Source organism: Akebia trifoliata, chromosome 11 (assembly GCF_017979445.1).
Source record: "Akebia trifoliata isolate Shusen 1 chromosome 11, ASM1797944v1, whole genome shotgun sequence".
Classification (NCBI taxonomy): domain Eukaryota; kingdom Viridiplantae; phylum Streptophyta; class Magnoliopsida; order Ranunculales; family Lardizabalaceae; genus Akebia; species Akebia trifoliata.
In genome coordinates, this window is record NC_141385.1 from 8,600,665 (window position 1) to 8,658,507 (window position 57,843).

The 57,843-nt window shown below is 32.9% G+C and overlaps 3 protein-coding genes and 1 pseudogene across 3 annotated transcripts; 1 reads left to right on the forward strand and 3 right to left on the reverse strand.

Moving 5' to 3' along the window:
* Positions 1–3,280: 3,280 nt before the first annotated feature.
* Positions 3,281–8,228, reverse strand: LOC147390746 (large ribosomal subunit protein uL6z/uL6y-like). The gene is made up of 3 exons (XM_086459543.1): positions 7,758–8,228; positions 3,660–3,782; positions 3,281–3,571 (listed from the first exon to the last, which is right to left on the reverse strand). Exons 1-3 carry the CDS (start codon positions 8,130–8,132, stop codon positions 3,485–3,487), a joined length of 585 nt encoding a protein of 194 aa, XP_086315669.1. The 5' UTR covers positions 8,133–8,228; the 3' UTR covers positions 3,281–3,484.
* A 4,339-nt stretch (positions 8,229–12,567) lies between these two features.
* Positions 12,568–14,406, reverse strand: LOC147390747 (berberine bridge enzyme-like D-2 pseudogene; annotated as a pseudogene).
* A 3,503-nt stretch (positions 14,407–17,909) lies between these two features.
* On the reverse strand, positions 17,910–19,683 carry LOC147390748 (berberine bridge enzyme-like D-2). Its single transcript, XM_086459490.1, has one exon. It carries the CDS (start codon positions 19,625–19,627, stop codon positions 18,002–18,004), a length of 1,626 nt encoding a protein of 541 aa, XP_086315616.1. The 5' UTR covers positions 19,628–19,683; the 3' UTR covers positions 17,910–18,001.
* A 30,027-nt stretch (positions 19,684–49,710) lies between these two features.
* Positions 49,711–53,564, forward strand: LOC147390749 (Calcium-binding endonuclease/exonuclease/phosphatase family). Its single transcript, XM_086459764.1, has 11 exons — positions 49,711–49,891; positions 50,115–50,279; positions 50,358–50,462; positions 50,560–50,665; positions 51,745–51,965; positions 52,054–52,130; positions 52,227–52,341; positions 52,437–52,562; positions 52,666–52,776; positions 52,861–52,968; positions 53,052–53,564. The coding sequence occupies exons 1-11, from the start codon at positions 49,775–49,777 to the stop codon at positions 53,277–53,279; spliced, it is 1,479 nt and encodes a 492-aa protein (XP_086315890.1). The 5' UTR covers positions 49,711–49,774; the 3' UTR covers positions 53,280–53,564.
* Positions 53,565–57,843: the final 4,279 nt, after the last annotated feature.

Genomic DNA, 57,843 nt, shown 5'->3' on the forward strand with positions numbered 1-57,843 from the left:
GAAATCTTTTTTGAGATTTTCCCACTTGTAATCAAATATTTGCATACTCTCTCTCAAGAAATCAATTTAAAAAAATAAAAATCTCAACAATCATAAGCATCACGATTCTTGTGAAAAGTTAACTACAAGGCCACCCATATCTATGGGATCCAATTGTAGATGATTCTATGACATTATTGATATTGCATATCACACATGTTAGAGTTTTCCCACGCAAGTAGGCATGGGCATCCTTTACGGGTAAGGGGGCAAAAGAGGATCGACAATAAAGTTGAAGGGTATTTTTTAAAAGGGGGAAAAAAATAAAAACTCGGATCATACGTTACGACTAAATCTTCAAAAATATGAGTATGTAGTTCTCCCATTGTTATTCATTCTAAAAAATTGATAAAATTGACCAAAATTTACATGTAAATCTTTGAAATTATGGCCCTGCTTGTTTGCAACGTAAATTGTCACAAATACAAAATTTTGTATTTGCAGAATTTTGTGTTTACTGAAATTTACATAGTTTTGTGATTAGAGTGTTTGGTTGTGTCCAATAGAAAATTTTATGTTTGCTTGATTATCACGTAAAAAAAATAATTGAAAAAAATTATTATTTTTCTTTTTAAAACTTTGTTTAAATTTAAATAAAAAATGATAAATAGTTACATATTACTTTAAAATAAATCAAAAAATTTTAGACAAAGCATTTTCATATAAGTCATATAATGTTATTCTCTTTAAACTAAGATTATAATAAAAATCCAAAATTTCTTTAATCACCTACAATTTACTTTAAATATCTACTACATTATACCAATTTCCACTTGCTAATTTTTCATTTTGGAAAGAAACCCCATTGTCCCAAACATGTTAATATTAGCACTGATAGTGCCTAATGTAACTCGCCCCAAACTCATTTTAATACCTTACATCTAATGAAAAATATTTTTTTTTAATTTATAAAAAATAAATATAAATTAACGAGCTAAGGATTATATTCCTTGTTTTTCTTATATTTAAAAAAACATCAATATTTAAAAAATCATTTTTTTATTTTGTTTTGTTTTGCAATTTTAAAATATAAATAGAAACTAGTTCCAAGTAAGATTCTATCTCACGATTTTTTGTTTAAATAATAATTATATCAACGTTGGGTAATTTCTAAGAAGTTGGGAAAAGCTAAAGAGAGCGGAGAGAGAGAGGTTTAAGAAATTAGAGAGAGAGAGAAAACTTAACATAACGTAAATTTTTGTGGAGGTATTTTCTCTGCAACATTTTACGGAGGTTTCGTTATAATTTTAATTAAGTTTTATGTTGCTTAATGATGGGGCCCTCTAGAAGTTTAGCATCCAAGCACCCACATCCCGCAAATAAACATAAACTTTTCTATTTGCGTTTGTCTACGGTACAAACAAGCAGGGCCTATGAGTAAAATATTCTTTACTTTTCATTCACTATAAAAAATTATTAAAATGGATCAAACAGTTGAAAAAACTCAGGTATGTTAAAAGCTGTGAGAAAAGGATAAAGAAGGATATAGAAAAAAGCCCTTCCCATACGGTGCATTATGTAATTTTTCCTATAAAAAAAAAAATTTATTAATATGGAGTCTTTCTATTTTAAAAGGGTAGTATATGATATTTTTGTGAGACTAGTAGGCGGCATATGCAAATGCCCATATATAACAAAAATTGGGATATCTACATAATTAATTTAAAAAATTATTTAATAAATTTTAAATAAATAACAGAAGTTATTATCATATTTTATTATTTAATAAATTAACAAAGTTAATTTTGTAGAACACGCAATAAAAATGTACTTATATAATTTTAGAAAATCATAAACTAACTAATGGGGTTCTAGGAAGCGTGGGATTATAATTTTGTTTATTTTAAAACAAAAATAATTACATCGATAAAAATAAAATAAATAAAAAGCAAATGTAGAGGCAGTTTTGGTCTTCCAAATTTTGTGACACTTTCTCAGCCTAGTAAAGATGTTTCTTAAGGTTCTTAAGGTGTTGTAGTGTTCTAAATTTTTTCTACTTCAAAATGTTTTGGCAGAGCATTCCAAATTTTGATCGAATTGAAACGAAAGTCTCCAAAACTTTGAACTTTGAAAGTTTCTGATTGGCCATCTCTAAATATTTTTATTTGAAAAAGAAAAAAATTACTATCGAAACATTGTCTCGAGATGAGATTTAAATTTTAAATTTTTAGTGGAACGTATCTGGGATTTGATAGGCATCCAAGCTATGCGAACTTATAAAATTAGAGTGTTGCTATTGCCACACAAATTTTTACTAATGACACACCAACCGTATAAAATTGTTTTGTATACAATAGTAGCTCTCTAAAATTAGCAGATTAAATCCATGCATTCTATTGACGTATAAAATATTATTTCTAACCCAACCCGGCTTTGTGAGGACAATCTCTGTGGTGAAGAGATCATCCTCATCAAAAAATCAGCTCATTCTAAAATTTCTAACCGTAGTATACACATTAAAGAATCATGGACCGTCCGATTTTATAAACCACTTTTGATGACGTTAGAAGTTTTGGAATGTGCTGATTTTTTATGAGGATGATCTCCTCATCATAAATATTCTCCTTACAAAAAATCAACTCATTCTAAAACCTCTAACTCATACATTGAAAATTGTTTGGCATAATGTTTGACTCTCTTTAGGGGCCTCTGAACGCCACCCATATATATATATATAAAATGTCATTAATTATTTCTATGGCTGTTATCACATGCAGATTGCAAACAAATTCATGCATCAGAATAAGTTCTTGCACCCATGACAAGATTATCCGAAAAATAATAACAAATATTCAACTCTTGTTCTCTACAGGAAAGTTCGAAGTCCTCAATGATGGTGTGATAACTGACTCCCCTACATGTCAAACTCAAAATACTCTCCTGACATGGCATGTGCTAGAATCATGGATTTTATGGCTAGGATACACTGCACATATTTATACATCCCCATAAATATGTGCAGCTGTGTATCCCCCACATGTCAAACTCAAAATACTCTCCTGCCATGGCATGTGCTAAAATCATGGATTTTATGGCTAGTATACATGGCTGCACATATTTACACATCCCCATAAATATGTGCAGCTGTGTATACCAATGAGTAAAGATCTTTATAGAACATGCCACGTTCAGGGTGTATTTTGAGTATGCCACGTAGGGGAGTCAGAAAATCATTACTCTTTTATATTAATAAAAATCGGTCTTTCCAATATTGAAAATACCAACATGTAGAGCCAATAAATTGAGCACAATAAACATTTAATTGCGGCAACAACTATAGCGTTAAATCATCTTTTGATACCAAAAGAATGGACATATTCAACTCGGATTCTAAACAAAATCTTAAAGGGTGTCCAAACAAGCAATCCAACAAAATGAACCACCATTCAAAAACGAAACTTTTGTTGAAAATCTAATATCACTATGCCAACTTCTCCTTACCTTTTCACTCTTCAGTAGTCACGGTCCCCTTCTCACTGACATAGATACCATCAAGGAACTTCCTTATATCCTTGTTTTTAACATGGCATTTCTGTCCAAACAAAACCAGTTAACGGTCAATATCAATTACTTCATGAATAAATGTAAGACAGAGCACAAGAGACTAGTACAAAAGGTACCTGGTTTATCAAGGCAGCAGACCGGGAAACAAGTTCAACATCATTTCCATCCAATACAAGTTCATCCTTGACCTTCTCAGACCGGACAATGGTAACGCCGTCAAGCATATCCACCTTTCGCACCTAACTCAACAAAAGCAAATGCATGGACTTGAGGATTTGAAACAATGGAAAAAACACATTTTCTGGGTGTTCATGCTTTTTAGTGGTTGGCAATTACAATATTGATCCTTGGACTGCTTGATAATTAAAGATTTCCTACTAGCCTAGGCAACTTCACAAACAAGGCTTGTTGCAAGAAATTGGTGCCATATGCCATATGCAGCAAGTGTTGTACATATAATGATGTACAACACGGCCTTGGGATCAGCTAAACGGAACTCGTTCGCCCATTCCAATTTGTCTAGAGCTATTGAAAGTGAGCTATATTTGCTTTCACTAGCTCCATCCACGTTCTTTTGGGTCTTTTCTCGTCTTTTAAGACATTTGACTTGAATATTTATTCTAACTAAGGCCATAATCGGCCTTCATTGAACATGCCCAAACCATCTCAATGGAGTACAACTACTGATAGTGATTTTTGGAGATGTATTCAACAATGGCAAAGAGATTCCACAGCAATAAATAAAGTGGCAAGCCCTAACAAAACTTTAAAAACCAATGAATGCCTAGAATCAACCCTATATATATTGGGAAACAACAAATTGCAAATTTGCAAAAGCTGTAAACACATCCAATTATTCAAGGAAAAAAAAAGCATGTCTAGAGCAGCTTACATAGCTTGAGTCCTGCATAAACCACTATTAACAAGCATAAAATTTCCAAGGTGCATGTTATGGTGTTGTTCGGTAAATTTTATAGCTAAACCTTTCCAACAGAGCAACACCAACTGCATGTGGATTTTCGATCATGGAACAAGGCAAATTCTTATCTACTGGAAAACAATTATGATATAACCCCAAAAAAACCCAATTAGAATTTGCTCAGATTGGGGTGGAAATTAAAGGAAAACAACACAAAGATGTAGGTATTTTTATTGATGCTAATGGTGGGGGTGAACAATGGTGCCACAGGACTTCTCAACCACAAAGGTCAAAGCATAGACTCCTCACGTGGCCCAACTTCTACTTAAGTGTCTTCTAACTGACAGAATCAAAGGATGGGGAAGAGGAACAAAGATGAACTCACCCACCCAACTCAAGTTCCTCAACGGAGGAACAAAAGCACAACTCTCAACTCAAAAGAGGGGTTCCCTTCAATGATCAAAAGCTACTCTTGTCTAATTACAAATGACTTGAATAGTAATCCCTTAACCTTGGTCAAACCAAGTCATTAGATTACAATTGCACAACAAGCAAATAAAAAATAATTGGACTGCACAGAGAGTATGTAATATTATATTCAATCATAGTTCTATTTAAACATTTTTTTAATACAAGTCTAATAGGAGACGTCAAGATGAGTGGAGGGCTAACTTTTGGTGAGGATAATCTACCCACCATGTCAATCATCCTCACAAAAAACAATCAATGATAAGATCACCTCACTAAAAATCACCACTCAAAACATCACCATGAAAACCCCACATCAACAAGTTAAGATATTAAGATAGTTAAAAATATCAACATTTGGCTCAAGTCTCAACACCATGAACATGAAAATTAAGCACTAGCACCAACGGTGATCAGACTATAAATAACATGTTTGACAGTTTTAAATTATCAAGATGGATGCGTAGAAACCAAATGTGGATTTTGAATTCCTATGATATAACAAACTTTCCAAATGCATCACATGTGCATTAATCGTGTCTAATACATATATCCTACGTTGTTTTTAAATGCTAAGGCGAGAGGAGAAGCATTTCACTAGCCAAAGCCTTGAGGTGTAACTCTCAAGGTGATGCAAGACATAAAGGGAAGAAGATGAAATAATGGGGAAAGAGAACCTGATTTCGGATTTGAGTCAAGGATTTGGGCTATGATAGGATTACCATAAAGGTATAGAGCTAAGGAAATGATTCACGTTGAGGACAAAGAATTTCAAAAAACGGTTTTAGACCCAGAAGGTTCTATTGGCTATTGTGAAAGGTTTCCACAATCCCAATGGCTATATGTTGAAACGAAAATGCAAATTTTTGCAATTACAATATTTTCAATAGGGTATTGTAATTATGTTTAGGGGTATGAAATTGGGTTAGGTAATAGAATATAGAGCAAATTTGGGGAAGAGGTTAATGATATAGGTATTCATGGTTTAGGAAAGATTTGATGGGTTTCTTGATCTCTCACAATAATAAGTAAATAAATGTAGAAAAGGTGAATTGAAGAAGAAGTTAGGTGACAAGGAGAAGATTAAAGAGAAAAAAAAATTGATAAATTTACCTCGGAATCACCCAAACGATTTACCAAGCTGGATGAATTAATACTTAAACGAGAAAACAAAATTTTCTGTAATTTTTTTTATTCCATAACATCCTTAAAACTCATCAGAATCGCAAAATCTTGGATAAGTTAGATAAGTAACTAAAAAGCCTTTAAACAACACAAAATTCTACTTTATTTGATAAGTTATGATCATTCAAAGTAAGCTCTAAATAAAAGTGACGTGAATAGTACATAGACTTAAATTAAATTCCTAAAATAACCTAATAATAAACTTATAAAACAAATAGGAGTCAATAAAACATAAAATAGGCCCATAGCCAAAGTTCAATAACTAAATAAAATAAAACCTAAAAACTACAATATAGCCCAAATTGGATAAACCCATGATCTCTGATGTCCCCATCACAAGGTGTACAACCTAAACCTTGCATTTCACAAGTAGATAAATAATTAAACATTCAAATAAATAAATAACAACAACTCCAATAAAGGAAATAATAGTAAAAAACCATTTAAAAAAGAAGAAAAATCATGAATTCGCAATTTCACATTCCAAAGTTTAACATATAAATCCAAATTCCAAACTCATAAAAACTAAATGAACTTTTACCGCACCATAATCCTTTTGTAGTTTAAATCTCTCAAACAAAAAACCATTGTGTAATATCCTAACTAAGAAAAGATATGATCACTCTAAAACTAGAACATCAAAGGTGTAGATTCAACATGAAGAAACACAAACTACCGAGAAAAGACCAGTCAGATATTGTATGTAAGTTGAATGTTATAACAAACATTTTTTAATTATAAAAACTATTATACAATGTTACTACAAAAAGAGAGGAAATACAACACATCCCCATAAGGCGCATACGTTGGTCAAAAGGAGAAAAATAAGCATCTTTTCAACACTTCTTTCATTGAAACATAAGCCTTTGTAACATCAAGGAATTTTAAGAGAGCCTCGTCCTGAGGCTAGTCTCAAGGCATAAGCCTCTAATGCTTTAAAACATTGGTTTCTACCAGGGGCAGATTTCTAAAAAAATTACATTCTTCCCTTGGGAATTTGATATATTTTGAGTTTGCCCCCACAAACATTTGGTAGTTACCCCCATCCCACTCAAGTTTTTGGATTTATTAGAACCCTTCTATTTGGTAAATATTTGACAGTTGTCCCACCCTCACTGATAACATTGCCCCTTGACTTAGCTCTTCTCTCATAGACTAATAAAAAATAACCTAAATGCCCTTTTCTACAACCTTAACAAAAAAAACCCATGAATTTTCACCTCAAAACCACTCATCTTCATGTTCTTCAACCTTATTGGGCAACCATAGTTCACCCCCCACTACAAGAAAAACCTGTCTCCGCCCCTGGTTTCTACTACAAATCATGGTTCTATAATCCAATGAAACGATATTATCCTCCTAATGTCCCAACCCACTACCTAGTTCAGAGATTAAAATTCAAATACAGCATACAACAAAGAAATTATCGTATTTTTTGGGTCCTCTAACAGATATAACATAATAGATCACAATATCATACTCAATTTAGATCAAACATTTAAAAAAAAAAAAGAAACACACACCCAAACACGCCACTGACCCAAAATTGCATTTCATTCAACAAAAAGAATCTCATTGTGAAACAGGAATTAGTATCATACGAAAACAAAACAAAACAAAAAAAATTACCGTCTGTTTATACCTTCTTCTCGCCCAGAAAATTACGGATCTCGATGCTCTTGTTAGAGTTGTTGATGCTGGCATTGATTGGGAAGTGAGCATAGACGAATCTCATCTTGTAACGGTAACCCTTAGTAACACCCGTGATGAGATTCTCAACATGGCTGAGGGCAGTACGGATGGCAGCCGATGTCTTCCTGGATCCGAACCAAGCATCAACCTTAAGCTGTTTCTTCCCAGTTTCAGGGTTCTTGATGAGTTGGAAATCCAAGTTGAGATGCTTGAAGTTCCTGATAAGCTTTCCTCTTGGTCCCTCCACTTCGATTATCTTCGCCTTCACCTTGATCTTCACCTCATCTGCTATGTCCATGGTCTCTGAAGAAAGAATAGTCTTCATTTTCACTCCTCTCCTCTGTGCTTCTCTACCTTAAACCCTAATTTCTTCAATATAGAAGGAAATGGTAGTCGGCTTGCAGAGACAGATGAGTAACGAAACACTAATCCATTATATATGGTAAAACCCTAATAGTGAGGGCTGTAATTGGGCCGGGCTCAACCTTATCAATCAGCCAGCCTAGCCCAATTTATTTAGGTTTAAAAAATGAATTGAGCTTGGGTTAGAATAATTTAACCCGACTTTACTTCAAGTTGAGGGTTTGGGCAACCTAGGGCTGTCCATGGATCGGTGTCCAGTGTAGATCAGATCGGATCCGTGATTGATCAGATAGATATTGGATCGGTTAAGATTTTTATCGGATCTCAATATTAAGATCTAGATCCGATTCATTAACAATCAATTTCTGGATAATATCGGGCCAGACTCGATTTTGTATACATTATCTAAATAAACTTCATATATTTCAATAAATATATAATATAATTTCTATTTTTTTAACATATTATTAGACGAAATCTGTATCATATCAAATCAAAATATGGTTAATCCGAATCTGATCCAATAAGATATCGGATCAAAACCTCAACAAATCAAATCCTTTTCTAAATCCAAAACATAGATCCAACCCCCAAAGTTATCAGATTTCGTTTCTAATCTGATCCGTTCATAGCTGTAGGGCAACCTAATTGAAACCAAACTTGAGGCTGGATAATAATATATAAATATTTTATATTAATTATATATTTTTAAATTAATTTTGATTTAAAATATAAAACTTTTATGAATAATGATTTTTTGACACCCCCTCTTGACACACACACACACCCATAGGCTCCCTGACATGGTATGTGCTAGAACCATAGATTCTTTTTCTCGAGGGTACACAACTGCACGTATTTATGGGGATATATGATTATGTATCCCGAGGAAAGTCTATGGTTCTAACCCATGCCACATCAAGGGGTGTGTGTGTCAGAAAATCTGGCTCATTATTGATAGTAGTTGTGTAGAGGTCTTTTCCTAAACTTAATATTTGTAAATTTAATATAATTTTATTTGCGTCCGCTCTCAAGTTTTCAATTGATAGACATCCAAATTGAGCTTAAAATTACATTGCAAATACTTCAATATCTTAGACCTTGCATTGGTCTACCTACATACCAAAAATCAGACTGATGATCATCATTTAATTTATAAGAGATGACCAAGGTCAAGGGGCATGCTGTCGATTTTAAAAAATTGGGGTATCTAACAAACTCATCAAAAGTTGAAAAGTACCTCTCAAAGAAGCAACGATTTATAAAAATAAAAAAATAATAATAAATAAATAAATAAAATAGTGCAAGGGTTGTTCCGGTAAAAATGCTTCAAAAAGTATTTCTCAAAAAATAATGCTAAGGTGAACGCAAGATTGTATCTCCACTTTCCTGACATGGGGGTGGAAGTGTAGGAATCATAGATGCATTTTATCAAGATACAATTAATAAAACATCTATGATTCATGCACACTTTCACATCAGGAAAGTGCAATATGAGATGCAATCTTGAGGTCACTTCAGCACAACTCTTTCTCAAATTAATATTTTATAAAGTGGGGTTTAAACGGTCCATATTATTTATGATAGGACTTTTCAATACCTATATTCAAATAATTAACATTTTTCATCATTGCCTCCCATCCCCTTTTTTCTCTTAGATTAAAGGTTTTGAAATGGATAGCCATTGAACTCCCAAATTTAAATGAATGACATTCAACCAACTAAAATCATTATAAGGAGTTATAGGAGAAAGGTGCTACAAATGGATCGGCTCACTTAAATTCAATAATTTCATACTTTGCCTATTTTTTTGAGTCCCTCTAGCCTTACCAAGTTAGTAAGGATTTCCCCCTTACTAATGGTCCTTGGGCTCACCTCTAGCATAGAACAAAACAAAACATAATCTAGTGCTTCAGGGTTGTAGAGGATGAAATTCTATGAATTTTGAAAAAAAAACAAAAAAGAAAAAAAGTTAATTTTTATCGTTGAATTTAATTTTAAGTTTGGGAGTTATGTGGAAGTTCGGTAGCTATCGATTTTCAAAACCTTGAATCCAATTCAAAAGAAATTGTTTTTGAATTTATTTATTTTTTCATCTAAGTCTTTCGATAAAACTTAGAAAACTGTGGTGTAAGTTTTCTGATGTGATAATCCATTTGAGCAAAATGACTCTTAGTTAGGCTCAAAATCTTACAATGTTGGTAAGGAAAGGGTTTCACTTTTCCTTTTCTTTTCATTTTTTTGGTGGGGGATGGGGGAATGTTACTTTAATCTAATATTTATGTAGACTTCCTTTTTTGTATAATAATTTTTTTTTCTTTAAGATTTAACATGTCGTTCGGCTATCATTATGATTGTCAAACTGCAACACACAAGGTCCTCTCGGTTTCCAAAAAATATTTCAATACTTGAAATCAATAAGATTTTATCCTAAATTGGATTTAATCTGGAATTGGATATGAAATTTTAATATTTTTAATAAAAAATCTATATATTCGTGCATGCATGATCTTCTTTTGTATCATATATTTTACGTGTTTTGAGCATACATTGTCAATCCCATTACAGCATTCGTTAATCTGACCTTAGGGAATCAGGAGCCAACTAATAATTGTGTTAAAAAACCCTTTAATTTTAAGTTTTGATTTGTTGTTAACAGTTAAGTGTGATAAATTAAATTAAGAGCAAATAATTATGTGCACCTTGAATCAATGAGTGTTGGTTGTAGTGGCCATGGCTTCCCTTCTAAAAGGGAGATGTCTTGAATTCAAGCCCCCTCATTCCCCACCCACTAAGAGTTATCACGACTTACTTAATATGTGTTGCTTGTGGGGCATTGCATGAACTCCGGGGAGGATTTGGGTGAAGATATGGTGCTCTAAGAGGCTAGTTGCATCACTCATGTTAGTTGAGCCTATAGGTGTGGATGCCCCGTCACAAGAGGAAGAAAGAAAAAAAAAACCTATGTGGATTTTGAAATATATTTTAGTTTAACCCACAAAATTTAATATTTTTAGTCCTAATCGAGGATATTTTCCTTTTCAAAATCGATTTCTTTCTCAATTTACCAAAATTTCTTCCCATTCTCAATTAAATTTCTCTCATTTTTTCAAAGTTTTGCTCTCATTCCATCTCTTCTCTTTCAAGTTAACCATCCTATTAATCCATTCGTAGAAATACTACCTTCAATCGGTCATTACTTATAATCTCTCCTAATGAAATGACAAGAACACCAACTTAATCAATGGTAATCCTCTCTCTCTCTCTCTCTCAATGTTGAAACCAAACCAATTAGATTTAATTTTAAATTGTATGAAGTCTCAATTTTACCATAAAATTTTAGTTTTTTTTTTTTAAAGAGTCGTGATGAATGCACGCGGTTGGATATGCGGTTGATGTGGCAAGGGCACAAAATCATAGATCGTTTTCATCGGGATATACAAGAAAATGATGTGTTGTTCTGTGCCCTTGCCACGTCAGTCGTGACTCAACCATGTGCATTCATCATTTCTTTTTTTAAATGAAAAAAATCAAAATACACTTTCATGCGCGATCTTCATATCTAAATATTTATTATTTTTCTACTCGTTTAGATGCATATTATCCTAAAATCATTGACCATCTCTTTCTTTATTCTTATTATTATTATTATTTTCCTTTTAATAGTAGAGAAGAAACTCTTTTCCCTAGTAATACTCTTCAAAGTCCAGAGTATTGTGCGTGAATTAAGGTTTATTAAAAGGCTAGCGTGCATCCATGAAGAAAACCCGCAAAAGTTGACATTTTTGGAGGGTAACTTCCTATGACTGATGACTATGAGATATTTTTGCTATGGGAGAAGCCAATCCTGGATTTCATAGGATGACCATCACACGAAACGGAATGAGGGTAACTTTGTAAATAAGGGATTCCCTCAATACACGTAAATTCATGTGATTGGTCGACCTGAGATTCAGTAAAATCCGAGATTGATTTTTTTGTGAGAAGAAAAGTCTTCATCTTCATCTATTTAGTGGATCTAAAACTGCACTATGCAGCCATCTAAGGGAGGGATCTCTTCGAATGGTGGAGAGGTCATGCTGAAAAGTAAAATCTAACACATCAGCTCATGTTTGGATCAGATTTGAATTTTTTTGGAAGTCTAATTAGATGGATTGAAAATGAATGGTCATTGAACTCCAATATTTCAACGAAAGGGATTTGGTTTTATATCACATGACACTTTTTCAATCGTCTAACTGAAATGTAGAAAACTGTAGGAAAAAAAGAAACATAGACGATCCACTCCCGCCATTTAAACAGATATGTATTTTTAAATATACCTGGACTATATATATAAAGTCTAAATCATAATAAATATTATATTTTAAATTAATTAATAATTAAGAAAATAAGAATCATATTCAATTTGTACCTTGATGCATTAGGAAACTAAATTGAAATAACAACTCTTGACTTTTATTTTTCATCTTTTTTGATCATTCAATTTATTGACATGGGTGGAATACCTTGTGGGTTGTTGAACACATTATTTGGATCTATAAGCGTCTTGGCTCGAACCAATCGATCGTAGTTCTTCAAGAAATACTTCTCACCCCAAACCCTTGCAATCGCAACAGCATCACCATGTGTGGTACCGCCATTCAACGAGTTCATTACTCCAAGATCAAGATCCAAGTAGTTAACGTATGCTGCCCTCGGATCTCTCGAAACGAAATCCGTCATAGAATTGTAAAACCTTCTTATCCAATCTATAAACTCAGTACTCATCTCATTAGATTCTTCATTCCATGCAACCATGTATTGGATCATAAACAGGTTTCCTTCTCTATGAGGAAAAGGAATAGAATCAGAACTTATCCTACCCATCATTCCACCATAAGGGTCTAAAATAACATACCCTCTTTGTTCTTCTTCAAGTATTTTCAAGGCAGATTTTATTCCTCTTACAGATATCGGTGTTTTTACGAAATCTGATTTTGCCTTGAAATACCCTTTATAGCTCAAGTATCGAGTTTGCAAATCTGATATCGAATTCAAACCAGAGAAGTATAAAATTGATTCGATCCAACTCATTTCCTTGTAGTCTTCTTCAACAATTCCCAACTCTGGGAAGACTATGTTTAATGTGGACATGGCTCCAGTTTTTGAACCAAGGTAAAATCCGTTAAACGAAGCTGAGATAACTATTGTTTCAGATTCGGATAAACTAGTACCAATGGATGCTGATAAGTAGAATTCGTCGTCCAATTTCGGTCCAACAACTTGCCATTTGTGAATCAATTCGGCGACATAATTTTCTGTTCCGGGTCTAGAAACTGTGAAACATGTGACAATTTGTGGCACTTGAAGCAATCGGATTTTCCAAGCGTAAACAATCCCCCAAACACCCCCACCGCCACCTCTAATAGCCCAAAACACGTCTTCCCCCATTGCTTTGCGGTCTAGTAACCGTCCGTCTGCATCAATGAGAAGCGCATCGACCACGTTATCAGCAGCGAGACCATACTTCCTTGACAAAAACCCAAACCCACCACCAGAAAAATGCCCACCACTACCGATAGTAGAGCATGACCCGGCCGAGAAGCCGAGTGATGCGCTTGACTCAGCAATTGCATAGTACGTCTCACCAAGCGTCGCACCACCTTCTACCCATGCCATTTCAGATTCCAAATCTATAGAAACTCTATTCAGATTCATCATGTCTATGATCACAAATTGAGTTCCATTGGTGCCAATAGTAGATGATAAGCCCTCATAACTATGTCCCCCAGACCTTATTCTAAGCACTAATGATGCTTGCCTAGAACACAAGACAGTACTTACTATCTGTTCTTTAGTCTCTGGTAGAACAATAGCCAATGGCTTCAAAAATGTCTGTTCGGTGAATCGGAGATTTTGTATCGAGAAATTAAGGAGCTTGTAATATGTCGACGAGTCGTCGTTCTTCAAGATTGGAAAAATTGTGAAGTTTGTTACATGATTAACAGTTAAACAGGACTTTATAAGGTCTGTGGGTTCACCAAGAAATGGAACAACTAAGGAGATGAAGATGAAGAAAGATAATGGGTTTTTCAGAGACTTCACCATGATTTTGTTTGAATTGGAGAAGAGAAGAAGAATAATATTTTATTGGAGAGGATTGAGAATAATTTGTTGGTGGTGAGGACAAAAGAATGGAGGGATCAATGTGGAGTTAAGGACCATGGAAAGCCTTGTTTTAATTATAACCAATCAGTAGTTATCATACGGTGAGTTCCAATTGAGATAAGGTGAAGCTTATATTAAGGGGCAAAACCAAAATTGGGGAGGTGTGGAAGCACTAACAGCCAACCTTCATTGACCCCAGAGCCACCTAACCACATATTTTGACTCTAAACCCCCAGCTATTTAGGTGTCTTAGACTACGCAACCATCATTGTCCTAGAAAATTCCAATGGCACGTCTCTAGATCACATTGATTAATTTTCGTAATTACAAAAATATCTATATAATATTGTGATCTTCAATATGAGAGTAGTTAAATTACAAATAAACTCTTTCGATAAATGTGCGTTTGCACATGCCACCTTCTAGTATTCATAAAAGGATAACACTTGCAAAAAATCAATGGTTCTTGTTATTTTTTAACCATCGTTGATGAGTTTAGTCGATGCACTTGAATTTATCTTATGCATGCCAAATTCATGGGATTTTTGTTTAAAGATTGAAGAAAAATGTATTTAAGTCATTTATCATTAGTCTATGAGAGAAGATTTAAGTCAAAGGGCAATGTCATCAGTGGAGTGAGGTGCCAAATATCAACCAAACGGAGGGGTTCTAATAACACAAAAGCTTGAGTGCGGTTCAACTATATTAAAGTATCAATGGAAAGTACAATTTTATTTTTTTTAAATTGTGGGGGCCAGAAACTCAAAATGAGTCGTTTTTTTTCTCACAGTGCTCACAGACTTAGTGCTTGCCACGTCAAGCATATAAGGGTAGTTTTGTAACTAACAAGGGTACTTTTGTAAATTAGGAATGCCATTCAATTCACATGGATATATGTGATCAATGGATCTCATATTTCTATGAGCAAAAGAAATTTCAACTCAAAATATATAAAATTATCAAGGGAAAATATATATTTATGGGGTGGTTCATGAGACATATGTAAAAACAATGGTTTTTCAAAATATGGGTTTGAGGTTTTGAATTGAGCTGATTTTTTACGAGGATGGTCACTATGATGAGAAGATCACCTCACAAAAAATCAACTCAATCTGAAACTTCTAAATCCATCAAAAGTGATTTACAAATTATTGGCAAAAAATCGACGGTCCACATTCTAAATCACTTTTAATGAGGTTAGAAGTTTTAGATTGGACTGATTTTTTTCCGAATGATCTTCCCATCATAGAGTTTATCCTCTCAAAAAATCAACTCAATCTGAAACTTCTAACCCATATTTTGAAAATTCATTAATGTTACATTGTTTTTACATATGTTTCTTCCCATCATAGAGATCATCCTCACCAAAAATCAGCCCATTCCAAAACTTCTAACCCCATCAAAAATGATTTACAAAAAATGAACGGTCCACGATTTTTCAACTTGTAAACATGGGGCTAGAAATTTCGGAATGGGCTGATTTTTGGTGAGGAGAATCTTCTAACCGTAGAGATCATCCTCACTAAAAATCAGCCCATTCCAAAACTTCTAATTCATGTAGGACAAAACACGTAGGGTAAAGTATAGGGTAAAGCGTAGGGTGCCGACATTTCCCATATATACATATATACATATAAATCCGCCCCTGGCTTGCTGTACTCTAGCCTCATCACCTAGTGAAGGTAAAGTAGGTTTCAATCCTTCATCTTCTACCACTTTGCTAAAACCCCTTGATTTTTCATCCCTAATTCCTATAATTTACAACTTACATCATCCCTATCTTATTCTTGAGGTTTGATGGTTGAAGGAGAAATAATCTTTTGGGCAAAGGCCAAGGTAAAAATATATACCTTAGAAGTCAAATACAACTGATTTTTTTGGGAAAAATATCAATAACTTTTAAGCAAAGGCAAGAGTTTTTTTTTTACTAAGCAAAAGTAGGTCAAGTGTTTGAAACCCGACGAAGCAATGAATTCCTTGGAACCACCCTTTAGGGTCCGATTGACTCTCGACTCAACCAATCGCACGTAAGACTTTCTGAGGGGGTGGTGCGTGTGACCATGGGATTAGTCTCACCTGAAGGGTGGGGATATATACCCACGATAAGCACACAAAAAAGGGCATCTCATCAATTTGAAAAACACAGGATATCTTTAATTTTCACCAAATCTGGAGGCAAAAGTACCGAACATTAAATAAATGGTGTGGTTACATAACCTTTGAAGGTTATGGAGATGCTTGGACTTTGGTATGAAGATGCTTGTTGTTTGGTTCTTCTTGTTGTTTAAAGAAATTTACAAGTTTTTCATGGATCAACGATAATTAATTGTAATTTGAACGTCTATTGCTTGTTTTTGTTAATGTTAAACGTAGCTCTCTCTTTTTGTTTGCTTTGATTTTTGTATGAAAGGCTATATTTGTGATATGTTAGCTGGTAGCTAGGATCATAGGGACTTTTCACTCTTTTTTAGTTGTCAATAAACAGTTTTGTTTTGTATTATTTTAGAATCTAATTGTAAAATAAGTTGTACTCAATTCATAGGAACCTAATTGTAAGGAACTATACACATTTTTCATCTACAAATCCTCTCCAAAGGGATGATGAGATCGCTTGGTTTTGGATCTTACATTGCTTGATCTCAAGAGATGTAAGATCCAAAGCCAGCAATTGTAGGTTTAATTTCGAAGACTCGAATCACAACAGACAGTTTTTCCAGTCATGGGGTATTGAAGTACCCTTCTTCCAAAAGAGTTCATTGATTCATATAGAGTTATATCGGACTCTAGGGCTTCAGATCAAAGATGATAATAAAGCTGTAGATTATATCTTCCTTCCCTCCTTATGGATATAGGCGAAGTACAAATGTTGTGTAATGTTGAGTTATGTCTTCTATTCCTGATTGGTGACTTAGGACTATGTTACGGATAGACACGGGTGGTCGAGCTCGCGGGGGTGCAGTGCCCTATGCTAGGGGTGTGAGGGCAACGCCCCCAGGCCAAAATATAATAGAAGGTTTTCTATTAGAGGTCTTTGTCAATTTTACGACTAGGAGTCATATGAAAAGAGAGAGTAGCCGCATAGTTGGAGAGATATAAGAGGCAAAATAAGATTGTAACTTTGTTCTTCGATTGGTTAATATAGTGAAATTATCGCTTTTGCCCGTGGACGAAGGTCAATTCTGACCGAACCACATATATCTTGTGTGATTGTTTTCTGTGATCTTATTTATTTTATACTTCAATCTGTGGTTTTGCTCTCTAACATTGTAAATTTCGTATGAACTGCTTTGTTTTGTAAGAGAGGATGCTGAGTGGTCACTCCTATGTAAGGCCATAAATGTTGTTCCTTGTTTTTGTGGTGGGGGTCTACCTCAACCCCTTATCACTCATACGATATAACCTTTTAAAGGAAGGAGGGTTCATTTCATTTTTCAATTGAGGGAGGGACTTTTGTTCTCCCTTTATTTGATTGCCTTTTTTTTTCACTTTAATGGCACAAACATTAAAGTTTCATGGTGCGTGGTACACGTTATGTTTGTTAATTTATATATATATATATATATATATATATATAGATTCGATAGCCGTATGACTACAAGATTCATTGTTTGGGTACAATTGTATATCTTCAATGCCCTTTCTATAATTACAAATGCATGTACCTCTCCTTCTCCCTCTCACTCAAATTTCTGATTTTAATGAATCTATTGACATGGGAGGAATACCTTGTTGGTTGTTGAACACATTCTTTGGATCAATAAGCGTCTTGGCTCGAACCAATCGATCATAGTTCTTCAAGAAATACTTTTCACCCCAAGCCCTCGCTATCTCAACAGCGTCAGTCGGCTTAGTACGACTATTCAACAAGCTCATTACTCCAAGATCAAGATCCAAATAGTTAACATAAGCTGCCCTCGGACTTCTTGAAACAAAATCTGTCATAGAATTATAAAACCTTCTTATCCAATCTATAAACTCACTACTCTTATTGTTAGATTCTTCCTTCCATTCAACCATGTACTGAATGGTAAACAGGTTTCCTTCTCTATGAGGAAAAGGAAGAGAATCAGAACTTATCCTACTCATCATCCCACCATATGGGTCTAAAATAACATACCCTTTGTTTTCCTCTTCAAGTATTTTCAAAGCAGACCTTATTCCCCTCATAGATAAGGGAACTTTTACGTAATCTGATTTTGCTTTGAAATACCCTTTGTTGTGCAAGTATCGATCTTTCAAATCTGATATCGTACTTTGTTTTTCCAAACCAGCAAAGTATAAAACCGACTCAATCCAACTCGATTCCTTGCAATCATCTTCAACAATTCCCAATTCAGGAAAGACTTGGTTTAATGTGGATATGACTCCGGTTTTTGGACCAAGGAAGAATCCTTTAAATGTAGCTGAGATACCTATTGTCTCAGCTTCGGGCAAACCAGCACCAACAAATGCTGCTAAGTAGAATTCATCGGCCAATTTCGGTCCAACAAGTTGCCATTTATGAACCAATTTGGCAACCAAATGTTCTGTTCCGGGTCTAGAGACTATGAAACTAGTAACTACTTGGGGCACATGCAACAATTTAATTTTCCAAGCATAAACAATCCCCCAAATGCCCCCACCACCACCTCGAATAGCCCAAAACACATCTTCCCCCATTGTTTCACGGTCTAGTAACCGTCCGTCCACATCAATGAGAAGTGCATCAACCACATTATCAGCGGCGAGACCATATTTCCTTGACAACAACCCAAACCCACCCCCAGCAATATGTCCACCACTACCGACCGTCGGACATGATCCAGCCGAGAATCCAAGCGACTCGCTTGACTCAGCAATCGCATAGTACGTCTCGCCAAGTGTCGCACCACCTTCGACCCACGCCATTTCAGATTTCAAATCTATAGAAACTCCATTCAGATTCATCATGTCAATGATCATAAATTGAGTTCCATCAGTAGCAACGGATGATAAGCCTTCATAACTATGTCCCCCACACCTTATTCTAAGTACCAACGAAGCTTGCCTAGAACACAAGACTGTATTCACTAGCTGTTCTTTAGTCTCGGGTAGAACAATTACTATTGGCTTGGAAAACGTGGGTTCAGTGAATCGGAGATTTTGTATTGAGAAATTAAGGAGCTTGTAATATGTAGATGAGTCTTTCGAGTTAGAGAAAATGGTAAAGTTTCTAACATGGTTAAGAGTTAAACAAGACTTGATAAGGTTTGTGGGTTTACAAAGAGATGGAACAACTAAGGATATTAAGATGAATAGAGATAATGGGTTTTTCAGAGACATCACCATGGCTATGTTTGAATTATTAGAAGAGAAGAAGAATCAGATTTTATAAGAAAGGACTGAGAATAATTTGTTGGTGTTAAGGACAAAATGATGGAGATAACGATGTGGTGTGTAGGAATATGGCCGGCCTTGTGTTCTTTTCATTTTGGAAGTTTGGAATAATGGATAGATGGGACTAAATTATTAATTACTAATTAGATAAATAGCTCCAATTGAGATGTGAAATGGATATCCACTGGTCCTATGAACATTTGCCCTCATTTTAGTGGACTTATACATCAAAATTGTGCTATTTGTGATTTCTAGTTGTTAGATTCTTTCGAGTATCGGAAAAGGGGCATTTCGAAATGAGCATAAATGAGCTATAAAAATGCTCAAAACCATTAGTTCAAAGAATCGGGATCAGGTAAGGTGTCATGTTCCGAATAGGATCAGTGTCTACGTGGCATGTTTTATTAGGAGTTTAAAACAAATCGAACTCCTAACCAAGCCATTTTTTATGTGGTCCCCAGCCCGGTGTGTTTTATCTCCAACCGACATGTGCCACATAGACACCATAGGTTGCTATAAGAACAGGACACCTCTGGATCGCGACTCTAATTCAAACCAGGCTAGAAATCATTTATCAAACTGATTTTTTCTCGGTAGGTTGAAAGATAGTTGGGTTAAATGCGCATGGGACAAAGGGGTTAAGGAGTGTAACCATGATACAAACACAATTAATACAACAAAAGCATGCATGTGCGAAGAAAAAAACTTTCCTTCCTAAGAAAAGTTTCTTGGCCACCCATGTGTGTGGCATCCAAAACATAATCAATGTCATACTGGTGCAATCACAAAATTTTAAAGACAAAAAAATAATTTTGCACCGTTGAATTTAAATTTGGGAGTTCAGTGGTCGACCATTTTTAAAGCCTTGGACCAAGCCCATTTTTTTTTTTTTTTCCTTTTTAGATCTGGTCTACGCCAAAGAGAGCTGTGGTGTTGGATTGCCAACATGGCAATCCTAGCCTAACTCATGTTAATGCCACAATCCACAATCAACATCCACTCTGTGGTGACTTCACTTAGGTACCCTTATTTCGAGGGCCTAAGTTAGACTTTTCCCAAAGAGTAGTTTGTGATAGCTTTCACTATGGTACTCTTCCCTAACCCATAGATGGTCTTTTCCCAAGTCACACCCTCGATACTTGCTTAGTAGTGATTTTCACTTCTGAACCCAATCAATACAGAGAAAGTACTAATAGTGCAAGAAGTTAAACCCTTATCTACTTCAAGTCATATCAAAACCAGGCATCTTTATGACGATGACACCAAACTTTGTGTCACAATCGCCGAAGAATTTGACATTTACATGACGTCCGTGATTCAAACTGGACCATGTAGAATACATGGAGAGCCGGCCAACCACAAGAAGCAAGGCCTGCCTATGTTTTTTTTTTTTTTTTTTTTTGTGCAAGTTAAGCTTTTATTAAGAGTAGTTGTTCTACCAGCCTTTATCAAGATTTATGTGCCTGAAGAGTATCAGCTTGAGACTAAGAAAACGATAAACACTATCAGTTCATCCACTAGTGTTTAGTATGTGTCTCTATGCGGAATTTTGGTCACATCAAAACGTGACACTTGGCACATTATTCGAGTTCAACCACCACATATTATTGTTTTGTCAACTCCATCTTGAACCCACGCAGAAAATGAGCTTCATAAGTGATTCCAAGCAACCATTTTGAGCATTTTCTCGATCATGGGCCTGGATCCATTTGTTAACCTCAGACAAATTGATTAAGCCCATATTGATAAATGCCCATGAACATGGGCCTTGAATTATCTATTGGGCTCAGATTTGCGAAATTCCAAAAAAAGAAAAAAGGTTGGAAGGATGTCGTAGACAGTGAGTGAAAATTCAAGTTCATAATTTTCAAAACTGCCCTATATTTCTAATAACTATATAATTAAAAATAATGGTTTTCCCAATGTTTACTCCCCACAAAGAAGGGTTCAGATTTAATCTCATATGCATCTTGAGATTTTTTTTTTTTTTTTTTTTTAATTTTATTCCTTTTTTTCTTCTCCTCTTTTTCAAAGAATACCCTCGAATTTTATTGTTTTTCCTCTTCTACCCATCTTTTAAGAATACGCTTTCAACTTTATATATTGTCTTTCCTCTTGTATCCCTCCATCCCTAATATGGGCACACTCAAAGATATATTTAATGTGTGATAATATCTTATTGCTACTGGATACATCAAACTCATAATCATCCATGGCCTTCATTAATATTTCCTCAAGGACTTCTCTAGCTTTCTGTGAAAAAAAAAAAACACAGAATTCCTAAAATTCACAATAGATTTCTTAGGGATTCATTTTTCTTGGGAATCCCTATAAGTATTATGGCATCTAATGGTACAAGAGCAGGTAACGTAGAGTTGAGGTTATTATTTTCCTCCTTTTTAAAAGAGTTGTCACTTGTCACCATACACATCACACGTATGGGCCATTAGCTCGTACTAGTTGCTAAGGGATACACCACCTTAGCAACCATGACCATTTATGTCTCTAGCATGATCATTCCATGAAATGTGGAGGGAAATGGAATAAATGTCCAATACTACTAGAAGGATTCCTCTTCGACTTATCACTCTTGCTTAGCTCCTCGAAAATGAATGAGGAAGAATTGAACGATGAATAGCCATATCTCGATGATGTTATTAACTTCTTTTTTTGGATGATTGGAGTGTTTGGAACCGTAGGCCCAATTATGTACATGCAATACTTTCACAAACCACACATATCAAGTAAGCCGGGATAAATCTTTGTAGGGATCAACAAGGGAACTTGAACTCTCCCTTTTTAGAGGGAGGCCCTTGCCATTGGCCACTAGGCCATACTTGTTGCTCAATTATTAAGTTAATTCATAATACCCCCCATGGAATTAAATTAAATAAATACCAAACTTGGTGCTCTTCGCACACTATTTATTCCTTGATTGAAAAGTTTATTCTGAATCACAATACAACAACCATCTATTTTTTAATCTCTCTTTTTCACTCACAACACCATGAACAATATTTATGTATATATGGTATTAGACATAATGCTCAATTATGTCTATACTAACAAGGATTTATATGTATATATATATATATATAGTTATGATTTCTTCATTCCTCATCGTGACTGCTTTCATCTCGAGTCATATCGGAGTGGTGGTCGCTATGGGGATTTCCCTTAACCTTTTTCTTTCCTTTCTTTCCATGTTTCTCTTTCTCATGCCCATGTCCATGCCCATGCTCATGCTCATCTTCATCCTCATAACCTGTGGTCTCCACATGAACACCTGGATCATTGCATCTATAACTCCCACCAAGCATGATAGAGTTATTAAGAGCTTGAACATTGCTATTAACATAAGTAGCCAATGGTTCATGATCCTGTGATGACATGCCATGGGCTTTTGATGTCTCATCATCCAATGTAGCTCGCATTATGGCTCCCTCATTACTACCCGTAAGTGTGATTATACTTACACCACGATCCTCGTTGTCCTCGCTGTGATGGCTTGAGCCCAACTTGGTCTTATTATGAAGATTCATTAGCCGATGAGTTAAGGCTGAGGTCATGTCTCTGAGCTCGTGGTCAAGGTTTTTCGAGTTATCTTCTTCGGCAGAAGATGGGTTCGGCTTGTTGACATTGACACTTTCAAAAACCATAGTTTAGATGATTGGGTGCTTAGGGGGAAGATATGGGTTTGTTGTGCAAGAAGGTTTGATAAATGAAATTGTGTTGTTTGGGTCTGAATTTATGGGGAGTTTGAAATTGTTACTATTGTAGAAGTACATGGAATAACTTGCATCCAAATCAAGGAATTAGGTTTGAATTCTTTTCCCATGGAGCAAGAAAAGTATTAATTGCTTTGATATGTAGAGTTTCCTTTACATGACATTGTTGATTCCAAACTCAAACAAAGGAGGAGGATTACGTCACAATGGTGGCCTACGTAATAAACTTTACTATTTCCTAATATGATCAACCATTGTAAGCTAATTTCATGATTTCTAGGTCATTAAGAACAATGGGATGGGATGAAAGGAACGGATCACAATTATTACGTTGCTTTTGGTTTGGGACACATGGAAGAAGGAATTATATTGAAGTAATTTGGATATATGTTCCTCTGAGTTTTGGTGAACATTTGAGATACCTATATTTTCAAATTGATGACATACCCGCTTGACCATGGTCTTTGTTGAGAGATTAACCAAAAATGATAGGAAGACCCGCGTATTCAACCTCTTTGCAAAATCTTTGATTATTTTTCCAAATTCTTCAACCTTGGGTCTAAAAGACAAAATTGTATTTGTTCTCCTCATGATTGGATTAATTATTTGATTTCCTCTATTGTTTCGTCTTTAAGATCAATGAGAAGAATGTTCTAAAGCTTTTTAGCCTAAATGACTCTTCTTAATGAATCAAGGATTGAAGATGATAGGTTTTGAGTGAATGGGGTAGAATCGAAAATTATTTTGGAAAAAATTCTAGAATAGCCAAAGAAATTAAAGTTTTTACTCCAAACATGAAGAAGTTAAAGTTTGGGTTTTCTTTTTCTTTTTTTTTAGGAAGAGGGGGGGGGGCAAGAGGTTGAAGATGAGGATACATTTCATTCATTTTCTATTGAATAATGATTTTTCTAACACCCCCTCTAACCTAGGTTCTAAAGCAATCCGACTCGGATCATACTAGCTAAGACCATATTTGAACCATTTTACTTTTATTAAAACTATAACCGGATTCAATTCGATTGAATTAATTGATTTAAATTAGATAATGCCAAACAACTAAATGATGTCTTGAACTCAAGACATCTCCATTTTAGAAAGAAACCTTAACCACTATATCTAACCATTGTTGGTTGATGAAATATGACTTAAAAAATATAACTAGACAACTTAGAAATAAATATATCATTCGGATCTTGATGGATATAGAGATGGAACCGTATCCAACCAAGATCTGACTCGGGTCAAGCGACATTAACTCATACCCAAACCACATTTTAATTCGGATATACTTGATGAAACCATTACCGCTAAATTCGGATTCGGATTTCAAATAAAATCCGTACCATTTTAAGCCTTAATATGCTCCCATCACAGAATCGTAGACCATTTGCCTCGGGATACGTATAATCATAAATCTTTTCTTGTGTATCCCGAGGCAACATATCTACGGTTCTATGATGAGGGCGGAGGTGTATGTAAGAGGGCGCGTCAAATTATCCCAACTCTTTTCTATTAGTCTCTCCTAGAAGATCAAGGTTTAAAATTGTTGGGTTGTTTGAAATATTCACCAAAACCAAACGTGTGAGTCTAAATTACCCTTTATGTCCAATACTTTAAGAGTGGAAGTATTTTGTCCCATGGCTACCAACAATTGTAGCAACATATCTGCATGGGCAGGGCAGCACAATAATGAAAAAAACTCCTTAAAATCCAATTGTTATCAGAATGATGAAGGTGTAATTAATTTTTATCTAATTTAAAGCGTGCCAAGGTCACATGATATTATGACCACCCTAAACTCCATTAATTGATGATTGCTCATGAGGTAGTCAAATTATGGATTATAGATACAATTTTGATATTTCAAGCATCTATGTCATAGTTTTAAAACTTGAAAATTTTTCTCAACTCAAATGTCCATCAAATTGAATCCTCGATGGCTTATAAGTGGACTTGTTCATGTCAAATAATATATATCAAATATGTTACTGAGAGTGAAATTGAATGTAAAAAAACAAGGATTTAAAGATTTGAGAGGTCTTCGAGAAGTTTCTTAAAAATAAAAATAAAAATTAGACAACCACGAGAAGATAGTTTATTTTTTATGTTATTACCTTCAAAGACCTCCCACTTGTTGGATACACAACAACTTTCTGAACTACCAAGTAGGTGTATTTAAGAAGATAGTTCATAACTAAGAACTAAGTAAATAATGGTATCATATACACGAGGAAATGTCCAAATCACATTTATTAGGTTTTGGTAATAGTTTAGAAGACTACATTGCAGCAAAGGTGAGGGGTAGGTAAGATGCATTTGTATTGTAAGGGCTTGGGCTGATAAAGTGGTTGACTTGTTAATGGGAACCTTAAAAGAGTTTAATTGCTCCAACCCTTCATACTCATTTTCTTACTATGTTTACATGAGAAAACACAGCATATTCTATAGTTGATTTAGTGCTACACGAAAGTTTTAGTTCTCTTACTCCTTAGGTAGTGGTATCAGGGAGTCTCTTTCTTCCAATCCAAATATCCTTGAGTTAGAAGATCCATAAAAATAATCATATCGTGAAAGGCGACTTGTTATTAATAACAAATTTAAAATCTTGTTTCGATACTATTAGCATTGTCTACATTGCATGGGTACCCTTGAATTGTGCAATGTATAAAGTGGGGCAATCCTCTCCTTGCAAGCTGGTTTTCAAGGACGAGTTAGGCCAATGGGCTTTAATATGGTATCAGAGCCGATGTACCTTAGGAATAGGTTGGATTAATATCTCCAACCCTACATGGAGGGGGAGAGCCAAGTGCGCTGGCGATGAGGGGGAGTGTTAGCATAGTCCCACATCACTTGAGTTGGGTTGTGCAATGTATAAAGCAAGGGAAACCCTCTCCTTGCAAGCCGTTTTTCAAGGATGATTTAGGCCGATGGGCTTTAACAGATCCAATAGTTTAGTCAAGAGAAAATTAAAATAGTCTCAACCAAAACATTTTGAAACAATTTGGAACACTTAGTACTTGGTGTCTATCTCATCCGAAACATCCCGAAATGACTCAACTTGATTGAACTTCGAGGTATTTGGATCAATTAACAAGAAAAACCTCAGTGATTAATGAGAAAAGGAAAGAAATTAAAGCCATTGTAAGAACCCAACCTAACCTCTGTAAACAGAGCTGAGTACAAACTTAAAAAGATTACAACACACATTTTCAATCAAGATGATTGAAAGAATAACACAAGCTAAGAAAAGCATCTACAATGAATCCATGGATCTCAGAGGAGTTGAGAACCACATAACAATAAACCAACTCTTCCATCTCTTCCCAATCTCGAACACCCACATCCCTGATCATCTCTAAAATCGACTCCCTCAAATCCGAATATGGATCGATGGAGTACTTCACTGCACAAATACTGTCAGCATATACGCCTTGAACATCGTCGGGTAAACTCGCTGAAAAGCTAAGTCTACTAGTGAGATTTCTTGAATTCTTCTTGTTTTTGTTCTTGTTGTTGTTGAGTTCCTTGGAGGCATCCATTGCTTCTGTGAGGGAAGAAAGTATTACAAGCATCATTATAAGTGGCATTTATGGGTGTACATACTGTCTGCATGGCTCTCCATGGGTTGGGGAGTTTTTAATATGGGTAGTACACATTTGATAAAGGGAGATGCTATTAGCACACCAACTTTTACTTATAACAAACCAATCCATATGTGAACCACAACTTAGTTTCAGCAGGATTGGTGTGTTGTAAGTAAAAGTTGGTGTGGAAATATAATTTCTCTTTGATGAAACACTAGAGATAAGGAGGTAATGGGTGTCATGTGGGTTGTTGTGTGTAGGAGCAGGTCAATTAATAGAGTAGCAGCGATGGTGGAGCCATTAGAGTCACAGATGGGGTCCAGTATCTTGTGAGGCTAGTTAAGAAAACTGATTTTGGTCTCTCCAACTTTTGTTTTATATCCTGCCAAATATCAAATAATATTCTATATCCATAGGGTGTAAATTAATGTCAAATCAAGATTCATATTAGGAGTGCTAGGAAAATAAGAGTAATCAAAACAAGAAACGAATTGAAACAAAACAAACCTAAATCACACAGAATTTATGTGATTCCTTCAAAATTGAGGTACAAATACATATCACACCTATTTCACTATGAAGAAAAAAACTCACAATTACAAATTATAGCCTTCACAGAAAATAGAATATATATACCTTGAGGAAAAACCCAGCTTAGATTTTACAAAATATAAATTAAATTACAAAAATACCCTTGAAAAAATTTCTTCATATTTTGAATACTCCACTATGTTAAATGATGAATTATACTCCTCCATGACCATTACCATCAGTCTCCACAAACCATAACAAGGAGGTGTGGATTTTTTATACTAGTTGCCAACGTGACACAACTCCCCTCTTTTATCTTGGTTGGGATCGATAATGCAATATTAAAAAAAAAAGATTGGAAAAGATAAAATTAAAAATGAACATATTCAAGTACATGTAATAACTGTGATAGACGATAAACTGAAAGAAACTTAGTTGAGATGGTTTATCATAAATAGCAACATGTTAATCATAAACAAGCTTAGCACAAAAATTAATAAAGGTAAAAAGTCATAAACACAAATCATTTGCAATCATGATTTAAAATTTTGTACCATTTCAAAATATTTCATCTAAGACAACAAAATTTTGACCCTAAATCAGATATTGAGCGCTCTGCATTTTCTCAAGATATTTCGAATTATGTCCAAATATTTTGGACGAAGCTGTCTCGATTTTCTCTTGTTAGAGTGACCTCAAGATTGTACCTCATATCTCACTTTCCTGATGTGGAAGTGTGTAGGACCGTAGATGCTTTTTCACTTGTATCTCAATGAAAAGCATCTATGATTCCTACACACTTCCACGTCACGAAAGTGAGATATGAGGTACAATCTTGAAGTTGCTTCAGCATTATTCTTTTATAATATTTTCCAAAAAAAAAAATTGCAATCTTGATATTGCAGCAGTACCTCATACTCAAAACTAGACCCAAAATGCAAATTAGAAGAAGTTTTATGGTAGTTTCATGAGATGGATTTAATATGGCAGTGCTGTGGTCCTTCAACCTCACACTCGTGGTGTGGTTTCCTTTTGTCATTTTCTTTCCAATGCAAGAGGCATCACTTCATAAACCTTGGTTTTAGTGCGTACCAGTGTTCTTACTGACATCCTCCTTATTTCTTCACCATGAATCCTCTTCTCTGGGTAGATGAGGTTGGTTTAGACAATCTTGAGATCCCTCTCACATAAGAGGATATTCCTCACTATAACACTGACAATTCTAACCATTGGATGAGGGAAGGAGTTCCAAATTTAACTCAATCATCATCTTTCTAACCTTATCTCAATTATTCTTGTTAGCAACAAGAATCCGATTTGGTCATTTTAACTATAGGGCTGTGATATTAGCTAACCATTATAATATGAATTAACTCCACAAGTGATTTTGTTATAAAATCACTCCACATAAAATGAGATTTTGTGACTGTAGAATGATTTTATAATGGAAAAATTACTTAAGTACCCTGGTGGAGGGATTTTTTTTTAAATAGTCCCTAAATTTTGGGCGGTTCTTCATAGTCCATTTACTACACTTTTCTTTTCTTGACAGTCCTTGGACTTCATCTCCCACATTTCTCATAATTGAATGCCCTAGTCATTCAAACTCTTTGTTTTCATTAAAAAGAAATTGGGATTTTTGACGTCTCAATCAAGTTTTGGATACTTCATTCCATTAGAAATGATTTAAGAAGGAAGAAAAAATCATTTTCAATAATTTTTTCAAACATTTTGAAGATGTATGTAAAAAATTAGGATTTTTTTTACTTTTTTTCTTAGTTTTTAGATAAAAATCGATCAAGAATAGTTCTTTTGGATTGAAATCATCTAAACAAATCGTTATCTCAAGTTTTAATCGATCTTTCCATGCATTTTAGTTGAAAAACTCGAAAATTGAAAATGGGTGAATTTTACAAGGGTCGAGTTCATCACTTTTTATTTTAAAAAAAGTGGTGAGTTGGACAATAAAAATTGTGAACTAGACACTAAATAAAAAAACATCAAGTTCATCAACAATAAATAATAAGTGTTGAACTCAACAGTAAATAAAGAAGTTGTGAGTTCGCCAATAATGATGGACCATTAAGAAATAGAAAGTTTACTAAATGTCCTATCAAGATACCATGCAAAACTTAGGGACTATGTAAAAATAAATTTGTCTGTCAAGGTTATTTAAGTAATTTTTCCTTTTATAAAAGAACCACTTATGGGGTTTATTCATATTATAATGGTGTGCTAACATCAAGGGCTTACTGATAATGGTTTTTATGGAGGACAAAATATGCAAGCCAGGATGGTGACATATGTCCTATGGGAATACACATGGTTCTAATCCATTTAGGATACTCCAAAGCTTAGAGCTCCAGTGAAGTCATCTAAGAGCTCGGCTAATTAGGAGTCGGCCTCACAAAGCATAAGGTCGAGGGAATAATCTCAAACGATGGGCTGGCCAAGATAATGTTAAAACCCCTGATTTCTAGGGATTTAGGCGTGTATTTAGAAAGAGTCTATCAAAGGAAACAGATTCTAAAGGAGAAAAATCCTAACGAACAGGGTTACTAATTTAGAAATCTCCAAAAAAGGATTATATCTCATTCTATATTACATGGGACAAGCCATACCAATCGAAGGTTCTCTTCTTTTTTTTCGCTTCTTTTTTTCTTTTTTGGGGAACAAACACTATGGCGGTGTTTGTTTGCGCTATTTTTCAGTGTTTATTGCTGAAAAAAATTAAATTTAGCACTTTTGTCAAAATAGCGTGTTTGTTTACTCGTGCTTATTGCTAAAAATAAGTGAAAAAAATTCAGCACTATTTTGATGCTGAAAAAAAGTGCTGAAGCGGTAAGCACTTCACTTTTTTCAACACGGACAAGTATGCCCTTATTCTTAAAAGGATATTACCTCTTATATCCCATGGATAAGTATATAAACACCCCACAAATTAATAAACCCACACCATAGCTAAATTATTTTATCTTATATGGGTTAAAAGTTTTGGAATGAGTTGATTTTTGGTGAGGATGATCTCTACAATGAGGAGATCATCCTCACAAAAAATCAGCACATCTTGAAACTTCTAACCCTATCAAAACAAGTTCAAGAACCGTAAATTGTCCATTTTTTTTTTTTGAAAACTATTTTTAATGAGTTAGAAGTTTCAAAATAGACTGATTTTTTGTGAGGATGATCTCTAGACCATATAGATTATCCTCACTAAAAATTTGCTCATTCCAAAAACTTTAACCCATATAAAACAAAATAAAAAATGGCTATAGTGTGGGTTGCCCTTATTAATTCATAGGGTGCTTTTATAATTACATATCCTTCATTTCCATTGAAAATTATTCATCCAAAATTAAGTTCTTTTAAAGTTGATTTCAAATTTTGGTGACTTGTATGACATTATTATTTTTAATTTGAAATTTGTGGGTTTTTATAAATAGAAATTATTATTTATAAATTGAAGATTTGAGTATTATTTATTATTTAAAAATAAATTGTATTTTAATTTTATAAGAAATAATATATTTTATTGTGTTTGATAATAAATAAGCATTTGAAACATGTAAACAATGTATAATATGATTGTAAGGGTAACAAAGACAATTTATCAATTTCAGTAATGTGTAACAAATATGATTCAGCATCTAAACAAACAACTTTTTCAGCACTTAAATTCAGCGCTTATAAGTTTCAGCGCTTAATGCTATTCAGCACTTATTTTTTTCAGTTTAACAAACAGCACCGGAACAAACACTATGTGAAAATTGGAAAATTCGACAAAAAAATTTGACGAGCTAAGGCACACAAATTTTAGAAACTGAATTTTAACAGTCTAGGACCGTCGAAATTCTAGATATTCCCAAATTTGACGGCTTACACTATGAGAAAACTGGAAATTCGACAGAATAAATTGACGGGCCAAGGCCCCCAAATTTTAGAAACTGGATTTTGACAATCTTGGACTGTCGAAATTCTTGATATTCCCAAATTTGACAGCTTAGAACTGTCGAATTTCTCCCATCCTTCATTAATTTGACAGTTTCGGCCAGTTGAAAAAAAAAATTTGACACTAAAAAATTCGACACCAATTTGATCTCTTGGTCCATCGAATTTTTTGAACTTTGACAATCCAAGGCTGTCAAAGTTGGGCTTTTTTCACATTGTGTTAGAGTTGTCAAATTTCTCCCATCCTTCATTAATTTGACAGTTTCATTTTGTCAAAAAAAAAAAAAATTGACAATGAAAAATTCGACGCCAATTCTACCGTTTTGTTCGTCGAATTTTATAAAATTTGATGGCCCAAGACCGTCAAATTTGGGCTTTTTCGCATTGTGTAACTTAATCATTGAAGGCTTTGTTGGAAAAAATCTGTAGTTTTTTACAGATTTTTGTGATCGAGTGGGTCTATTTGAACTACGATTTAAGTGGATCCCATAATTTTTTTTAGGTGGGACCACTTGGAAATTTATTCTTTTCATTGAAGAGAATAATTTCATGTATTTAGTTGTCTAAAATTTATTTTGGGTGAATGAGAAATCGATTCCAAACAACCCCTACTAGCCATGGTTTGTTATATATGGTTTGTAGAATTATTGAATTTATTAGTAAAACTCTTTAGTCCTACATCGGATAGAAATAAGAAATTTGTCTAATTCTTATATAGAACTTCTCATATCACTTTAGTGAATATGAGAGAGAAAGAGAGAGAGATTTGGATAAACCCACGCACGTGCACAAGAGGCCCATGGGCTCAAGAAGGATTTGAATCATTGGTTTAAAAAATCCTTAATGCGTGTGCGGGCGCAGGCGAGTGCAAATTTCAACAATTTTACGGGAATAAAATTGTCTTAAGGACATTGTATTTAACACAAGCCTTAGTCAATCTTTATTTTGTTCAATTCTCGGGTATCTACTAGATAACAAGCTTTACGATGTTGGTCCCCTAGAAGTTTTCTGCTAGGAAGGAGGTGATTAAACTCAGAGTTGTCAATCTATAGGTAAAGCAAATTTTTGCCTCTACAATCCTCCCACTAGTACTGTGTTTGCTTTTCTCTTCATTGTCAATTGATATTTACTCTTCTAAAGCTATAATGGAATGTTTGTTTCACGATCGATCTTCACTTTTCATGGTTCCTTATAGTTGTATTTCTCTCGATCTATACTATATGGCGCCTTTGTCGACCCGAGACACAGTTAAGTCTTTGGGTGATGATACCAGAGACTCGGGTTCAAATCTCACCAGTATCAAATTACTAAACTCATTAAAAACATGCTTAAAATGAGTGATATTCACTATCTTGACATTTATCCTACAATCTCTTTTATTTTTCGATATAAAATAAGGTCATTTATAAATTTTCTTTCAAGAGTGTATAAAAAATCAACGCCCCCACCCTCAACAAAAGAAAAAAAAGAGTGGTGTCCCCTTCCTATACCAACATAAGGTGTCTATGTCGCACATTTTGTTAGGAGATTAGATACATCAGACTGTGTGCAATGTAAAAAACGTCTTGATTAGGAGCTTGATGTATTTTAAAATTTAAACTCCTACCAAAACGTGCCATGTAGACACCTTTCCTATTCTATAGAAACAACGGAAACCTTAACTGATCCCAATTCCAAAATGTACAATTTTGAAAACATGAGTTGGTTACCAAAACTTTTCTACCATTTTGGAAACATAAGTTGGTAACCAAAACATTTAAAAATTCGCTTTCATAAATATTTTTAAAAGTAGACTGGCAAGTTAATTTACAAATCTTTCTCTACTATTTTTTATAAATGCCCTTATGTTATCCATGTAATTCTCAATCTTCCTCTCTTCCTTTAAGGGCATTCAATTCCCACCAAAACCTCCTTTCAAATTGTCGATCATCAATGAAATATAAAATCATCAAGATTGTCAAATTACATCCTCAAACATTTGTCATTGGTGGAATGAATCATGTTCCTCCATTGATTTATGTCCAAGTCACTCATACCATTTGCTAATTTGTGTGTTCATATTCACTCTCACTATCTCATTCAATATCCTTTTTGATTTGCATTTGTTCTTTTAAAATTTTAAATTTAAACGAATTAATACATTTCTTCTTAGGTTCGTCTTAAGATGACTTTTTCTTAATTGATCACCGAGTGGAATTATTCTTATAAATTATTATGCTTATCTGATTGGATCAAATCTTATTGTATTTTTATGATAAAACGGTCTAGAACAAGTCATTATGAATGGATCAGAAGAACTAAAGCTGAAAAAGTAAGCAACAAGGCCTTTGCCCACCATATTTTTTTACTGGTATAACTTTGCAAACAATATCAGAATGAGCATTAATTTCTGAGGGGCACCGGCGAGGGTGCACCCTCATTTACCTGGTGTGCCTAATGTGCGGGCATTGCACGTCCCCCAGGACTAGTCCTTGGACAAGACCATGGTCTATAGATTGGGCGAAGCCCAGATACAGGCCTGATCCGCTCTCTATTACAAGTTTGATTTATTATTTAAATAATTAAACTATAATAATATTTAAACTAGAGGCCAGTTACTTGTAGATCACAGGTGACCCCTGCATCCCAACCTTAAAAAAAAAATATATGTGTGTGTGCGCACGCGCACGCGTGTGTGGTTTTGGTTGATGTTGATTAACAAGTAGTAGTAGCTCCGTTAAATTATTAATTGAACTTCAACTCTTTAAACAATTTTTCTCTTATTTTATGTTATGGATATCCCACGCTTGCCAACAAATCTAAATTATTTTCATTTAATCAAATTGAATTCACCCCTAACTATGAGCACAATGAGTTTTGAGCAAGTTTTGGGGAGAAAAGAAGATTCAATTCAATATGGACATAAACTATATGGATCGGATTCTAATTGGTTCAGGATCCACCCTAATCCTATCAGAACCTGGTCCCTTTACAACCCTTATTAATAGAACTAACGAACATTGGAGTTGTTCTTCATTTTCGGTACCATATTATATCAAAACCATATTCCATAAGTAGTGATAAAGATGTACTTTCCATGATGGGAAAAAGACTTGAGAATATCTATAAAATAGACAATTGTACCCCTCTCAAGCACAAGTCTTTTGCTTCAATCGATTTAACATTGCAGGGATTGGGGTAGAGTTGCCTAATTTTATCTCTTTTGATGGATCTTTTTTTTTTTTAGGTTAGGCAAGTAAGGTGATTAGTTGTCAACGTAAAAGTGCGTTCAATGGGATTTGTCTAACCTAAGTCGTGGGATCAACTCTCCACACGCCTTTACCAACTTATCTAAGTTGGCAACTTTGTATATATTTGGATCTATGTCCTTTCTATACAGTTGGATCTTCATCTTAAATATACCTAGATATGTTAATCTCTAAAACATGATAATTGTTTCATACGTACTTGATTTAGTTGATGCTTAATCCCTAGATATGTTAAAGTTGATGTATAAATACTACTCGTTATACCACTATTGGGCCTAAGTTGAGTGGGCTCTAATCTAACCCTAAAGTGTTGGGCCTGCTACAGGTCGAATCCGCCCCTTGATTGCCTTAGTCTTGAAACTACCATCTCATTCAGCTAAACTATGGGTCTAAACTATAAATTACTCCATCAATCAATTCCCATGGAGAAAAGATAAAAATTGCCTTGACCACCAACTGGTATTCAGTCATAAAAAGCTATATTAATGATTCCTTTTGTCTTCCATCATTGATTTGGTATCCATGAAAAAGTGGAAGATAAAAAGGGTAAAAAGATCCAACCCAAACATCCTTTCTTTTTCATGACAAAATAATCTTAATCCATTAACTTAAGAATGATGTTACATGTGTTGAAAAAATTTGGCGATGTGAATGATGATTGAAATACAAGATACAATTAATGTAGAATTGCAGACCAACCTCTCTTAAAAAGAAGAGCGATTTACTGGGCAAATCTCATTTTTATTACAAAAACTCCCTTACTTTTTATCAAGTTTGTTACTCAACCAATCTTAGAGTGAGACCCACATCTTTTAAAAATATTAAATACATGTAATACTATCACTTATTTAAATTAATACCTATAATATCCTCTATTCTCCTCTCAACATCTATGATCTCCCCAAGACAAGGAGAGGATATAATGGGTATTTGATTAAAAGAAGTGAGGGCATTATGTGATCTCACGCCAAACTTGATTAAGAAAGAAAAACATTTTCCTTACTAAGTAAGGAAAGTTTCTTGACAACATCAATTTGTGGCAATCCCAAAACATGATCAAACTCCATAGGGTTGTAGAGGAAAAACTTTTACGAACTTTAAAAAAAAATGAAAAAACAAAAATGTTAATTATCACATTTTAATTTTATTTTTAAATTTGGAGCTTCTGGAGCCATCTATTATCAACTCCTTGAATCAAGCTCAAAAAGTTATTTTATTTTTTTATTATTATGAGTTTTTCTATGAAATCTATAAAGATTGCAGTGTTGGTTTGCTAATGTGAGAGTCCATGCCCAATTAATGAACCTTCGTAAGATTTGAAATCTTGCTAACTAAGCTAGTTAGCCTAGCTAGGTTTATAAAGTAAGTGTTGAGTAACAAACTTGATAAAGTAAGGGGATTTTTGTAATAAAAATGTAACAGATAGGTCTACATGGTAAATCTATCTCTAGAGAAAGAAGATGAGAGAGAGATAGGTAGGAGGATGTAAGTTGCCATCACCGTGGACTAAATTTCAGTCTATCGCCTGGGTTAGGGTTTGGTGAATTGAGAAAGAGAAAGTGAAGAAGTAGATCGATTTGATTTTAGGGTTGGAAGAGGATGATATAATTTTCAACAATAAAGAGTGGGAGTGGGGGAGGATGATGTAATTTTGTAAATTATAAAGTGGAGATTGTTTTAAGAGTGTTGATCATATGCACTAAGGGGGGAGGATTGAAGCCCTCCTCCCACACCCCAATACACGCTATGTAAGTCGTTATCCAAAAAATTAACACCTGAAATAAATGCTTTTAAAATTTCCTTGGATTACAATTTACGTGGCGTGTATTGGGGTGTGGGAGGAGAGCTTCAACCTAATTTGACCGGATTGAACGGGTTGGAAAATATAGAACCCGCCTTACCTTTGCATGCTTAATATCAAGGCCTTAATCTTTTTTTATTTTTATTTTTATTTATTTTTTTATAGCTGGCCAATTGGCAGCCTTACATGTATCCCAAACATAGTTTCAAAAGTTTTTTTTTTTTTTTTTTAAAGAACTCGACTCAGTTGGGTTATTCATAAGGTAGAGTCAAATCAACAAACTCATGATTAATGTTAAATAAAAATATATTAAATCAAAAAATAGTTTTTCATATTATAAAATAAATATAATATATCTTTTGTTGAGCACCAAAATATTATATTTAATTGAATAAGTCAATTGAGTTTTTTTACCTGAATAAGTATATTTTCAAGCCAACTCTTTCAAGTTGAAGAATTGACTCAACCAGTTTACTCCATCGAGTTCAAGACCGAGTCATTAAAATCCAATCCGAGTCAATTTCACCCAAATTTAGTTTGGAAGTTATAGTGGTAGTTATTTATTTTATATTTTTCCATGAAACTCTGCAGCATCTGTGGCTAAAGTTTGGACCAACTTCAGCAAGTGGGCCCACAGTAGTGGAAAGAGTCAAAGAAGGACCATCTATGTCGATCAGGCTTCATCTCTAGGTGGGCCCGCTTTTCAACACCAGATGTGAAAGATTGGAAGGAAAAATAATAATAATAATAAAAAACAAAAAAATCAAGTTATTGGTGATCTCTCCGGATCGAGTGCTTATAATAAGACGGATTTTTGATGAATGGATTTGACGCACACTGACGTAAAAGTATATAACTTATTAAAAAATAAAAAAATAAAAATTTCTCCCCCTTAAGCATTCTTTGTTCACTTATTTATTTTTTTAAGATTTCAAATCTTAAAAGATAATTGGACTCACATTGATTATCAAATTAATAATCCATCAACATAAATATTTAAATTTCATGAAAATATTTATATAAAAATAAAAAAAAAATTATTTTTAAAGTTTGATATATAACATTTAAAATAGATGGTTATCGAATACTAATTTTTTTTAAAAAAATTATATAATTTTATTCTCTATAATTTCATTTCATGGGATTATAATTTTAAATTTCATAAGGTAATCAGATCTAAAAATTTTATTTTTTATTATTATAAATAAGATTAAGAATTTTTTTTTTTTTTAATAAATTATATAATTTCACATCAGCATACGTTAAATCCGTCCACCAAAAATCCATCAAATCATCGACACTCCTCTCGATATCATGAAAACATGGAATCTACCATTTCTTTAAGAGCGTCTTTAACGCCACTCGATTAGATTTTGTCGCGTACGTGACTATGTATGGTGTCATTATGTCCTCCACATAAAAGTTGAGTTTGAATCGTGATGGCTAACATGTGCTCGCCCTCTGATTTTTTGAAACCACGTACATACCGTTTGACACAGCGCACGTTAGATTCCACTCGGTTCATGGTAGGTTATCTTGATGTTGGAAAGTTGTTTTATCTTTATAAAGATTCTTTCTATTTCTCATTAAAAGTAGACAGTACGGGGGACTTCTAAAATTGTAACCACATTCATTACCATTAGGGTTATTTAGACTTGCCCCTCCATATTTTTATGAATATTAGAGATACCTCTTATTATCTGTTGAATCTATGCTCTTAAAAACATCGAGATCCGATGCATTAGAATGTTTATTATATATTTGTTTGGAAAATGCTGAGTGACATTAAAATTAACTTCATTTCACGCATTGCTGGTGTGAATGTGTACGAAACCATAGATGATTTTCACTCGTACACACATCCACATATGCAACATGTGAAACGATGTCAATTTTAATGTCACTCCAGCATTTTAAGGATAGAAGTGATTGCTAAGTTATAGGATTTAAATAGAAAATGCAAATCCATTTTCCTAGTTCATAAATTATCTAAGAAACTTGGTTACCCTTGAAATAACTTGTCTCTACAAAATTGTTAAGAAGAAGAAATCATGTAATAGGTGTATCAAAGGGATCGCTTTCGAGATTGCAGAGGAAATACATTATTCCAATCTCGATGATTGATTTGTTGAAGGAGATGACTTAGATGCAAGGGAAGATGCTCAATAAATTGATGGTAAAAGTTCCAGTCATGAATTCTAATATTGAGGAACTTTCCAAGGAACATAGGAAATATAATGAGGAGAGTTTTAATCAAAGAATGATTAATCAAAAAATTGACTCCCAAGACCTTATTATTGATAAGGGAATCCATACTCGGATGATACATTTGGAGTTTCCAAGATTTTATAGAATTGATTTATATGATTAGCACTATAGGGAGCAATTTTTTGTGTACCAACAAACGTCCCCACTCAAAAACTGCTTATAGCCTCCTTCCACATGGAATGCAAGGTCCTCCAATGGTTTCATTGGATGAAACGATCATGCGTAATTACACCTTAAAATTCTTTTACAACTGCATTGTAGGTTAGATTCAATCATTTACAGTATGAAGACCCAACAGTATTTGCTATCTAAGTTCCTATGTGCAGGAAAGCATTTTCATCGTCCATTGGGTATTTGTCTCTATCTCGCTCTTCCAACTCATACTTATGGTAGGTGGGGTCAATGTTAGATATTGATCTCTGGAGATCCTTCTCTTTGAATTCTCAATCTTCAGTTTTCTTCCTTGGTTCCATCGTTCAATTCATGAAACAAATCGTCAGGAAGGCTGTTTCTCAAGTATAAAACGAGACTCATATTACATTGACCCAATCGTATTTGCTCTCTAAGTTGTATCAAACCTCATAGTAAAGCAATATAAAATGCAATTCGAAAGAACTAACTAACATGAGTGAATACTTGAATGAGGCATTCACGGTGAGTTGTTTCATAGGAGGGATGAGAGAGGAGATACGACTCAATGGTTAAATACTTAGGCCTAACATCCCTTTCTGGTGCTATTGGACATGCCATAATAATAATAAGATTTTGGCTCACAAATAGTTGAACAAACCTGCAAATGATACCAACACAATTTACTAGCACGAATGGAGATGAAAGACAAAGGCATAATTTACAAATCTAAACCTTGAGAATAAGATTTTTTACAAGGAATAGAGAATGTTATGTGCCTAAATATATGTTCTTGCATACATCAAGGTTCAATACATTAGGATGTATTTTATCATATTTGTTTTAAAGTTTCAATTTGTCAGTAAGTTATCTAACATAGGATTCTGTGGAATTATATTGGTGTAGTTACAAATTGTGTAGGAGTTGTTATTTAATTTATGGGAGTAGTTTTTTAAGGATAGGATTGGTTGATAAGTTATAAAAGAAGAGTTGTTGTGCATTTATAATTTTTTTTTATTCGTAAGCTCATTTTTAAGGAGTTCAGTAACTTGGTGCTAATGGGATTTGAACCCAGGCCTCTAGTATTATCACCCAAAGATTTTACCAACTAAGCTACCTGGCACTTGTATCTTATTCTTACTTGAATAGAAAATGCAAGTCAATTTTCCTTAATTCAGAAATTATCTAAGGATGTTGATTACCTTTGAAGTAACTTATATTTACCAAAATTTCTAAGAAGAAGAAATCATGTAACACCTCTCGGGTTTTCAAACTAATGACATGCCCTTGACTTTTGTCTCCTTTGGAATACTTTTATGCAATGACCTAGCTGCCCTTGTCTTCAACAATTATAAAAGTTGAATAAAAACTTATTATATAATTGTTGTATGATTACCACGGACACTTCGCTTATTATAAGGAATAATGAAAATGAAACATATTATAATAAAATAATAATAATAATAATATTGAAATATATTATAATGAAATAAATAATTTAGATAATAATAATGATAACAAATAATAACCAAAAAAATAATATAATTTTTATTATTAGATAAATAATGATAAGAAATAATTTAATTTTATATTATAATAATAATGGAACATATTATAATGAAAAATAATAATATTGAAAACATATTATAACAAAAAAGAATTTGATACTAAATATTTTTATAAAAATAATATGATTTTTATTATTAGATAAAGAAATTATTTTATTTTGTAATTACAAATAAACAAAAGTTTATTAGTAATTATTAAACAAATAATAATTTTAACGAATTTCTAAAAATATTGCAAAATGAAAAAAAAATTAAAAACATAAATACTATGATCTTTATTATTAGGTAAAAAAAATCTATTATTATATTTAGGGAAAATTATTTTCATAAGGGTATTTTCGTCAACTTGAAAATCAGCAATCTGACCACCAATATTTTTACTTTTTTAATAAATTAGAAAAAAATTATTATTTTGTTAATAATTGTAAATTGAATTTTTTTTTTAATAATTATAAATTAATATTTTTTTAAAATAATTTTATCTTATATTTATTTGTAATCTGAAATTTTATTATTAATAATAATTATAAATATTATAGTATTTTATAATTATTAAAAATAAAGGAAAGTTAAATTATTTTCTAAAAATATTACAAAATAAAAAAATTTAAAAATCATTTTTATATTTTATAATTACATATTTATAATTTGCAATTAGTACTTAGAAATTTGTAATCCTAAAATTAAATATTTATTTGTAATCCAAAAAATGATTAATTTTAATAATTATAAATATTATATTAATTAAATAAAGTTTAATTAATACTTACAAATAATATTGAAAAGATAATTAATATTGATATAGATAATTACATATATTATTTGTAACTATTATATTAATAATATAATATTAAAAAACAAATAATATTGATAATTACATATACTTTTTTATTTTGAAATTATTAGTATTTGTTATTTTTAATAATTATTACTATTTTATTAAAAAATTATAATTAATACTTACAAATAATACAAATATTGTTTTTATTAATTATAATTATTATATTTTTTTTTTCTTAATTTTTCTTTAAAATAACAGAAAATTATTATAAAAACAATACAGTATCTTATAAATATTAATTTTTAACAATATAACAAAATTAAAAAAGAAAATTAAGAACATATTTCTTACCCGATTTTTTTCAAAATAAGAGGGATTTAGGGTTGGTGAGTGAGTGGGACCTTTTGCCAAAATGAGAGTGATTGAGAATGAGTGGGTGGGGGGATCGTGGGACCACTTTGACGTTTGAATCACCAATTTTCATTAAAAATAAGCGGTTGGGAGTTGGGGAGCACATTGGTATGAAAACCGATGATCAAACATTCGGATTTCATGGTCAAAGAAGAGTATTTCGGCCAATTTATATATTTAAACACTGAAAATCGACATTCCAAGAGTCGATTTTTGAAAAATAGCAATCAGACCATCAATTTATTAATTTTTTTCTAAATTCAAAAAAAATTATTTTTTAATAATTATAAATTAATGTATTATTGTTTTAATAATTTTCCCTTAATAATAAAGTAATATATTTGGAGATCTCTTAGATTCTTTAAAATTTTGTAGTTTCCAAAAAGATCAAAAATTTTAAATAAAATTGTTGCCCTTATACATTAAAAGATCCAATAATAAAAACAAATTTGGAATCCAGGCATGTTAGAGGTCTTAAAAATAAAAATAAAAAATGAAAATAAATTTTATTATTTTCATCTTATTTCTCAAGTTGTCAACTCACGTCACTCACCCTATTATCTCCATATTCTCTCTCACACACATGATCTCTCTTTATAAACACCATAAATAAATAGGGAGAGATTAAATTTAGTTTGGAGCATCTAGACACAAGAGGGAATTATTGTTAAGATAAATTTAATATTTTGATAAACAAAGATAATTGGATTAATTAGTTATTTATTTATTTTTTGTTAACTTATTTTTAATTGTTAAAAGAATAGTTTTTTAATCCTAGTTTAAGTTTAATTTGATTTTTTTTTTTCATGCTTTTAAGTGGATTAATCTTATTATGTATTGATAATGATTTGTATCTTAAAACACTAGAAAAATAAATGTTATAATATAAATAAATATGACCACCCCCTCTCGAGGAATGTATTTGGCTCGATCACATTTAAGTCACCTGGCCTTAGTTCCAATTATCTCATTGAGTCAACTCAATAATTCAATCAAATAATCTAAAATCATTGAGTTAGGTTAAAAGATCTATCGAGTCATCTATTTATCTATATATGTATAATTTTTTATTATTAATTATTATTATTACCAAAAAAAAAAGTAATATCAATATTATAAGTTGTTCACCAATCAAAAAATAAAATACAATTTAACTTATTAATTTAATATTTTTTTACCAACATACGTACATTTAAAGTCATAATAAACTCAATCCTCCAGTCGGTGCCGCGTGTCCTTACAGATGCTATTTCCGCGTCACTAAAGCAAAATTCGCAGCAAAGTTTTCTGACAACTTTGGTTCACGTGTGGGCCCAAATGTTAAGTTGTCCATCACGTTATTGCAGCTTTCGACAGCTAGATAAGATCTTGGCCACGTAACACTGGATAAAATAAAACGCGGATTACTGTGCAGCCAAAATACTTCCTCACGTGTATTTTTTTGATTTTTGATGCAAACTAGAGGTGGGACCCACCATCTTTCAACGTTATCCATTTAGGGTACAGTATGTGATGGATCACAGTCACTACATGTACCATATGTTGGTAATGGATCCCACATCAATTATTTACAAATATCTACTATGGACTTAAAGTTAGTTTTGGATTACAATTATACAAAATCAATTTGTAATCTTACATAAAATTCGAACACATTAAAATGAAATATTTTTCTGAATTTTATTCTTGATTTTCTTTCGATAAAGATAAAATATCAAGTCGGGTTCCTTTGAATCAATTTTTTTTTATTTATTTATAGAATAATGATTTTAGGAGGCCCCCTGATGTGGCATGTGCTAGTTTGAAACATAAATTCTTTTCTCAAGATACACAAATATAAATATGTACAAAGATGTAAAGTCATGTATCTCGAGGAAAAATTATGATTGTAGTCCATGCCACATCATGGAGTGTCCGTCAAAGGAGGTGTAAAAAAATCACTATTCTTTTTTATATTAAAATTTCTCCTATCTTCCGTTTATTTTTAGATATTTTTAATTTTTAATCAGATAGTGGTATCTAAAAGATGGATGAAGGACACAAAATCTCAGGCATAAAGTGGATGAACGCATCTTCTAAAAGTTGGCACTACAATTGTTAAGTTTATGCAACATGACATTATGCATTCTGACTCGACAAAAATCTATGTAAAAATTTTTGCACGTCAATCAAGAACGTACATGACATGAGATTTTATAAATATCGCGAAGGAAAAGATTTGATGTGGACATTTGTAGATTCCTCAAAATGATACTAACAAGCAATTGAGTATTATAATTAAGGGCCTCTCTAATTATAAATAAATGACTAATTAAAACTCTTATATTGACTTATAACTTAATCATCGAAATGGAATCATAAATATCAAAATGTGATCACCTTTAAAAGACATGAAAAATTAGGAGTTAAACCAGAATCATACCTAACATCGTGAACCTGATGGGTTTTGGATATTAGGTTATAGACAACATCGTTATACATGTATTTGATTTGATTTTTTTTTTCTTTGCGCATAAAACAATACGGATGAGCCAGACCCACCTTATAAAATCTAAGTCCTAATTTTGTAACGTCCCCTCTGACACATGTCCCTTGACGTGATATGGGCTAGAATCATAAATTTTTCCCTCGGGATACACAATTGTATATCTCCATAAATATGTGGGGCATGTTTTCCGAGAAAAAGAATCTATAATTCTAATACATGCCACGTCAAGCGGCATGTGTAGACAATCATTATTCTAAATCTATACATCCACACCGACCCATTCAAGTTACCATTGAGAGTGATAATGATAGAGCTTTAAACAAGGGTGAGCCAATTTTGACTTTATATTAAATAAACAAATGTATGATAAATGTACGAAGAAAGCAAGAGTCAGCAACCGACAATCCTTACATTCCGGACCACTCACGGATAATACCCAGTAAAGAAGAAGCTGATGCTGCCCCCTAAACTTTATTATATATTACTCTTTTGAAAAAATTACTTAAAAGACCCTCATTAAAGGGTGTCTTTTTAAATAGTCCTTAAGTTTTGTGTATTAATTTGATAGGATATTTAGCAAACTTTTTCTTTCTTAATAGTCACTCTTACTATCAAGTTCATAATTTTTACCATCCAACTCAACATTTTTTTTATTTAGTGTGGTGTTCACTTTTTTATTGTCGAGTACACCACTTTTTATTTACTGTTGAACGCGATGTTTTATGATTACTATCGAATTAACTATTTTTTTAAAAGAAAAAGTGGTGAACTCGACACTAATAAAATCTGTCTATTTTAAATTTTTGAGTTTTTCAGACAAAAATACATGGAAAGATCAACTAAAAACATTAGATAACAACTTGTTTAAATGGTTTTAACCAAAAAGAATCATTATTGATCGATTTGCATTCACCCCCTAGTTTTTTATATACATCTTCAAAATATTTGAAAAAACCTTGAAAATTACTTCTTCTTTTTTCTTAAATCTTTTCTAATGGAATGTAGTCTTCAAAACTCAATGGAGATGTCAAAAATCCAATTTTTTGATGAAAATGCTGAGTTCGGATGGTTAGGGCATTCAATCGTGAGAAATGTGGGAGATGAGGTCAAATGACCATTTATAGAAAGAAAAAGTATACTAAATGTCCTACCAAGCAACTGCTGAAAACTCAGGGACTATTTAGAAAGAAGTCCTTCTGTGAGAGTCCTTTAAGTTATTTTCCCTTTTCTTTTAACTATTGTTTTGGATTTTTTTTTGTCGGATACCCTTTTTTTTTTTCTGAAGGAACTTGCTTTTATTGAAATATGATTCGTTGAAGTCTTTGTTTTTTTGGAATAAGTGATTTATAATTTCAAAATTCTTAAGCTTCCTCATTTTCAATATGATTGCGCATAAAATGACCCAAATATTTTTTTTCATGAAAAATATGATTACATATTTTACCTGGAACTCATTTTTTCCTCTCAAAGCATGTTCCATACTGAGCTAAAAGGAAATTACCATCCTACCCAGCCAGGAAACGACTTTTCTATCTAATGTTATTGTCTTATTATTGCCCCCACCTCTAAAACTAAAAGCCAATTCTCTTTTTGTCGTTTTCTTAGTATAATCAAACAGTTTAATTCCTTTTTCTATGACCATTTTTCAAAAAAATTATATTTTCTTGAAAATGAATTCCCTGCAATAATACAAACAATGAGAAATTATTTTCCACACTTACCTTAAATTTGATGCCATCAACAAAAAGTTATGACGAGGAACGTCATATGGGCCCTGGATGGCTATTTATTTATATACATCAATTCAATCATTTTCTTGAGTTCCTTTTTTAGCTGTCGATCTAAATAGTTTTGAAATACTCAGATCTAATAGATAGAAATCATTAATTACTTCAATATTCAAAGTCTCCTTTAATTAAAAGTTAGGTTAAATATTCATGTATCATCGAGTCCAAAAGATTGTGACATGTATCAAACTTCGCAGTTCGATGCTTTTGGAGGTATCAAATTAGTCTACTTTGTCGTCTCTTATTAAAAATATAATTTTGGATTAATTCTCTTAAAGGGAAAAAAATAGAGAGAGACATTTAAGTTGTCTTAATCTAAAAAATAATAATAATGATATAGTGTATCACAATATATTTTATTAAAATGTATCGTTGCTTAAACTCTAATAATATTTATAACTTGAACTCTGCCTCTCAAAGAATAATATTATTATGATACATAGAAAGGGTGTCCTATTTTCTTCTTTTTTATATACAAATATCCCAATTGATCACTTATAAAAGGATTGAATAAGTTGACTTTTAAACTTCAATGAATAATAATTTTTTAAAGTATTTAATTAACTATGATTAGTTTTTATATATAAATTGGCATGTCCAAGGGTTTCACATGTTATATGTTAGACCTAAAAGGTGCATGAGATTCATTGAATCAACATCGATGTATCTCATGTTCATAATGAGAGATTTATTAAAATCTTTAATGTAAGTAAGAAAACAATCATTAGATACTGTGCTCTATACTGTAAACAAGAAAGAGTTGGTATCCATGGATTCATAAAAAATGTGACTAAAAAAATTACAATCTTAGTCCTTAGAATATGAAATACAACAATTAGGATAAAACACGTATCTCAAAGACACTATGTATTCCAAAGAAGGGAGTGGATCTTCTGTAGATCGTTTTCCATGTAGTTCTATGTGGTGACATTTGACAATTGAGAGAGAGTCACTTCATAGATACACAAAAATCTCAATCAATAAAAAAAATTGTAGTTTGGAGACCATCCTTTTCAGACCTTTATCGGGTTTAAAAAATTATTTTTATTTCAATTTTTCTCTTAAATCTTATCTACACCATGATCCTTACAAGACTTGACGTGTTAATTTTTTTTTCAATATGTTAATCTCTAATACTTAGAAGTCACGACAAAGAACTACTGGAAAAACATAATATTACAGAGGATCTACTCCCTCTAAAGATGATCCCAATCAATGAATTTAATGTTTTAACTATCGATATTTTGTATTGTTTTAACTATCTCAACCCCAAAGATAAAGACTTTCTTGAGTTAGATAAATAATACATGAAATTTAATAAAATTTTATTAAAAAAATAAAAAATTACATCAACCAATATATAGAAAGAAAAATTTTAATTAGAAAGATCCTCATTATTTAATTGATTATATCTTTTCTGATTTAAGAATAATAAATTGATATTATTCCTACATATAATATTTTAGTATAATAATCATACATAGCTTTTTCTTGCCATAAAATACAATTATAATTATGTGATATATCATAATAAGAGCATCTCCAACAATGCTCTATACCATAAAGGGCATATTTTATCAAAATCTGACAAATGTTAGTTTAGTTAGTCCAAAATTTGTTGGGTGCTCCAACAAACTCAACAAACATTTTATTTATTGAAAATTGACTCAAATCTTAGTAAGAGTCGTAATCTCACATGTTAAAATCCAAAAACATGATTCGATGCCACAGGCTTCTAGAGAGCTAAATTCTAAGAATTTTGAAAAAAAAAACATTATTTTTTCACCATTCGTTTATAATTTTAAGTTTTGGGAGTTCAGTAACTGTCTATTTTAACATCTTGGATCAAACTCAAAAATTAATTAATTTTTTTATTATTGTGAATATGAATTTTTTCATAAAATCTAAAAAGATGTTGTGGTCGATTGTCAATGTGATAATCCATATGAACTCAACGACCTATAGTAAAATTTGAAATCTTACTAAATTAATAAGAAAAATATTTTTTTGTATTTTTATATTCTATTTTTAATAATAACGAGCCAAAGCATCTCGTTAAATATAATAAGTTTTTGTCTCGATTTTCGTATGTATTATGTAAAAAGTCTATTGGACTCAATTTTTGTGATGGGGCTCTTTATAATAAAAAAAGACGTTACATTTAAAGATTCTCTTGGAGTTGCTCTAAGATATATAGAGATACAATAAATCATTTATTGAATAAAATCTAAATAGAGATTAAATTTGTTAGATTATACTTTTAATAAGAATTCTATTTCAATTTTATTAAAAAAAAAAAAGAAAAAAAAAATCTTGGAGTGAAGTACGGTTCATTTCAATAATATTTTAGAGGACTAGTTTTAGTTAAATTAAAAAGCGGTTAATAACCGAAGCCGAAAAAGGTCTGATAAGATGGAATGAGTGGACTGGATGCAACCGCATGGTTTCGATTCAGCTGGACTGACGGGACAGAGGATCCACAGGTTTTTAACAAAAGTGTCTTTTTTGAATTACAACCCTGAACATATGGAATATTTGTTTTTAGTTCACTTAATTTAAAAGAATTTTAGTTTCATCCCTTGAGCTTATTCTTGACTCGGTCAAAAACAAAAATTGTAAAAGGGTGCTCCATATTTTGGGAAGTTTGGTAGCAATCGGACTCAATTTCTCTTTTGGACAACAACTGACTCACTTTTTATGGGCAAGAATCACCCAAAAATTTGTCCTTTTGATGTATGGGTTTAATACTAATTAAGTAAATCAAACCTAAAAAATAAGAAATATTCAAATACTAGGAACACCAAATCTACAGTCGTTCATCATTTGAAAGTGAGGGTGTAGGATACCTTATTTTGTGAGAACGCAATATAATCAAAATTGATTTTACTTTCATAAATCAGATCATTTTTTGATTCAGTTCTAATAACAATCTTAGAGATCTGATACAAACAACTCAACCTAATGTAACAAAAATCAATTTTACTTTCGTAGACTACACCATTTTTCAATTCCATTCTAGTAATCATTTTAGGGATTTGTTAAATTTGAGGGTTCAACTCAAAATTAATTGACAATGAGTGAAGTGACCCAAGAGCTTGTAAGGAGAGAGACAAGACAATATGGGTCTGATGTGGGACTAAACTCAAAACGCTCCTACATGTGTATGTAATAATAGACCAAAGCATGTGAAGATATAAAGATATAAATTGGATGACGTGAAAGAGAGAAATGTCCACTTTGATACCATATTAAATTTGGGAGGCCAATTCAAAATCAATTGACAATGAGTGAAGTGGCCCAAAAGCTTATAAAGAGAAATACATGGCAATCTAAACAAGATCTGATGCGAATCGAGTTTCTTTTGAATATTTGACTAATGAATTTATTTTATTTATAGTTCACTGGTAATAAAAAAAAAATTAATTAAAATTATGATAGAGATATTTAAAAGTAAATATATTCTTTAACTAAAATTAAAATGTAAAGAAATTTTAAATATATTTTTTTAATCCATTAATTTTATATAAATCATTAACATTCCATATTCCTTCCAAATTTCAACCACCAACCAGCATGATTAATAATTTGATTTTCTTGAAGAGTTAATACTTAATTGTTGACATTGAGTGTCAAGTGATTTGTTCAAGGAGTATTATAAAATTTTATAAACTTTAGAGAGTTATAAAAATATATTTTACTATCCAGGGAGGTAAATAAAAATAAAATCCTTATAAAAGACACACCATAGACGGGCGAGATGAGATCCGCATTCCACAATAATAAGATTCCCCGAAAAAGAAATCGAAACTTTGGTCTGTTGTTTGTTTATGGTTTGGTTATCTCAGCGAATTTCAGGTTCCAGAGCCATCCTCGCATTCTTTCACTCTCTACTTCTCCTTCTGTTTTCTCCTCCTCCAATAACAACAACAACAACTGCAGAGATGGTAAATCTCTCCCATTAATTGATTTTCTTATAAATTTTCATTTTCTCATCTCTTTCTGTGATTTTGTTTGAAATGGGTTTTTGATTTTTGATTTTCCCTTTTGTTTTCGGTATGGATTTCATCTGTTTTTGTTTTGTTCCAGAAAAAAATGTTTTTTTTTTTTTTTACCTTCTTGTTTTAGAATTTATTAAATTGGGTTTTGTGTTTCTGGGTTTGAAATTAGATGGTAGATAATTCGAATCTGGTGAAGATTAATTCGACTGGACAAGAAATTAGGCTTAAAGCAAGGATTTCAAGAATTGGGAGCCATGGATCAATAGCAGACCCATGCATTTCTTGCACCACATTCAATATTCTTGCACCAATCTACAAAAGACTTGACAAAGAGGTATAGAAATTGAAACTTTAATTTGGTTGATTTATGGGTTTGTTTGGATTTTCATTGAGAAAGTGTTGTTTAATTCAGAATCAGAGCCATCGTGAAAGCGATTGCAGGGCATATTGGCTAAGCAGGAACCAAAATATTTTAGATCGGTTGTTGTACGATAGATCTTCCATTATTTGTCTTCAGGTGGATCTTAATAATCTTATTCTATGTTTCGATTTGATTTTGCTTGAGATGTATGTAAAATTGCTAAATGGGTTTATGTTATTTGGGTTTTTTTAAGGAATTTTGGGTTGACAATGAAGAACTCGTCGATATGTATGAGAATAGATTGGCTGAGGCGGGTTATATCAATTTCAAACTCGCACGGACGAACAATCGTGGAGATGGTATGGTCTTTTTTCTTTGTAATGAGATTTGAATCTTTGATTTGTTTGGTACCCATCAATTTTCTTTCAATATGAATCCTCTCTCATTAAATTTTTTTTACTTTTCAGAGTAGAAATTAGATGGCTTGTTTTAGATGTTGAAACTCGTAAATCACATCTTCAACTAAATGATATTTTTTTTCTCCTTTTCTAATCTGACTGTAATGAATCTATGTTTTGAGATTTGAATCTTTGATTTGTTCGGTACCCGTCAATTTCTCTTTCAATTTGAATTCTCACCCGTCAAATTGTCAAATTTTCAGAGAAGAAAGTTATTTGACTTGTTTTAGGTGTCGAACTTGTAAATCTTTTCATGGACTATATTGCAAATCCAAGGGCTCTCCCCATCGAAGGGTTTTGATATTTAATCAAATTGAAAATCAATCTGTGTTTTTTCTTAGCAGAGCTGTGGAAAATGGAAATATCCTTGATCTGAATTGTTGGTATCTTGCACGTCTGATTCATCTAGAAGGGTCTATTAGTCAGAGAATTTCATTAAAAAGAAAATTACATGACTTAACAGTCTTGAGTTTGCGAGAGAATTCAATGCCAAATTATGTCATTATAACTAGTTGGCCGCCTTAAGCCAATCAATTTAATTTCATCATGGGTCGATAGCGAGTGGGCCCATCTCTGCCTGTAATTATTACTTTTTTTTTTTGGTTGTAAAAATTTATTAAAAACCGGAAAAGGAAAATTACAAGTAAAACACCGATGGTTGAAACAACCATCCAAGGCTGACAATCATGTTGCATCTAAGTACAACATTTTCAAAGAGAAAAACCCTCTAAATTCCTTAAAAACGATTGACCGATGGACCAGTAAGGCTTTTATGTTTGGAATGACATTTGAAAGTTCGCTTCTTTGCCTTCCAAAGTCCTATGATTTCTTTCCTTTCAAATGCCCCAACATATAGCGAAGGGGAGCATCCTCCATAGGATACGTTTTCTTGACAAGAAGTTGACCAAGAAGGTTTAAACTTCTATGCTTTTCTTGTTGTTTTGGTACTTAAGAAATTGCATGTGTTCTCATCTCAACAGGATTGTTGACTGCTGTACGAAGGGATTACTTTAAGATTGTAAATTACCGAGAGTTGCTCTTTAATGATTTTGGAGACCGTGTTGCTCAGCTCTTACATGTTGAATCAGTTGTTCCCTTTTCGCAGTGTTGGAACAGAAGTGTTCAGCAAGAAGTTCTAATTGTAAATACCCATTTGTTATTCCCTCACAATTCTAGTCTCTCCGTTGTTCGATTACATCAGGTAGAATAGTTTTCCATATCACATCTTATCCATTTTAGTCCCACTTGAAAATGTTCCTTAGCATTCAATTCTATATGTCTTGCAACAGGTCTACAAAATCTTGCAATATGTGGAATCTTATCAGAGAGAAAACAAACTTAATTCCATGCCCATTATACTCTGTGGGTGAGTTTTTTTTCGTTTAGTACCACTAGTTTTTTCTCTCCTGCAGATCCGTAAAACCAGTTTTTCTTATATTGTCTGCAATTTAACATTTTACAGTGATTGGAACGGAAGCAAGCGTGGGCATGTTTACAAGTTCCTTAGATCCCAGGGATTTGTGTCATCATATGATACTGCTCATCAATATACTGACAGCGACGCTGATGCTCACAAGGTCATAATTTTCAGATTCACATAGAAATGCTATTTAAGCACTTATCGAGCACAATATGTCAATTCGTTATTAACTCTTCATTTTTTTATCGACAGTGGGTTAGCCACCGCAATCATCGAGGGAATGTCTGTGGTGTAGACTTCATATGGCTTCTTAATCCTACCAAGTATCGAAAACCACTAAAGACAAGTTGGAGTGAAGCTATGTTTAGTATTATTAAGGTGAGGAACTTATTTTGATTATGTTTAGCTAATTTATTTGGTTAACGCCAGAGTTGAGTGGCAAATAAATTCTACATGTAATGATGAATTTTCTTGGTTTCAGTATCAACTGCGCGAAGCTTCTCTTACAGAATATGATGCATTTGCATTTCTCAAGGCTGATAGCCATGGTGGTTATATTACCTACTCTGGTTTCTGCGAAGCACTTCATCAGGTAAGGTGTATTCATAAATAGGGATCAATTGATGTGATTTCAAGAAAAAAAATATCTAGAACTAACATTCAATCAAAACTACAGCTAGGTTTGACACACCATCCGCACGGACTGAGTGCTGAAGAGACGAAGGACTTATGGATCCAAGCAGACATAGATGGAAATGGTGTTGTTGATTATAAAGAATTTCAGGTATTTTTTTATGTATATTTGGTATCATTAGCAAACTTATTTTTAAAGTATGATAGTAAATTGAAGGAATGCTGTCTATGCAGCAACAGATTTGGAATCCAGCTTGCTTAAATCAGACAGAGGAAATTCTTGAAGAGGGAATAGAGGACTCAGATGAGCACACCATTGGTTTCACTGTGAAGAATGCAGTTCTCTTTCCCCCTGAAGTGGAGAAAGGAATGTGGCCCGAAAACTACTCTCTTTCCGATCATGCACGACTCACAGTAGAATTTTCACCGGTACGAATGCCGTGTTCTCAACCAATCTGCTAAAGCACGTTGGACGGTCCCTGTGGTGTTTCTGTAAAGATTTACAATTCAACGAAATGGAAAAGAAAGAAAGAAAAAAAAAAAGAAAGAAAGAAGGAAGATCTAGTTGTATAGTTTGCAAATATTTTGCAGGGTCGTAAATCCTCTTTTTGTAGTGAGTGAGAAGAGGACTTTTGAGCCTGTTTGTCTTTGGGTTAGATCCCAACAAAAAGCATTTTGTAACAGGTTTTGGTCTTGCCTTAACCGACTTTTTTCCTATCAAAGAAGAAAAACATATGTTTACGGATATTTGACATTGTAGAAAAAAAAATTGCTTAATGAAAATGGAAAAAGCTCTGCCATCTATATTACAAGAACAATTTGATTTCTCCATCTTATGTCATGCATCATGGGCAATCTCATCGTCGTCTACACCTTATGTCAATTACTGGAATTTGCAGGATTAATCTTATTTCAATCTTCATATTTTTTCTTACCACATACTTACGTGTTTTTTAGGTGTTTTGTGTTATTTTCGTGTTTTTTAGGTGTTTTGTCTTGCTTTGTTGATCTTCTTTGTACAAACTTAAATCATCCCAAATGTTTTCTTTTATCTTCTACAATTTCAAAAATTTCTCCCATATATTAATTATTATGTCCTTACTCTTATCATTCATACATGTCACCATCATTATTTTTAGTAGTTCAACTTTCTATTCTACAAAGGATGATCAGTCTTTTTATCTTACAAGATTTTATCTTTTAGTTTGATTGATATAACATCAATCACATAGTACTTTAGAAGCATGTTTTTGTTGATAAACCATTTACCCCAAAAGATCGATCTGATGGGGGAAGGTTCAACTATGAATATAAGAGGGTCATGGGTTGAACTGGGGAAGATACGTGAGCACATGACACCTAGGAGTAGAGGCGGATAACAGTTTTCAGATAGTCTCATTATCCTATGAGACACAGATGACTTGGACGAGTCATCTTGGATCGGATGAATCTAACTGTTGAGAAACCCGGATTTAAAACTTGGGGATAAATGAAAGGGTTTATGGACTGACTATCACAGATTTAGAAAAATATTTTTTTGGCTTTTGAGTTTCATTTGGAATGGTATCCCTCCAATATATATATATATATATATGGGAGCAGTTCGGCAGCCCTAAAGTTTGCCAAGTTGGGTGCCAAACATTTTTTGTAAATCACTTTTGATGGGGTTAGAAGTTTTGGAATATGCTGATTTTTTGTGAGGATGATTAAAGAGATCATCCTCACAAAAAATCAGCTCATTTTGAAACTTCTAAGCCTAGTTTACAAGTTGAAGAATCGTGGACCGTCCAATTTTTGTAAATCACTTTTGATGGGGTTAGAAGTTTTGGAATAGGCCGATTTTTGGTGAGGATGATCTCCTCATCATAGAGATCATCCTCATCATAGAGATCATCCTCACAAAAAATCAGCTCATTCCAAAGCTTCCAACCCATATTTTGAAAAATGTTTGGCACCAAACTTGGCAAACTTTAGGGCTGCTGAACCGCTAATATGGGTTGGAAGCTTTGGAATGAGCTGATTTTTGTGAGGATGATCTCTATGATGAGGAGATCATCCTCACCAAAAATCAGCCAATTCCAAAACTTCTAACCCCATCAAAAGTGATTTACAAAAATTGGACGGTCCACGATTCTTCAACTTGTAAACTAGGGTTAGAAGTTTCAAAATGAGCTGATTTTTTGTGAGGATGATCTCTTCACCGTAAAGATCATCCTCACAAAAGTCAGCCTATTCCAAAACTTGTAACCCCATCAAAAGTAATTTACAAAAAATGTGTGGCACCATGTGTGACACCATATAGGGGCTGTTGAACCGCTATATATGTATGGGTCAGGTTCAAGGGACATATGAGAAAACATATGTAAAAACAATGTAATATTTATAAATTTTCAAAATATGGGTTAGAAATTTCGGATTGAGCTGATTTTTTGTGAGGATGATCTCTATGATGGGAAGATCATCCGAAAAAAAAAATCAGTCAAATCTGAAACTTCTAACCCCATTAAAAGTGATTTAGAATGTGGACCGTCGATTTTTTGTCAATTTTTGCCAATAATTTGTAAATCACTTTTGATGGATTTAGAAGTTTCTGATTGAGCTGATTTTTTGTGAGGATGATCTTCTCATCATAGTGACCATCCTTGCAAAACATCAGCTCAATCCAAAACCTCTAACCCATATTTTGAAAAACTATTGTTTTTTCATATGACCCTTGTACCGCCCATATATATATAACTTGATATTCAAACTCATTTCTGTAGTCTTGGAGAAAGCTAAAAGCAAAAGACTCAAAGAACATGAGAAAAGAGAGAGCTGATGGAAGTTGCAATAATAATTCATTCCAGCATCTACATCTTCCAGGGTTTTGGTGTTCTGTTCATCTATGTACTCTCCAACCATGGAAGCTAGGGCTTCTAAGGCTCGAGAGAGAGCAACGGATGATTCACATAGAAAATCTCACTTGAATGCGTTAAAAAATGAGATGACTCATCCAAGTTTACAAAATTTAATTTTCTTTGAAACCATGTTCAGAAGTATTCATCCATTGAAAATAATTTACTTAGTTACTCGCCTTGATCATAAAATCCGATAATTGCAATACCTTCCTAGTTACAAGAATTATGTAAGGGAATTCAGAAGAAAAATCCTTTTTATTTGGCTTTTTAGTTTTTATACACATTGTTTTGGAACCAAAAAAATCAATATATCTAAGAGTTTTACAAAAAATAAATAAAAATGTGATCACTCATTTTGGCCAATTATAATAGTGCCCTTTGTAAGTAAAAGAGAAGGATGTACTTGACCATTCGTCCGTATCGAAAATACCTACATTTCTTGAGAAGAAAGATTTTCGATTCAGACTCATCTTCCTTCCTGAAAATGATAAACAACGGGAAACTCCGCCTGAACACCCGCTTTTGTCGAAAACTTAATTTTTTTTTATGTTTTTCTAAATGCTAGTATGTCATTGTCCATTCAACCCGCGGGTTTGTAACTTATACCCACTCATCCGTACAAATGTTAACTATTTCTTTTTGAAAAATGTGATTTTCGTAAAGATATCTATTTTTCGGAACTAAACATCGATGCGTTAAAATGGTCATATCTCATCACTTGTATGTCGGATTTTATCGTATCCTATGTCTAATCGTCTGTATACCTACATTTCTCGAGATGAAAGATTTTCAATTTGAACTCATCATCCTTACTGAAAATGATAAACAATAGAAAACTTTACCTAAGCACCCATTCTCATAAAAAACTCTATATTTTTTTACGTTTTTTTTAAATACTCGTATCTCATTGTCCATTTATCTCCCAGATTCATAGCTTATACTCACTTGTTCGTACAGATGTTAGTCACGTCTTCATGTTCTTGGATTTTCTCCGAGAAACTGAGATCCTTTCTGAAAATCGTGATTTTCGTGAAAGTATCTATTTTTCGGAGCAGAACATCGATGCGTATAAATGGTCATATCTCATCACTTGTATGTCGGATTCTATCATAACCTACACCCAATCGTTTGTATTGAAAGTATCTGCGTTTCCTGAGAGAAAAATTTCCTATTCGAACTCATCTTAGTTCCCGAAAAATGGCAAACAACAAGAAATTACGCTCAAGCACCCATTCTCGTCGAAAACTCGAAATTATTTACGTATTTTTAAACACTCGTATCACACTATCCGTTTATCTCGTAGATTTGTAGCTTATACCTACTCGTCCGTATGAATGTTAACTACATTTCCATATTCTCAGATTTTTGATTCAAACACATTTTCCTTTCAGAAGATAACAAACAATGGGAAATTCTGCCCGAGTACCTGTTTTTGTCAAAAACTCCAAAAAATTTATGCTTTTTTAAATGCTCGTATCTCATTGTCTATTCATCCCATGGATTCATAGCTTTTACCCACTCGTCCGTATGGATGTTAACTACGTCTTTATATTCTTAGATTTTCCTTAGGAGATTGAATTCCTTTCCAATAAAATGTGATTTTTATAAACGTATCCTTTTTTTCGAGATAGGACATTGATGCGTTCAAATGATCATATCTCATCACCCTTATGTCAAATTTTATTGTAATCTATGCCTAATCGTCTGTATAAAAAATACCTACGTTTATTGAGAGAAAGATTTTCGATTCGGACTTATTTTCCTTCTCAAAAATGACAAACAACGAAAAACTCAGATAGAACACCCGTTCTCATCGAAAACTCGAAATATTTTACATTTCTTTAAACACTCGTATATCATTTTTCGTTCATCCCATGGATTCGTAGCTTAGACCTACTCATTTGTACGAATTTTAGATATATCTCCACATGTCCAGATTTTTTTTGGGAGACTGGGATCCTTTTCGAAAAATGTGATTTCTGTGAGAGTATAAAATTTTCTAATTTAAATATCAGATATTCTTTGATAGGTAGTACCTCAGTGCTCCTAATAATAATAATCTTGGGGAAGATTCATATATAATAAATCATAGGTATTGTTGAACTCGGAGTGTTGGGGGGTGGAGGTAA

Coding starts and splice junctions, on each gene's coding strand:
- LOC147390749 (XM_086459764.1), top strand. CDS start 49,775: ATGGTTTGGTTATCTCAGCGAATTTCAGGTTCCAGAGCCATCCTCGCA. Junction 51,966..52,053: donor CCGTTGTTCGATTACATCAG/GTAGAATAGTTT, acceptor GTCTTGCAACAG/GTCTACAAAATCTTGCAATA. Junction 52,563..52,665: donor CTATGTTTAGTATTATTAAG/GTGAGGAACTTA, acceptor TCTTGGTTTCAG/TATCAACTGCGCGAAGCTTC.
- LOC147390748 (XM_086459490.1), bottom strand. CDS start 19,627: ATGGTGATGTCTCTGAAAAACCCATTATCTCTATTCATCTTAATATCC.
- LOC147390746 (XM_086459543.1), bottom strand. CDS start 8,132: ATGAAGACTATTCTTTCTTCAGAGACCATGGACATAGCAGATGAGGTG. Junction 3,783..7,757: donor ATTTTCTGGGCGAGAAGAAG/GTATAAACAGAC, acceptor TTGTTGAGTTAG/GTGCGAAAGGTGGATATGCT. Junction 3,572..3,659: donor CTGCTGCCTTGATAAACCAG/GTACCTTTTGTA, acceptor TTGTTTGGACAG/AAATGCCATGTTAAAAACAA.